Raw genomic sequence first — 71,940 nt, 5'->3', positions numbered from 1 at the left:
AAGCGAAGATTCAAGTGATGAAGAAGACATAGTCACCATCGCCCTCACAAATGAAGAACCATCACTACCTCCACCTCCAATGTGCCTCATGGCCAAAGGTAACTCTAAGGTATGTGAGAGTGAAGATGATAGTGATGATGAGCTTGACCCTAATGAGTTTGCTAACCTCATTAATGAGTATACATCCGTCATCAAGAGGGAAAAGGGCAAAGTCAAGATTCTTGAGAGCACTCGTGCAAAGTTAGAGCTTGCCCACTCCGATTTGCTTGGCAAGTACAATGACTTGCTCAAAAAGCACAATGAGTCACTTGTACTTGCTAAGCAAGTTGAAGAGAGCCACAAAAAGCTTAAACAAGAGCATAGGGAGTTGGCTCACAAGTATCAAGAACTTGAATTTGCCTATGAAGCAATTGACCCAAGTCTTGAGAACTTTGCTCATGAAACTATTGAGAAGGTCAATGCTTCTACTTCATGTGATGACCTACTCATTAATGCAAATGCTACTAATGCTTTGCCCGAGCTTGCACCTTCTAGGGAAAAGGAATTGATGGATCAAGTTGCAAGCCTCAAGAGTAGTGTGGAGAAGCTCTCAAGAGGAGAATACATCCACAAGAAAATTCTCTTCAACAATGCACGTGACTATGGCAAGAGAGGTCTTGGTTCATTTCCGGAGCCAAATCAAGGCACTACTCCTTCTCCGGAGATCAAGATAAGCTTCATCAAGGAAGTTGGTTCATATTGCCAACATTGCCAAGTCACCGGGCACCACACTAGGGAGTGCACCCTACCATCACGTCCTCTTCCCACTTTACCTAAGAATTACTCATCAATGTTTGAAAATAACCATTTTCTCTTGAGTAAAGTGAAGGGCAAGGTGAAGGCCAAATTCATTGGCAAACTCACTAAGGAGTCAAAGAAAAAGCTCCCCAAGCAACTTTGGGTCCCAAAAGCTCTTGTCACACATGTGCAAGGCCCAAAGCTTGTTTGGGTTCCTAAAACTCAAAAGTGAATTCTCATGTGTGTAGGTGAACTACAAAGCCGGTGGAAAACATTGGGTACTTGATAGCGGTTGCTCTCAACACATGACCGGCAATGATAGCATGTTCACCTCTCTTGAAGACCCCGGCGATCATGAACATGTCACTTATGGTGATAACTCAAGGGGAAAAGTTTTAGGTTTGGGTAGAATAGCAATTTCTAAAGATTTATCTATTTCTAATGTTTTGTTTGTAGAAGCACTTAGTTTTAATCTTATTTCAATTGCTCAATTGTGTGATCTTGGACTAACGTGTGCCTTTGACAAGAATGGTGTTGTAGTAACTCATGAAAAAGACAAGTCATTGGTATTCACGGGGTTTAGGCATGGCAACATTTACTTGGTGGATTTCTCTTCAAAGCAAACAAGTACCATGACATGCCTCTTCACCAAGTCTTCTCTTGGGTGGCTTTGGCATAGAAGAATTGCTCATATTGGCATGAGCAACCTCAAGAAAGCCCACAAGAGAGGGATGATCACCGGCTTGAAGGACGTCACCTTTGACAAGAACAAGCTATGTAAAGCATGTCAAGCCGGGAAGCAAGTTGCAACACATCATCCCATCAAGACGATGTTGTCTACCTCCAAGCCGCTCGAGCTACTACACATGGACCTCTTTGGTCCAACTACATACAAGAGCATTGGTGGTAACCTCTATTGCCTAGTAATTGTTGATGATTTTTCACGTTACACTTGGGTTATGTTTCTAGGCGATAAGGGTGAAACTCCGGAAATCTTCAAGACCTTTGCAAGAAGAGCTCAAAGGGAGTACAACTCCCCAATTGTGAAGATCCGGAGTGACAACGGCACCGAGTTCAAGAACATGAAAATTGAAGAATGGTGCGATGAAGAGGGCATCAAGCATGAGTTTTCCGCCACCTACACGCCTCAACAAAATGGAGTGGTGGAAAGAAAGAACAAGACTCTCATCACCCTAGCTAGAGCAATGTTGGATGATTATGGCACGTCCGAGAAGTTTTGGGCGGAAGCAATCAACACGGCGTGTCATGCATCCAACCGAGTATATCCTCACCGACTCCTCAAGAAAACTCCATATGAGCTCATCACCGGGAAGAAACCAAATATATCATACTTTCGAGTCTTTGGTTGCAAATGCTTCATCTATAAGAAGAAAAGGCTCGGTAAGTTTGAAAGTAGATGTGATGAAGGTTTCTTTCTTGGTTATGCATCAAACTCCAAAGCATATAGAGTATTCAATCAAACCTCCGGGTTAGTTGAAGAAACATGTGATGTGGAGTTTGATGAATCTAATGGCTCCCAAGAGGAGGTTGTTGGCTATGAAAATATAGGTGATGAGGAGATCGATGAAGCTTTGAAGAAGATGTCCATTGGGGATATCAAGCCGGAAGAGGTGCATGAAGACAATGATCAAGGGGGAGGACCTTCCTCATCTACACCAAGCACCTCCACGGCGCCCCAAGTGGATAAAGATCAAGAAAAAGATGATACACAACCTCAAGAAGAAGTGCCAACACCAACAACCCAAGTTCAAGAACAAGAAGAGCAAAGTGTTCCACCACAAGCACAAGTCACTCATGATCCACCCCAACAAGCATCAACGCAAGTACCGCTAGTGAAGCATGGTCGCATCTCCAAGGATCATCCAATTGGTCAAATCATTGGTAGTCCTTCCAAGGGAGTAAGAACTCGCTCTAAACATGCTTCATTTTGCGAACATCACTCGTTTGTTTCTTGTATTGAACCCACTAGCATAGAGGAAGCGCTTGAGGACTCGGATTGGGTGATGGCCATGCAAGATGAGTTGAACAACTTCACCCGCAATGAAGTTTGGGTCCTCGAAGCTCCTCCGAAAGACAAGAACATCATCGGCACCAAGTGGGTCTTTCGAAACAAGCAAGATGAACATGGGGTGGTGATACGCAACAAAGCAAGACTTGTGGCAAAAGGGTTCTCTCAAGTCGAAGGTTTGGATTTTGGTGAAACTTTTGCTCCGGTCGCAAGACTTGAAGCTATCCGTATCCTTCTTGCTTACTCTTCACATCATAACATTAAGTTGTATCAAATGGATGTGAAAAGTGCATTCTTAAATGGCGTTATTAACGAACTTGTTTATGTTGAGCAACCTCCCGGGTTTGAAGATCCGAGGAATCCTAACCATGTTTATAGGTTGCACAAAGCACTCTATGGGCTCAAACAAGCTCCAAGGGCTTGGTATGAGAGGCTTCGTGACTTCCTAATCATGCAAGGCTTCAAGATCGGGAGGGTGGACACCACGTTATTCACAAAAGACGTCAACGGGGATCTTTTCATTTGTCAAATTTATGTTGACGATATTATTTTTGGCTCAACTAATGATTTGCTAAGCCATGAGTTTGCTACCATGATGTCTAGGGAATTCGAGATGTCCATGATTGGCGAATTGACCTTCTTCCTTGGTTTTCAAGTCAAACAAATGAAGGAAGGGACATTCATCCATCAAGAAAAGTATACCAAAGATATCTTGAAGAAGTTCAAGATGGATGAGTGCAAGCCAATCAAGACACCCATGGCAACAAATGGGCATCTCGACTTGGATGTGGACGGTAAACCGATTGATCAATCCCTCTATCGTTCTTTGATAGGGTCTTTGCTTTACCTTACCGCATCTAGGCCCGATATAATGTTTAGTGTGTGCTTGTGTGCCCGCTTTCAAGCTAACCCAAAGGAGTCACACCTTTCGGCTGTGAATAGGATCCTTCGGTATCTCAAGCACACTCCTAGCATAGGCTTGTGGTACCCCAAAGGCGCTAGTTTAGATCTCTTGGGATACTCGGATTCGGATTTTGCCGGAAGCCGTGTGGATCGCAAGAGTACCTCCGGGGGTTGCCACTTGCTTGGGCGTTCTCTAGTTTCTTGGTCAAGTAAGAAGCAAAATTCCGTGGCTTTGTCCACCGCGGAAGCGGAATATATAGCGGCCGGTGCATGTTGTGCCCAAATCCTATATATGAAGCAAACCCTTTTGGACTTTGGTGTGAAACTAGATAGGATCCCACTCCTTTGTGACAATGAAAGTGCCGTAAAAATTGCCAAGAATCCAGTTCAACACTCTCGCACAAAGCACATTGATATTCGCCATCACTTCTTGCGTGATCACGAAGCCAAGGGGGACATTTCCCTTCAAGGTGTGAGATCCGAGGAGCAATTGGCGGATATATTCACAAAACCTTTAGATGAGAGTACCTTTGTTAGGCTAAGGAATGAGCTTAATGTGTTAGATGCGGCAAATGTCATGTAAGTTGCCATGTCATATAGAAAAATGCATACATATAGGACACTTGTCTAACCATGGTAAGATAGTGATGAGCAAGGGTTTAGCTAGAGGTGGTGGTCCACTTGTTTTCCTCTAGGCTTGTAGAAAGGCTCATCATGAAGAAGCTTCCCGTGGGTTCAAACTTGACAAGTAGATCTTAATTTCTTGTTATGCATTTCTTGTCATATAGATGTGCACTTCATGTTTACTATACTTTCGCATGTGGTTGTAGTTTGCATCATCATTGCATGCGTAAGGGTCACAAAGGAGATCACTTGATGAAAATGAGACTTGTTTTCATATACAAGATCTTAATTCATGAAAAGTGAAAAGAGCAAAGTGTTAGGTGCGTTATTGCCTAGTGAGCAATGTCATGATGAGTTTGAAGCTTTCTATCTTCAATATTCCTATGACATGGCTCATACATTTTATTTGGCGTTTTGTCTCTCTTGCGGCTTTTCCTTGTGTTTGAAAAGAAATTTATTTAAGCAAGTGTGCTATCCTATTTATTTTGAGGGGTAAAGTCGCCTATGCAAGTCCATTAACTTGAGTTTATTTGAATTTTATAAGTTTATTGGACTTAGCATAGAAGAGTGAGCTGAGTGTGGGGTTTTTGGCTTCACCGGTTAAACCGACGTTCAATGGAGCATCATCATCGGTTTAACCGGCGTTACTAAGTTTTGTCTCAGCTCAGTCAAGTTACAGGCGTTCAACCGGCGTATACAAAAGTCAGAGCATCGGATCAACCGGTGATAGTAAATGCAAATCAGACCTAGCAATCAACCGGTGTTTTGATCAATCAACCGACGAGTACACTTTTGGTATCATCGGTTCAACCGACGAGTTCATTTTTGACAGCATCGGTTCAACCGGCGTTCAAAAACAGATCTGGTAGAGCCTCGGGTGAACTACACCGACGCAATCAACCGGCGCTCATACCCTAGGCGTCGGATCGACCGGTGTAAAGGAAAATCGCGGGTCCCACCTGTCATATATGAGTCGTGCTCGAGCCGCCGCCTCTCTTTCCTCTGTTTCGCCCGCATCCATCTTCGAGCCGCCGCCGCCTTCCCTTCGCGCCGCCGCCGTCTCTCCACCGCCGCCGTGCGCCCGCGCTGCCACCACCGTTCCACCTTGCCGCCGCCGTGCGCCGTCACTCCTAGCCGCCGCCGCGCACCCTCGCACTCACCCAGCGCCGCCCGCGCGCACCTGCACAACCCGCGCCGCTGCTCGCCGCCACGGTCGCCAACCGCCGTGAACTCACGCCGCCACCACCACTTTCGCAGCCACGCCGCCGCTCCCACACACCTTGCCGCCCATGCAGCCGCACCTCCACGCCGCAGCCGCAGCCGATCTGCGCTCACCAGGTGCTCGACGATTTGCCTGGGCTGCTTCTTTCGCGCCGCGTTCGTGTTCCGCACACCGTCAGTCGAGATGGGTCGCGAGAAGAGGAAGGGTAAGGAAGTTGTGGTCGAGAAGCCCGCTCGCAAGCGGACTCGTGTAGAGAAGGAGGCCGAGAAGGCCGAGATGGTGGCCAAGGCCGCCGAGGAGCAGGCATCAGGCCGCGCTCGTCCGTTCCAGATCAGGGAGGACCCCAGAGGCAGAGGCAGAGGCAGGGGCATGGGTAGAGTCAGAGGTGCCAGGGCCACCAGAGCCGCGACAGCAGTAGCAGCAGAGTCAGATCAGTCAGATACAGCTGCAGATTCAGATACAGAGGCAGAGCAGTCCGAGCAGTCTCCGGGGCAGAGCACACAGGAGTCACCGACTCTACGACGGTCTGGCCGCACTCGGCAGACATCCCCAGCAGCAGAGGCTTCACCAGCGACCGAGCGTCGCACTGGACCGAGGACGCGAGGAGGTCACCAGCCACAGGAGCCTCGCAGGTCCACAGCTGCAGCAGCAGCAGCTCGTAGAGCCGAGGCCCTAGAGGCCGAGCGCGCAGTGTTCCGTATGGACACTGTTGTGCGTCTGGAGCCAGGTGTGCTGCTCCAGAACTTGACCCGAGCCAATGCGGCCAAGGTCAAGAGGCTCAGGTGGAGTGTTGACGAGGAGGTCTGGTTCCCGGTGACCCGAGATAGCAGAGTCGATAGGAGGTTCTGGACTTTGCTACAGGCCAGTTTCTACGAGACCTACCAGAGGCGGGGCCACCGGATCTTTCAGCACAGGGTTCTTGACTGGGTCTCACTGAGGCTAGCCGCAGGGGGAGCAGATGTGAGAGCACACTTTGCTCACTTCAGAGGTCTGCCTAGACTGCTAGAGATGGAGCAGAACCGTTATATCGAGGACTGGGTCAGAGTGTTCTACGCTACAGCTTGGATAGCCCCCGAGCGCAGAGCTGTACACTTCATGTTTGGAGGGCAGGACTTTGGTTTGTCGAGGGCGACCATTGCTGGTATTCTTGGAGTTGACCTGGTCGATGTCTCGCTGCACGAGAGGGTTTACGGGGACTCAGATCCGCCCCGCAGGGCGATGGTTGGCGGGATTGCTCCTTCTCACGAGGCGATCACTCAGTGCTTCCGCCAGCCGTTCCCAGCCTCTTACGCCAGAGTGCCGAGCTTGCTGACCCCAGAGGCTTACGCTGTTCACATGGCACTCCGGAGGACTCTGTTACCGAGGAGTGGCTACCCAGAGGGGTTTACGGGACTGTAGCAGCTCCTGCTTCTACACATCCTCACTCACGAGCCCTTTGACATAGTTGACTTTATTCTGGCTGAGATAGAGGATGTGATCACAGACGGGATGGGTGTGGTGCGACAGTTTCCCTATGCGCACTGGATCAGTTACATATGCTCTATGATAGTGCCAGCAGAGTCACCCATCAGTGCTCCTTACCGTCACGACGAGGCTCCCAGGTTCCCTGTCTACCGACCCACAGCTCCACAGGACAGGAGGAGGGGCAGACACGCAGATAGAGCAGCGATGGCTCGACTGTCACCGGAGGTTCAGGCACGAGTGGCAGAGGAGGATGAGGCACTCCTAGCAGCAGAGGCACAGCTTCCCGGGGGAGATGATGAGATTCACTGGTCTGAGCTTGAGTCAGACTCCTCCGACGACGTTGAGTACTTTCCTTCAGCTGCCCCAGCCAGTCACGATCACGAGGCAGGAGGTTCAGGACAGCCAGCACCTCCGACTTCAGCAGCTGCTACAGTCTCTGAGTCTCAGGTGACTCAGCCGTCCGAGCTCACTTCACTACTACAGCAGCTCGTGACCCAGCAGAGAGAGGACAGGCTTGCTCAGGAGGAGGCCAGGAGAGCCCATGAGGCCCAGATTGCTGCTATACAGAGAGAGGCCGCCCGAGAGCGGGCTGCGACCGAGGAGCGTTTTGTCGGCCTCATTGACAGAGTTTCACAGAGGACAGACGCTCAGTTCCAGCAGATGCAGCAGGGCATGATGGCGATGTTCGGGATGATCTCACAGCTTTACTCTCACACCGGACTCGCCCCGCAGCAGCCAGGACAGCCAGGCCTTCAGGGTGTTGGAGCACCTCAGCTTGCCGTTACACCAGCTCCAGCCCCTACTGCAGCTCCAGCTACCTCAGCGACACCGGAGACCACGTTCTCGATGTCCGCATTACTTGGGTCTGCTGGTCGTCCACTGTTCTCTCCACTGCCAGCGACCACACTCTTTCAGGACTCACCGTCAGCGGTTCAGTCGGTCGCCCTCCCTTCCTCACTTCAGGCAGCACCTTCAGGGGGAGGAGCAGTAGAGGAGTCCCTGCTTCCACAGTCGACGCAGCCGGCAGCTTCAGCAGTCACTTCTTCAGATATTGATACTTCTTCTGCTGACCCGGTTACGACTTCTACGGATCCTCTACCAGGCAGTGCCAGCACGAGAGCCTCCACGACAGTTACTCCCCCAGTGAGCTCAGACCCAGACCAGCAGCTTCCGTCTGTCACCGAGGGTGAGAGTTCTCCGTCCGACGACGACGACCCGGACCGCTTCGTCGCCGTACCACGACAGCACGACCCGTAGCTCGCCTTTTGGTGCTTTGATGCCAAAGGGGGAGAGGTGTTAGGGGGAGCACCAGAGTTAGGGGGAGGGTAGAGCTAGAGAGAGCTCGTAGTTATCAGGACTTTGATTCTTTGTATCACATTTGGTGTTAATTCATGGATATGTACATTTGTCGCTTGAGTTTGCCGTTCTTTGAGACATATCTATGGATTTCGTTTGAGCCGTTGAGCTCTTTGGTCCTGCTTTCGAGTTTGCTTGTGTTTATCCTGCTTTATCTTTCTCGCTCTCTCGTTATTTATGTTTGTGTTGTCATCAATCACCAAAAAGGGGGAGATTGTAAGCATCTAGGCCCTCAAGGTATGTTTCGGTGATTAATGACAACCATTATTGTGACTAATGAGTTTGTGCAGCTTAAAAGATCATTATCGCTCATTTGGTCATATGTCAAAAGAGGCCCCTCAATTTCGGTTATTCTAAAAGGCGATCTCGGTTTTTCAACTTATATATGTCAAGGCTAAGGATCTTTCTAGTCCTAAGTGTCACAAGGTTGAGAAGGACACTTAGGTTAGTATAGGTTTTATAGTTTTATAGTGATCGCACTATTAAGAGGGGTTAAGGCTAAGTAACTTGAGCATGGACATGATCATTTGAAAATGGATGCACACTATGGTCACTCAGGTTTCTAGAAGTTCAAATAAGTGGTTCTCAAACTATATCTCAAGAATATTTGGATTTCATTCAAGACTCAAATCAGAAAAGACAAAATCAGAAAAAGTCTATACACCGGTTTAACCGACGCTCTCAATTTTCTATACGTCGGTTAAACGAAGTCAGCAGAGTCTGGACAAATTCAATACACCGGTTAAACCGACGTGTTTGAATTTAACGTCGGTGCATTGGTCCAGAGTTGGTTTTTCCAGGGAAATTCAAGTTCTATTCACCGGATTAACCGACGCTGTTTGAATCAAGACGTCGGTGCAATTGACCAGTGAGATGGTTTTTCAGAGGAATTTAAAAGTTGTACTCACCGGTTAAACCGACGATAGGTTTGAGTTAACGTCGGTGCAGTTGTCCAGAGACTTGGTTTTTCAGTGGTTCAGTGGACAACTACACTCACCGGTTAAACCGATGCTACGTCGGTTAATCTGCCCCAGTTGTAACGGCTAGTTTTCAGAAGAGGCAGTTTGCATTCACCGGTTAAACCGACGATGACAATGGGGGGTACGTCGGATTAACCGGCGCTACGCAGTTTTCTGGCAGCTTTTCTCCAACGGCTCTATTTGTGTGAGCTGCCTATATATACCCCTCCAATGGGTCATTTCGCCCACTCTTGACACCAGGCAACATCCAAACACTCATACCATAGTCAAGAGCCACCTTGAGCTTCATCATTCACATACTTGTGCATTCAATCAATCAAGAAGCAAGATTAAGGACTTGAGTAGAGAGAAGCTAGTGTGCATCCGTTCTTGGTGATCGGTTCTTGCTCAAGTGAAGGCCTTAGCTTGTTACTCTTGGTGATTGGCATCACCTAGGCGATCTTGGTGATCGGGGTGTTTCTCGCGGAGCTTGCCAAGGATTGTGGGAGCCCGGAGAAGAAGATTGTACGTGGCTTGATCTCCACCACGCCGGGATGGTGAACGGAGACTCTTAGTGAGCGCCCTCGTCTCGGTGACTTGGGAGGTGACAAGACTCTTTGAGAGTGTCACAACGTGGATTAGGGGTGTGTGCCAACACATCGATACCACGGGAAAAAATCCGGTTGTCTCTTGTCCATTCCTTTTATTCAAGCATTTTCCTTCATGCAATTTACTCATGTGCTTGACTTAGAGATCATAACTTAGCTCTACCTTGCTACGCTTTACTTTGTTTTTATCTCTCTTAGCTTGTGTAGGTAGCTTAGTTATCCGGTTGGTGAATTGGTGCCCTACTAGCTTTGCATAGGTTAAGGTTGCCTTACTTTGTTTTAGAATTTGAAAAAGGCCCAATTCACCCCCCCTCTTGGTCCATCGATCCTTACACATCGGCTACTACATTGGCTTTACCTGGGTGATAATGAATTTCCAAATTATAATCTTTGACTAATTCTAGCCATCTTCTCTGCCTCAGGTTTAGGTCCGGTTGGGTGAAGATATACTTCAGACTTTTATGATCGGTAAAGATTTCGCACTTATTTCCAATCAAATAATGCCTCCAAATCTTAAGTGCGTGCACTACGGCTGCAAGTTCCAAGTCATGGGTCGGGTAGTTTTGCTCATGAGTCCTGAGCTGACGGGAAGCATATGCAACGACTTTCCCATCTTGCATCAGTACACAACCCAATCCTTGTCGGGACGCATCACAATAGATGACGAAATCCCGATGAATATCCGGCAGGGTTAGCACTGGGGCTGTCGTCAATCTTCGCTTCAACTCCTGGAAGCTCCTTTCGCACGACTCCGTCCAGGTGAACTTCTTTTCTTTCTTGAGCAGCTCTGTCATGGGCCGGGCTATTTTAGAAAACCCTTCAATGAATCTCCGATAATACCCAGCTAATCCAAGAAAACTCCTGATCTCACTCACATTGGTCGGCGGCTGCCAGTTGGATACTGCTTCGACCTTCTCGGGGTCTACTGCCACTCCTTCTGCGGTCAAAATATGACCAAGGAAGGCTACTTTCTCCAGCCAGAACTCGCACTTGCTGAATTTGGCGTATAACCTATGCATTCTCAGCTTCTCTAGAACTACCCTCAGGTGTTGCTCGTGCTCCTGAATACTCTTTGAGTAAATAAGTATGCCGTCAATGAAGACTACGACAAACTTATCTAGCTCGTCCATAAACACTTTGTTCATGAGGTTCATGAAATAGGCCGGTGCATTTGTCAGTCCGAAAGACATCACTGTGAACTCAAACTGTCCGTATCGGGTGACAAAGGCTGTCTTCGGGATGTCGCTTTCCCTAATCTTGAGCTGAAAATATCCGGACCTTAGGTCAATCTTGGAAAAGTACTTGGCTCCTTTTAATTGATCGAAAAGATCATCGATCCTGGGGAGGGGGTACTTATTCTTGATAGTGACTTCGTTTAGTGCCCGGTAATCTACACATAACCTCATGCTTCCGTCCTTCTTCTTGACGAATAGAACTGGGGCTCCCCAAGGTGACGAACTTGGCCTGATGAAGCCAATTCGTTGTAACTCCTCTAGTTGCTTCTTTAACTCCGCCAACTCGGTGGCTGCCATCCTATAAGGTCTCTTGGCTATAGGGGCAGTCCCAGGGACAAGGTCAATGACAAATTCTATGTCCCTATCTGGTGGCATACCGGGAAGTTCTTCGGGAAAGACATCGGGATATTCATTCACTACTGGGACTTCTTCCAAGGACTTGGCTTCCATGCTAAACACCATCGGGTTTGCTCCACTTTCCCGGGTATGACAGGTCACTCGGACTCCCTCTGAGTTTGTTAGATGTACTACCTTATCTGTACAACCTATGAGGCCATTGTGTTTGCTCAGCCAATCCATTCCAAGGATCACATATATCCCTTCTGACTTAAGTACTACTAGGTCTGCTAGAAACTCTACCCCATTTAAATTGATCCTTACCCGTAGACAACCCAGTTGACACCTGATGTCTCCTCCGGGCGTCCGGGTCATTAGGGGTGTTTTTAGTAGTACCGTAGGTATTTTATGTTTTTCCACAAAACTCGAGGATATGAATGAGTGTGATGCTCCAGAATCAAACAGTACTGTTGCAAGAGTTGAGCTGACTAGGTACTCACCGAGTACTACGCCCTGGGCTCCTTGAGCTTCATGTGCGTCAATGTGGTTGACACGGGCTCGTCCAAAAGACTGCTGGGATTGCCTCTGCTGGTTGTTGTTGTTGTTGCTGTTGCCACGGAGGGGCACTCGGTTGGCACCGGTCAGAACTGGCTTGGGTCCGTTCACTGTGTTGGAGAAAGCTGAAGTAGCTGGCTTGTTCTTGGCATAGGGGCAGTCGGCAATGAAGTGACCCGTCTCACGGCAGTTGAAGCAGGCCCTAACATTGTTGTTGTTGTTGGTGACCTGGCTCGCATTATTCTGTGAGGCCCTCATGGTGTTCTGGCTTCTGGGTTGTATGTTAGGGGCCCGTGGTCCTGTCACTTGAGACTGAGTTTTGTACTGCATTGGGGCTTGGGACCTTGGTGCGTTGTAGCTGAGACTTCTGGTCTTCTGAAAACGATCCTGCTGGCGAGACTTACTCTCCAGAAACTTGCGTTTGTTCTCTTTCCTTTCATCAATCTTAGCCTTCTCGGTGAGGATTGCCTTGTTCATCAAGGTGTTGAAATCAGGGTAGATCTGAGGGGTGAGCAGGGTCCTGAGTTCTGGGTTTAGTCCCTTCTTGAACATGTCCTGCTTCTTCTCGTCGTCGTTCACTTCATCTGGCGCATATCGAGACAGCTCCATAAACTGGTGAGTATATTCTTCCACCGACATACTCCCCTGCTGAAGTGCGCGGAACTCATCTGCCTTGCGCTTCATGGTGGCCGAGGGGATGTGATAACGGCGGAACTCCCTCACGAATTCATTCCAGGTGATGGTGGAGGCATCTCTGGCAGCAGCGCAGTAATTCTCCCACCAGGCTAAGGCAGTCCCGGTGAGTTGATGTGCAGCCAGAAGAACTTTATCTCGATCCTGGCACCCAAATGGCTCGAGCTTCCTCTGGATCACGCGGAGCCAGTCATCTGCATCCAAGGGGTTGCTGGATCCGGCAAAAGTGGGTGGCTTGGCCCTCAGAAAAGCTGTCAGCTTGTCATTAAAGGTTTGCTCTCGTGGCTGCCTGTTCACTAGAGCATTGGCCAGTGTCTCCAGTATGAGAGTCTGGTTATGGATTACTTGTGCCAGGTCCACGAAAGGTGGTGGTGGTGGTGGTGGCAGCTGTGCACCATGATTTTCTCCTCTGCCCTGACTCACTTCTTGTTCCTCCTGAGGATGGTTTTGCCCGTCAGGGTGTATTCCTGCATCAGCGGCTGCAGGGTCCCTGACTCGGGAGGCCCTTGTGATGCTCCGGGAAACCATCTGCAGAACGAGTGGATTGGGACTAAGATTAGGTGATGTTTAAGTTGGTTAAGTCGTATTTTTGAAAAGGCAGTATCTATTTACTGCCGGCAAGCACACAATCAACAAGCAATCATCACAAACAACAAGCACAAGCAGCTTTATTACAGCAAGGGTGGTACAGCAAGGGGCAAGGTCAAACGCGTACTACACGACCGGGTACACAACTACAAAAGAAAAGGGGCACTGATCTTCTTCGGACCACACGGCTTCATCCCTTGACGATCGCTAACACTTTAGGCTGACTCATCGGCTTGAGTGGGTTCCTCCCTCGGAAAGGTACCCACGACCTCCGGGGAAAAGAGTGGTCCCGGTTCGCCATCCTCTAGACCTCCGTTTTCCCGGGGTTGCGTTGCGGCTTCTCTTGCGGCGGCGGCCGTAGACCTTCCAGGATTCTCGGGTGGGGCTAGTGGGTTTCCAACGAGTGGTCCCCATCCTATGACGGGCGTTCCGAGCAGAACATGGTCTTCTCCTATTGCCGGGACTGGGGTTCCACTACTAGCCCATTCTTGCATACGCCGGTCTCGGGCTTGCCTGAGGCTCTCCTGAGCAACTGCTTCACTGCTGACCGCTGCTGCGGCTCTTGCCTCGGCTTGGACTGCTCGGATCTGCTGCAATCTTAGCGCGAGCTCTGCTTGCTCGGCTCGATGGGTCTGTTCCCTCAACAAGTTGGCTTGCTCGTCAAAGAGCTGATCCAAGGAGGCTAGGTAGGTAGCTACTTGGTACAGGAGGACTTCTTCATGGCGGCGCCGTTCCAGGCTTCTCATTCGAGCTTCCCAAACTGGTGTCCTGATGGCTGGTGGAAAGAACCTCATTGGTGTGGGGGTGAGGTGTCCTTCGAAAATCTGGCACAGATAACGAAGTGCTTTCCTGACGGCTAGGGGATAGGTGTCCTGGTGCCTAAACCCTGTAGCAGTCACTCGCCATGACAGGATGTCGGGGTAGCGGTCACTTCTGGCGACGACTAGGATCACCCTGCAGCGGAGAGTGCCATGATGCTCGTACTCTCTGCTGTAGTACCTTGGGCGTTCCGTGACGCCAAGGCTCTCCAGGGCGTTGATCAAGAGGCTGGGGAAGCCAGGTGCAGCTTGGCAGTCGCCCTGGGTCCATCCTTCCTCAGCCATCTGAAAACAAAGATATGGTGAAAAACTTGCACAATTATTTGGGGTACACAAAGGGGTAGATGATTTTTATTTATGGCGTCATGGGGGGTACAACTTCATGGGTACATGATTATTATTAGAGCAAAGGCTCTAGCTTGGAGACAACTCCTATCATGGAGACTCTTCCTCGATCCTAAGAGGGCGTTTCTTCAGTGGGAGATACTGATCCATCATGTCATCCTCGGTCTGAGTTCCTTTATCCCAGTGGGTCTCTTCAGGTTCTTCTTCTTCAGTTTGAGTTCCAACATCCCAATGAGTTTCCATGGGCTCTTCCTCTTCGGGTTCTTCTTCTGCGTCTTCTTCTATCCATCCGCTTATTCCCCAGCGAGCCTCGTACCTCCGCATACGAGCTTGGAGAGCGGCTAGCGAGTCCTCGGCGCGTGTGGCTCTTGCCCGATGTTCTTCCAGTTCTTCCTCTTTTTCATCCATTTGGACTTGGAGGGCGGCTAGGGAATACTCGGCATGGAAAGTCCTCGACCGTTGTTCCTCCATCTCCTGGGTTGCTTTTTCTGCTCTGTGGACCTGCTGTTTCAGTTGTGCTGCTTGCTCGCGATAGAGTTCATCCAGGCCGGTGAGATAGATGGATAGGTGAGAGATCGTGTCTTCCAGGTCTTCTTCTTCTCTTCCAAGTCCTCTCATCCTGGCAATCCATGTGCGTCCTCTTCCTTCGGTCGGCGGGAAAAATCCCATAGGAGTACGCTAGAGGTGATGCCTGTAGATCACACGCAGACGCCGCAGGGCTTTGCGGGCGGCTTTCCGATAGGTGTCCGGAAAACGAAAACCAGTGGTGGAGATGAACCAAGGGTCCACATCTGGGTAGCGGGTACTCCTTGCTATGAAGATCATCATGTCACACCGAAGAGTGCCCTTGGAGTCGTACTCCCGGTAAAGAAACTCTGGCGGATCCACAACTCCAATGCGTTCCAGGCTGAGTATCAACAACTTTGGAAGGCCGGGCTCTGCGAAACAGATTCCGCCGATCCATCCATTGTCAGCCATCTGGAACAGGGTAAGAACCAAAGGTAAGTGTTTGTGTGAGGAAAGGATTAAGGATAAGAAAGTCCTAAGGTGAAAGGTCCTGAAAACGGGTTTCGCTCCTAGGGTCATGTCCTACGGCCAACCTACGGCTCTGATACCACCTGAAGCGTCCCCTCATAAGAGAAGACTTAAATGTGATACAACGCACCAGTCCCAGGAGGCTGATGCCACATTTATTACATCAGATGGTTCATTACCGTACAACCCTACGCGGTAGTGAGCAGAGGAATGCCACTATCGCGAGGATTACAATCCACACACACGCGACGATATTAAAAACAAAGAGAAAATCATCAAGGTCTTGCGCCATGCGTAAACCCCGGCGGGTGACCCAAGTCCACAGGCAAGGCTGGGTGCAGGACGATAACCCTACTCGGCGTCGTCTGGCACAAAGTCTGGATCTTCTTCTGTAAAAAGGAAAATGGGGTGAGTACAAACGTACTCAGCAAGTCCAACCACACCCACGAAGGGGGTTATAACAGAATAATATGCATAGGTAAATCAAGGATAAGGTTACGGTTTAATTTGCAGAAAAACGACATTTTATGCAGGGGTTTTTTTTACGGAAAACCTTTTAGAAATCAGTTTTTGGCAGTAACACAGAGTTCAGGTTTTAAAACTACTACCGGACTCCCCGTCCGTCGTAGCACACGGCACAACTGCCGGACATAATTCCAAAACAACTCACACCAACCCATCCCAAAGAAACACTAGTTATGTGACCACACCGTAACTCGCCCAATACCGTGGGCACGGACTATTCGAATAGATTCTTAACTCTGCAGAGGTGTGCAACTTTACCCACAAGTAGGATACCACAACTCGAACACCGTCGTGTCGGTGTAGATCCCAACATAGCCATTACCCACCATAGCTAAGCCTGACTAGCCATCACGGGATGCACCAAGGGGTCATCGACCGTTCACTTAGGTATAACCGGGCATAAGTCACTCTGGGCTTATCCCTTTTCCTTAGTCACCCGTTGCTCTCAGCTCTCCTGATGGCTATCACACCAACTAGTGGGATTTATGCTACGCCGTTGCCCATTCAACGGTCGAGTGGTTTGCACGATAGTGGAGTTAGGTGAGATGACACACCAACTCGGTCCTTAGACGCGACAAGATGGATATCTCCCTTCTTTGCCCTGCCACACAGGCATAAGCACGCCAATCGGCAAATCACACAGAAATGCCGTCCATCTCGCCCATACTCATCTTTTGGAAATCCACATTTTATCCCTTCCCACATGCACACATTTTCTTTATAAAATAAATAGCATTATGAATAAAGTTCTAAGCATTCTAATATCGATTAACGTCCAAGCAAAATCAGACATTAATCTAGGTGGTCAAGGAATGGTCATCACAAATCAAGGGGTGGCTATCCAACCGTGTTTTCATGCAAGTAAAACATATGCAACTTTTTAAAACAGGCCATTGGGTTGCGTTTATAGAAAACTAGGACAGAAACATGCATCAAAGGATGGGATTGAACTTGCCGTCTTCGCAGCCTTCGGGGAAGTCCTGTCCTTCGGGCTCGGGGTCGCGGAACTGGTCTTCGTTCTCCTGCTCACAGTACGGCTCGTTGACGGGCTCTCCTTCGGTCACTCCGTGGTCTACAGCGCACACAAACAAGCACACAATCAAAATAAAGATTTGTCGTCGAGCTCGAAACGGGGACACATGGAATATAGGACATGAAGTGATATTTTTGGGTGTGCTTCTAATGGCATGGTCAAAACTACATTAAGAGAGACGTGGTAAAGTTTTGGGTAGATCCAAGGTCGTTAGGTGCATGAAATGATATGTTAAGGAGGTGTTTAAGGGCTAAACCGGGGTTCAAGAAGAGATGAAAATAGGATGAATGGATAGTATATGATTTTATAGGAATTTGGAACGAAGAATAAGATGAAACGGAGTTAAATTAATTGAGACATGGCTGTATAAAGTTTGGACGCTAATTAATTTCGAAAATTAACTTAACATAAAGGAGGAGTGCTTCTCGGCTTAATGCACCAGGGAAGCACGTGGCTTAAACTTGTTGTTGTTTTATTTTTCTTTGTTTTTCCTGGGCCAGGTGGTGTCCGCAAGGCCCATAGTGAGGGGCTGGACCCAAAAAAAACTCACGAGCCTTTATCTGCTCACGGGAAAGGAACAGGGTGTTGCCCCTTCTCTCTGCGTCGCCATGGCCGCAGGCTCGAGCTCTCTGAGCTTTTCCAGGACAGCGCTTCCGGCCACGATTCTCGAATCCAAGAGCATGGGAAGAGAGAGGAGGGGGAGGGGGTTCCACTTTGGTGGCTCCGGGCATGGGAGATAGAGGTTGGCTTCGGCGGCCGCGGCAGCCATAGCCGCGACAACTCGGAGCTCGTGGGGAGCTCGCTGGTGGCTGGCAGAAGAAGCGGTGCTGGTTGGGGAAGGTAGAGGAGGGTACGAGGATGCTCACCATCGAAGCAATCGAGCTGTGATGGCCTCGCGGAGGAGATCGACGAGAGTGCTCTGTTTTTGGGGGAGAAACAGAGGAGCGAGTGAATTGGAGCGGCGGCGGCGCTGGCTACTCCGGTGGCGGTGTTAGTGAGCTCGGGGAGGGTGGCACGGGGTGGTGAAGCGGCGTCGGGGTGCCTTTTATAGGCGAGCTAGGTCGGTTGAGGGGAGGGCGCGCCGGCGAGCGGCGACATGGGCGCTGTGCAGCACTGGCGGCGCGTCAACGGCGGGGCGCGCTTGCGTGCGGGCGACGAGGTGATGCGACGCCTCGGCGCAGGCGTCAACCGTCGCAGGCGGCGCTGTGCGGAGGTCGCCGGTGCTGTGGGCGTGTGGCTCGGTACGGCCGTGCGTGCAGACGGCCGGCGTCGCGGCTCGGTGCGCCGAGGCCGTGTGCGTGCGCGCGGGCACACTGGCAGGCCGGGGCGGGGCGCGTGTACGCGGGGAAGCGAGCGCGCGGGCTGCGGCGTGGCACGGCTGCGCAGCTGGCGTAGCGGCGTGCACGGCTCGGCGCGGCGCGGCGCGGCTAGCGTGTGCACGCACGCGTGCGCGGGGTGCGGCGCGTGCGCACGGGCGTGGGCAGTGGCGAGCTGCTGCTGCTGGTGTCGTGGTGTGCGCGCGAGCGTGGCGAGGAGCAGGGCCGGCGCTGGCAGGCGGCCGCGGCGTGGCGGCCGAGCTGGGCAGGGGTGGCGTGGCGTGCGGGGCAGCGGCCGGGAGCGGGGTCCAGGGGGCGTCCGGGCCGCGCTCGGGAAAGGAGGGAGGAAAGGAAGGAAGGAGAGGGAAATGGAGAGAGAGGAGGGGCGGGATTCGCGCCGACGCGATGTGACCCCGGCCGGCCACGCGCGACGGTCGCTCGAAAGCAGGCGGGATTCGCGGCGTGGTCTACGGCCGGTCGGCCACGCGCGCGTCGCGCGGAGAGGAGGATGGGACAACGGGTGTTCGGGAAGGAGAAATGATCTTGGGATTTGGGTTTAGGGTTTTAGAAGGATCTCGAGCTCAACGACGAAACACAACATTAGCGCATGATTTATTTTAGTCAATTTTCGGTATGTTACAGCCCACAACCCCGGGCACCTTCGATGCCGCCGCCGCGGACACGCCCGCCCCGACCGCACCTCGCCGCGCCGCCACCGACCGACCGCTCCTCGCCGCGCCGCCGCGGACCGGCCGCACCTCGCCGCGCTGCCGCCGACCGGCCGTGGACCCGCCGCGGTCCCACCTGCAGCAGAATGCGTCGTGGAGAGAGAGGGACGCATATTTGCGTCCCGTCTCGCGCGGTAGGCAAAATGCGTACCGTGTTTGGGTCTTCTGTTGGAGCATATTTTTGGTAGGCAAAATACTGTATGTGACCCATTTTGGGTTTGGGTGGCGCTTTGGCTACGCTGTTGGAGACAGCCGTGGCACGTACCGGGGCAACATCTTTGTACGGGCGCTTCCGAGCCGTTGGATCCGAGCCATGCAGACGGGCAGATCAGAGAGCGGACGACGGCGAAGTCTCTGGACTCTGGAGGTCCAGCCGGCTGCAGCCGCGGCTGGTGGCCTCATCATGCCGCTGCATGCAACTAGTGATAAGCATTTCTTTTCTTTGACAAAAAAAAACACAATGGCGATGCATGTCGATCGAGGTCTAATAAGATATTTGCTGCTAGTGAGTCGTGGCAGGCTTCCATTAGATGAGATCTACCAGCTCAGCTACTGATGCAGCGGCAATGGTGTGTCGTCGTCTGTGATTAGCTAGAGACGGGGAAGGAGCTCCGGTCTAGGATTCCATGAGCAAACATAATCCAACAATAAATAGTTGGTGGAGCCACCAGAGTTAGCAAATATCTAAGGTAGTATAAGTTACGAGCATGCATGCATAGGATTAGCTTTATAAACTGCAATCTTTAAAAAGATTCCGATTCGATGGCCTTGTCCCTAATGCAATGCAATGTCCGAATTCCCGGTAGCCTGCCTGCAGCACCGACAAGTACACCAGGCAGGGGCGCAGGGCAGATTCGGTAAGTAGGCAGTCCTACACGTACTATACGGTACTAGTGTTCCTTGAAACTTATTTGAGGTGAGGTGACGCTCAGCTCCATTGTGACCACACTTGGTGGGTGTGGGATGCCGGATGCCACACCACTTGGGGTCTGGCTGCCCTATTAGCTAGCCAGGAGGAAGCTAAGCGCATCAACCACGTTCTAGCTAGGATTATTAGGTAAAGCTCCAGCGAAAGCAAAAGATCGAGTCGCCCACCCAAAAGAATTGAAAAGCTCGGTCACTTTGGATTGCAAAGCGGATTAGGCAATGCCACCAGTGCATGCATGGAGAAGCTCGGAGCATGCTGCCACTTTGGATTCCAAGTAGTAAAACGTTGATCTCTGGACAGGACTGAATCACTGAAGTGTCAATTTCCTCGGTGGAATTCGTTGGTGTCACTGCTGAGCCTGAGAACGGAGTAGAGTATCTTCCGTTACGCTTTTGCGCAGCTGTGCGCTGGCACACGCGCTTTCAAATTTGCGCGCCGTCACTTCGTGTCCTGCATGCATGCATCGTCGTTAGAGACCGACAGTGACCTGTGTGATGGAGAGATATTTTAGGCGCTTTTGCGTGTGCCCGCAGCAGCAGGTTGGATGCTCTCGCGCGGCTTATTCCTCAGATTATGGACACGGAGATGCAGTTCAAAGATGCATCGGTCCAAAGCAAAGAGGAGGAGAAAGAAGCTAGCCTGACCATCGGTCCAAAGCAATACGTGTGGGAGAGCATAATCGCATCGCATCAGATGGCCGCCAGCTCAAGTAGTACGTATCGCTCATTAGTCATTAGATAGATGGGTCCAGGCCCATGATACCATAGCAGAATCGTGGGCCGCGGTGTTGCCTTTGTGTCGGGCTAAGGGCCCAAGCAAGAAGAGAAAAGCAACAAATCTGGCCCAGTTGATCCAAAACGAATGGTGCTTCCCACCCAGTCCTCCAAGGTTTAATCAATCAATCAATTTCATTTAGATTATCCCTCTTATCGCACCCGGAGTCCCGGCCCGGACCATCCATCCTTTATTCCTTTCCCGCCTATAGACACAGCTGTAGGTACGGGCCGCTTGCGGCACCGTAGCTGCATCACTGTCCGGAGGCAATGCATGTTCCTTCCTTCCTCCAAAGTCAGGAACCCGTGATGACGCATCATCGCAGCAGCTCCCAGCACCGAACGTTTCGACGGCTCGTGTTCGTCCTGGCTAATTCGTAATTTCATCGGCTGCTCAGTCGGTGGTCACTTTCCGGACACGCCAGGTATGCAAGCCCTCCTTTATTCCATGATTTATATACAAGAAAGCTTTTCGAGCCTAGGCAAAAGGTAGCAGTACTAGCTGCCTGAAACCCGGCCTGTCTGTGGGAGCTAGCTGGAGATAGTAGTACGTAGAAGATTGTTCCTGCTCTGAACAGCTTCATTCGATCTTTGTTAGTTGTACAGGCTTCTGAGTCCTCCTCAAGAGTCAAACACGTACGCCTCTTCACAAACAGAAAACATTCCATGAACTGCTATTTTCGAAGAAATAAAATAATAGAAGATATTATACTAAATATAAGGAAGAGAGAAATAATAATAAGACCAGTCTCAGTGGGAGTGCCACCCACACAGTTACCAAAACTGGAAACTTGAGAACTGTGTCAGTGGAATGTCATGTTGATGACACTCCTCTCACATTTCATGATACTCTTTTTTTTTCTCTCTCCTCATATTATTGGTACATGTTAGCAAATTTAATATCTATGACACTCCTATAACACTCCCACTGAAATTGGCCTGAAGGTTAAGCGCTGCAGCCTTTGGCGCAGCTGCTCCTTAGCTTATTACCCGGACGAGACACGGAGGCGGTCTGGCAGGCCGCAGCTGCACCGGTTAGCGACTGACCACGGTCGACAATTAAACTACTAACCGCCGAATAATCAAGAAGGGCCAAAGCAGGGGCCGTACCAATCACCACACGCCGGCCTCCGGCCTCGATCGCCTCCGTCCGCCGTCACATGGGCCACCACGGCTATCTTTCCGCTGGGCGCTTTGGCTCGTCGTCGCCGTCGCTTTTGCCTTTTGGTGGCACACGCGGTCGACAGTGCAAGCAGGATCGACGGCGTCTCATGTCATGTGATGCCCGGGACAAGGGACGACGAGTACGTACGCTTGCCGTGCAGGGCAGCGGTCGCCGGTCATGTGCCCGCACGTTGCCGCGGCCAGCTTTCCAAGCCACGGCCCTGGCCTTATCTGAAGGCCTAGCTAGCTAGTAGCATCATTGGCGAACACGTAGGTGTGTGACTTGCAGAATAATCTATGTATCATCAGCAGGGAGAAAAAAAAAGCTAAGCGGGCTGCAGAGTAAAGTAGCAAGTTCCCTGTTGTTTATAATCCACGTATACGCGGCATAAAAACATGAAGGCCGATCTATCGATCGCAGTTTCTGAGTATTTTAATGGTTTGAAGTTTGGACACCACCGACGCGTTAACGGTTGTGTGGCGCGTTAAGCGATGTAAACTCCCGGAATATACCTTAGCTTTATCCTTATTTATTTACTATACAAATCAGCTGTCATCCCCAGTACCCATGCATTAGTTATTTTAATGACCGCTAATATTCCTGCTTAAAATTTGTTGGCATGCAGCGCCACTGTCTCGCGGGCCTCTGTTCCTGCCGTGCCGGGTCAGACAGACAACCGTACATGGAGAATTCCAGCAATGGGTGCGTATATTTTACTAGCTGGTCATCACACGGCAGCATATATATGCACCGGCATGATCATGCCCTAAGCACTGGCGCCGGTCGAGCACAATTATGCGGCCACGTTCTAGTGCACAGTGTGTGAAACTGCCAAGGTCCGTCCCGGTGTGATGCACATCGATCTCCAGCTTGCACACTTCCAGCTTTCGCGCTGTCCCGATTCAGAAGATTAAACACCGATATATTCAGATATACTCCCTCCGTCCTAAAATACAAGTCATTTTAGGAATTCTAGGACAACTTAACAAAAAGGTAAAATGACCATGTCCGCCCCTATATATTATCCATATTTGGCATTAATTGATTCTTGTATGCGCATGCATTTTCTAAATAGAGTAGGATGACTTGTTTTTTGGGACAAATTTTGAATACTAGGATGATTTTTTTTTTGGGACGGAGGGAGTATATACTAACTTGCAAGGCAGCACTCGCAGTAATTAGCTAGCTTTTTTCGCCCATCATTACCAAAAAAAAAGAAAAAAAATAATTTACTCCCTTCAAGTATAGCCAAAATCTGAATAATCACGTAAACTATAACTTGATTTAATTTACCATCTAAACTATGCAATTTAGTCCATTTTATCCTATAATACAATTTGTCTTTTTTGTTTCTCCTTACACAAGTTGAATTTTAATTTCAAATTTTGCACAGTAGTAGTGGACATCACAATGCATATTAATAAAATTTATTATAATTTTTCATCATTATTTTTCATATAACTTTGAACTATAATGATTAATTTATTATTAAATATTCTAAGCTATCAAAATAATGATAAAAAATTATGATTTATTTCTCTAATATATATGTATTATGATGTGTACTATCATTCTATAAAAATTCAGCTTAAAGCTCCACATATGTATGAAGAAACGTAAAAGACAAATTGTATTAGGGGTAATTTGATTCAAAGGGCATAATTTGGGGGGTAAAATGAACTAAGCAATAGTTTAAGAAGTTATCCAAACTTTGGGTATAATTTAGGGAAGTAATTTAGACGTTTTCTTAAAAAAATAAGTTTGAGCAAGCTAAGCTAAGCTAGGTAGCTAGAGCGACGCCAGGCATTCTTGAGCGACACGGCGGCGATTAGCTAATCAGCCAGTTTTTATAATCCAATAATATAATCCACGCAAAGGAATCTTTATTTCTTGCTAAATTATTCGGCCATGTTACCCTTGATCGATGGAGTACGAGCGAGTACGACCTGATTATATAATCTTCCCTGCTCCTGCATGCCAGGCTCTCCACCATCCCCTGTTTCCATCTCGCACCAAGTTCTCACTCTCAACAAGCTCTCTCTCTTTCACGAGCAGCAGTCTCGAGATCCAGCAGGAGATCGGCCACCTCTGCAGTGAGGGTGCACGGCGGCTGCTGCTAGTGTCCGCGGCGTGATGGGCGACGACGGCACGACGAAGGCGGCGGCGGCGACGGGCCTGAAGCAGATCGCGCGGCTCCGGGAGCTGCTGCACAGGTGGCAGCAGGCCATGGCGCTGGGGGGCAGCAAGCCGCCGCGGGACGGGGAGGAGGGCCACGACGGCGGCGGGGCGCCGGACGATCAGGAGCTGGTGGCGTCGGCGATCCCGCCGTTCGTGCTGCAGCGGCTGCGGCGGACGGAGACGGTGGACTCGCTGCTGTCGGACGACGAGAGCTGCCACAGCCCGGAGCCGCCGCCGGACGTGCCCCGCGGGTACTGCCCCGTGTACGTGGGGCCCGAGCAGCGGCGGTTCGTGATCCCGACCGGCTACCTGGCGCACCCCGTGTTCCGGCTCCTGCTGGACAAGGCCGAGGAGGAGTTCGGGTTCCGGCACGAGGGCGCGCTCGCCATCCCCTGCGAGACCGAGGCTTTCAAGTACATCCTCCAGTGCGTCGAGCGCCACGACAATGGCCTCGCCGCCGACGCCCAAGGTACGAACCTCCTCGGTCGTGCACACGATGACCAGCTTATCTTGATCCCGCTAGCTACGGATTCATTTCTGATGCCTTTCGTTTGAATTATTATATTGTTGCAGTTGCAGAAGCGAACCACCCGGCCATGGCGCTGGAGCAAGAACCGGCGGCGATGCACCATGCTTAAATCCGTAGACTAGATGCATGCATGGTGTTTGCGTTGCAACGTGATGTACACTTTTGTATCTTTTTAAAGTTTTATTTTTTTGAAGCAAAAGGACTGGTATGTATGATGTCTAGTATCCTCGAGGCATTGTTTGTAGAGAGGTCAAGAATTGAAATTGATCTGTCATTCAGTCAGTAGTCTCTTGCTAGTCACGAAGTACCTCCTGGTTCTGACTTCTGAACTCGGTTAGTTTGCAATTAAAGGCGATCTGTCCGATTTATTTCTTGCTAATCACAAGCGATCAAGTGATGAGCTGGAACGTGACGAGATCTCTGCTGTTGCTAACAAAGGTTCTGCAATCCGTTTCCGATCGATCCCATTGTTGCGCATCGTCAGTCAGTCACACACACAGACACCACCGAGTCCGTGACTGATCCTGAAGATCCCGGAAACGCTAAACAATCGCGGATATCCCCTGCAAGCTGCAATTAGTTTAGCACTTCTATCCGGTTGCGTTCACTTTGATTATTGCTTCCCCAAATCAGCATCTTCCGAGGACTCGATCTCCTCCAGACCAGCTGCTGGCAACGAAATACTAGAACTTATCCCCCGGCCCAATCATCATCCATTCATCCCGTCCTCGATCCGAGCGTGTCGGAGGGTGGTGGCCGCCGGCCGCAGCGGCTGGCCGCGTCGAACGCTGGCGATTGACTCGCCGCCTCTACGCCATCCCGGGCCACCTTATCGACGGAGGCAGCCAAGCCGCCACGCTCGCTAGGTTGCCGTCCCCGTCCGCCGAAGCCTCAACCGACGAGGCTCGCAGCCAGAGTCGAACCGCGCGCCGTCCAAGTGCAACGAAACAACCGGCGCGGGCGTCCAGCCCGCAGGCTCGTTCGCGTGCCGGCGCCACCAGCCCAAACCGGTTGTTGCCTCTCGGACGCACGGCATCCTTGGTGGGCAAAAGGCAGGAGAGGGGACAGGGGAGCCACCGCCCGCGGACCGCGTCGCACCGCCCGGACCCCACTGCCTTTTTTCTTTGGTTGGGTGCTTGCGTCCATTTTCCTTTTTTGAAACACTTGCGTCCTTTTTTCCACCGAGGTACAAAATAGCGGGTTAAAGTATTTAGTGGTTTGCCTTCAAAATTAGCTAATAGCGGACTAAATGGAGCTAATGATGGCTAAATTGCATATGGAAGCAAATAGCGACATCCTCTTCGATCAGCTATAGCAATAGACACTCCCTCCGTTCCAAATTATAAGTCATTCTAAAAATTTTGGAGGGTGAAATTATCTCAAAGTTTGACCAAAATTATAGAGAGAAACATAAAGATTTATGACATCAAATAGATATACTATGAAAATATAGATAACAAAAAATCTAATGATACTTAATTGGTATCGTAAATGTTATTATCTTATTATATAAATTTGATCAAATTTGAAAAATTTTGACTCTCCAAGATTCTTGGAATGACTTATAATTTGGAACGGAGAGAGTAGATAGCGAAGGCTATATCCGACGAGAACATCTCTAATGTTATCAGTGGTTTAGATGTTACGGTATTAACAATTTTAATTACCGTGAACTCCATAATGGCGGTAACACTGCATACGTACTCTATAGTCTATATCCACCTCCCATGTTTTTCGCCTACGCCTGGCAACGCACGTCGCGCGCCTCAACCAGCAAATTCTGGGCGCGCTCCTCCTGATTTGGTGATTGGTTGGTATTGATTGATATATAATAATAGGCAACAAGGATAAAGCCCTTCTCCTCTCAGCTTGGCGCGTAATTTTTGACTGCCAGGATGCTGCACAAGCGGAATCTCGGGCTTGCCTAGAAGGCTTCAGGTTGGCTGCACAATGGGCCCTTGAACCGATCATTGTGGAGTCTGATTGCGTCAGAATAGTCCAAGCCATGCAAGCAAAGGATGATCGATCCTCCCTCAGTTTCACCCTGCTGGAAGCGGAGGATCATGCGCGGATGCTAAGGTTGGCGCATAGTCAAGGTGAATAGAGAGTGTAATTCAGCTGCAAACGAATTAGCCCAGTTAGCTAGAAGGAACATGCACTCTGCGGTGTGGTTAGACTTAGACCGTGCGCCTGCGTGCGTTGTTGGCATCATTTAGAACGATTGTACCCCTTCTAACTAGTTAATAAAGCTCTCGCCGCAAAAAAAAAAAAAAAACAAGGATAAAGCCCAATATGGGCTCAACCACATACGGTCTAATATGGGCTGATCCTCAATTTTATCCCGTGCAAACACCAGCAGGCAGGTTCGTCGTGGGCTCGTAGCCTGTGGGTGGTGGTGCGTAGCTAGCCTCTGTAAATTGGCCCAGCCGGTGTATTCGTGCTGGATTTTCCCTTGCCGATGGCATTAACAAAGAGGAGTTGCTTCAAGAATGGAGTTAAAAAATACAACTAGTGAATTACTACTCAATACTCTATCTTTCGCCAGCGCTATACATCGCCCGTGCTGCAAAATACCCATCTATCGCCTGAAAGAAATTAAATGGGCCGCAGGGATGATTTCAGCCCACAAAGCCTATTTGGCAGTCGAAGTAGCCTGCATTGATGGAATATGCTGCTGCCATGTGCCCATGTATACCATTCTGCATGTTGTGCAAGTTAGATGCTGGGCTGCCATATGCGGTGTCTACCGATCTTTCTATTTTTTTTAATTTTTTTAATCTATTTTTCTTTTTTCTTTTTTTTTCCGCGATGTAGATGCATTTTTCTATGTAAATAACTTATTCGCAATTACAAAACATTTGTTTATTTTGTGGATTAAATTATTCCGCAATGTTGATTTATTTGTTCGCGATATTCATATTTTATTATTTATCCATTTCTGAAATAAATTTTATTATTTTTATACAGTTAAATGTTCACGATGTATAATATATTGTTCATTATACATTATTATTTGTTCATCATGTTTAATTGTTTGTTCATAGAAAATAATAATTTGTTCGGGTTGTTATCCAGTAGCAAAAATTCATTATTAAGTATTGAAAAATTATTTTATCAAATATCATGAAAACATAGGCAAGTGTAGTCTTGTTTTGAAGACCTTGCCATAAGAAAATAATGGTGCAATTCAAATTTAATTTGGATACTCGGCTTAATATTTATAGGTTTTTTAGTTTCGAATTTGCATGCATGTGGGTGATGTCATCATCTCTGTACTCTTTTGCATGCATAGAATCTTTTCCCTTTAGATAGAAGCATTAATCACACGTTAGCAGGCCCAATACACAGCCCAAAAACTCTACACCCTACAGAAAAATTAAACCACACCTCTTCAGGTGATGGTTGGCGCACCCATTATAATCGCTCCCTCTATCTTTCCCAAAAAAAAAAGAACTCAATACTGTATCTGTCAAAAACCTCCAGCCAAGGCTGCCAAGCTTCATTCGCCCCCAAGTGTGGTTACTGGAATAATAAAAAACGCACTGTTCGTGTTATATGTACTCTACAAAGATACGCGCGCATGCATGGATAGATTCCTGATCGAGGGGGCCAACAAATTGAACATGCTTGCATCCTGACACCTTTTCTACGTCATATCCTAATACTCTAGCGTTCAGGAAAGGTGAAAAAAAAGAAATTAACAGTCCATTTATTACCAGCTCCCCCTGTCTTGCTCCATTTCAATGTTGTGGACCCGTAATGCCGAAACTACTGTGCGTTGGAGTTGGAACTTGGAAGGTTGTTTCCGGTTAGCGTCGTCGGTCGACATTGCCTCATGGCTCCAACAGTCGATGATCGAGCTTCATCTGAAACTAGTATGCGTACGTGGCCCTCTTGATGCATGAATGTGCCATGTACGCACCCCAGGTAGCTTCAGTTCAATGAAGTAGTATTGAAGTACGGAGCGAGTATGATTACAGCTTGTTTGAATGATGCACGTACGTACCCCTCGCGTCGCAGTACTGAAACATCTGAAGAGACAAACTAAGCATAGAGCTACCGGCCGGTACCCATGGGCCAAGGCCATGGAGCAGTAAAACACACTGGCTTCTGGTGGATGACTGTGGACTGTGGTGGTCACGATGTCGTGGGCAGTAGGCTCCTGAATCTGGCCGCCTGTTTGTTGCGTCACGGCGGCCACCTGCGCGTCCTCGTGGGCGATTCAATGCGCGCGGGGAGGGGTAGTTGCTGCGGGTGCAGAGTGAGTGACCCCACAGGCAAATCCGACAGCATCGTGTAGCTGCAGCCTGCAGGAACCCCGTACGCCGCCCGGGCCGGGACGCACGGCCTGCGCTCGGGCACGCGCCGTGCTTTTTCGTGCCGGTGCATGCATGTCTCGCGACGTTCGCCGTCGCCGATCAGTCGCCCGTGGATCCGCGCCTGCGGTGATCTGCCTGCCTGCCTCGACTGGCATGTCATCATCGGCGGCTGGACGGTAGTAGCTGTATTTATAGAGCGTCCAAGGAACCTGTTTTATATTTCTTTTTTCAGGGAAAAGAACGTGCTTATTGTTAGTGCTAACAGCGCCAGTTATAAAAACATCCGGCTCTGCTAGTATCGGATCTTAGAAAACAAACATACCCTTGCTTATTGACCGATTAGCTAGTCGTTGGTTCGCTAACACTGCGCAAGCTCCGATGATCCGGTTCTGCCCCGGCCCGACGGCACATGCACGCTGGTGCCGCGAAAGGCAGGCGCGACCTACCGGCCGGCCGGGGGGGGGGGGGGGGGGGGGGGGGGGGGACGCCGGCGTAAATCCGGTGGCGTAGGCGTCCCGACTGGGCCAGCCGCGCAGCGCAGCCAGTAGCAAAGGAGTACGCGGCCGGCGGCACCCGCGCGTGCTGTGCCGATCGACCCCTCACGAGGTGAGCGCGCGCGGCTGGGCGTGACGTGGGAAACGATCGGCCGTCGCGTGTGGGCTGAGGAGCGAGCGAGCGGGCTCGGAGTGCCGGCCGCGACGACCCGCGGCCTCGCCCTACTCGCGCCCGACGATGCGGCACGACGAGCGGAGGGAGGCCCGCCTGGGCTGTGGGCTGGAGGATGGCGCGGCGCGGACATGCATGGCGGCGTGGCGCCGCGCGCGCGGCCCGCTGCGGCGACGGTGCAGCCGCGAGCCAACGCCCGCGCGCAATCATCACGCGACGCACACGCGCTGCTACGCGGCGGGGGCGGAGCACTCATCAGCCCCCGGCCAAGCTGCCGGCCGCACGCGAACATGCGGCTGCGGTTCGCGCCGAATCGCCGATGCGTCCGCCGCGCCCAGATTCCCGTCGCCCTCGGTGCGCGTACGCACGTGCGCGCGCGGCCGTCTCCATCGGTGTCGTTAACTGCTGAGGACGATTGCTCACAGGCCTCTCGCTTTCCCGCTTTTCTCCCCCGGACGCTGCTGTGGTGAGAACACCCGGCCAGGTTGTGAGTTGTGACAGGCTCCGATCCGGTCGATGGAAATGGACAAATTTATTCGAGGAGGATCGTGCTCTCCGTCGTCGTTTTCTCCTGCGCTCTACTCTCACGTACGATAATCCTGTACCCAGGAAGTACTATACGTACAATCGCATACAACCAATTTATTCGAGAAATACCAAGATCAAGCCGATGATGCAGCACCCCACTCGTCTCTTTCTCTATCTCATCTCTCTCTCCAGCATTAACCCATCAGACCTTAGCTGCTGTTGCAGAGGGAGGCCAGCATATCCAGCGCAGTTGACCAACTACAGCGTCGCGATCGGAGCGATACGCGCGTATCATCAGGAAACCGACCCACCTACAGTTCTGTGTTAATAACGCTTCCACGCTTTAGTGTTGTTAGAGCAACTCCATTGGAGTGACTATATTTGAGTGACTAAAACTCATTTTAGTCACCCACTTTTCAAGTTTAGTCACCCAAAATATAGTCTCTACTCCAACAGCACCGACTAAATAGACTAAAAAATAGTAGGTTTTACTTTTGGTAGCCTAAGAGCATCTCCAGCCGGGCCCTTATATGGGCCTCTATCCCTTGTTTTAGTCTCCCAAGTGAAAAAAACAGCTCCAGCCGGGTCCCTAAACGGGCTACTATTTTGTGGAGGCCACCAAATTTTGGTCCAGGGCCCCTAGAATTGAAGGCCCTCTATTTTCACCCGACACGTGGGTCCCACATCTATTTTTTTTCCTCTTTCTCCTGCGACGCAGCGCCGCTTGCTCTCACTCGCCCGATCCGCCCCTCGCGCGCCGGCCGCGGCCGCCACCATCCAGCCTCGCCGTCGCCGGAGATCCTCGCCCGCCGCCGGTAGACTCCCCGCCATGACCGGATCCGCCCCTCTGGGGGACGGACGGCCGGCTTGGGGCACCGACGGCGACGGGCCGAGCCGGACCAAGCCGCCGCCGCGCCTGGACGGGGCGCCGCTGCCTCGCGGCATCTCCGGCGACGGGCGCCCTCCCCGGCCGGCCGCGTCCATCCGGTTCAACACGGAGCGCCGCCGGGCGCTGCCGCCGGGCAGGGTCCTGCAGGCCGGGGCGTCCAACCGGTTCGCCGCGTACGAGGCGGACTTCGGGTGGGGCCGGCCGGCGCGGGTGGAGCTCGCGTCGGTGTTCGTGAGGGAGTTAGTGGCGGTGGTCGGGGCGCCGGACGGCGCCGAGCAGAGGAGCTTTCGCCGCCACCAAGATCCATCAAGATCCGGCGTCCAACTTGAGGACATCAGGGAGGCCCCTCTCGGCAGCAACCTTCGCTGGCGGCGGCGGCGGCACCCGGATAAATCTTCATCCGAGACCATCGAGAAATTTCAGTATTTGAGATTCCGATTGGTTTCTACCTGCGCGTGTTCAGGATGGTTGAGAGGTCGGACCTGGTGGCTCTCGAGTTCCTCATGTCCAAGCAGCCGCGCGGCAGAGTCCGCGTCTCCGAAGGCAACGCCGTGGGAGCTCGCGCGCCAAACATCTTCAACGAGGTCGCCAAGTTCCAGAAAAGATTCGAGGAGATGAAGCACACATCCGCAACAAGAGAATCCCAGGTGACGTGATTCATCCTAGAATCTAGTTTCCCATCTCCTCTGGCGTCGAACTGGTCTGAAATCTGAATTCTGCACGGCGCAGGAGACAGAGACAATCAAGCAATCAAGGACTTCAGCCGTGCACACCATCAGATCCATGTCAAACTGGTGGTACTGGCGTCCATTCGGGTCATCGGCGCCAGCCACCATCATCCTCGCTTCACGCCTCCTACCGCCGCCGGCGGCAGCATCATCTTCTAAAGCAGCTGACCCCGTGGCGGACAGACTCCAAGAAGCTGTCGCCGCCCAGCGTAAAACGGAAGGCGCGGCGACCGCAGCCGCGGGGCACGCCCACCGCGACGACTACTGGACCCCGCAGCTGAACCTGCCATCGTCTGCCTCTCCACCGAGCATTCACCAGAGGGGAAGGGACGCTCCGCAAGGGCACAGCCGGCGCAGGCGCGACGCTGCCAAGCTCGCCTCCGCGGCGCGCGCGCAGAGGCAGGTCGGCAGGGAGCTCGAGCAGCTCGCCGCCGCAGGAGCTGGAGCAGCCGCGGAGGGCAGGGTGCGGGTGCGGCCGGCGCAGAGGGAGGGCGGCAGCGTAGCGCGAGCAGGGGAGGACGGGGGAGAGTTTACTTCTATCGCTGACAGCTGGTCCCACTAGGTAGATTGATTTAGGGGGCCAACATTTGATCGGGCTGATTGGAGTTCGGATAGAATTTCGAGCCTCTAAATTTTATGGGCCGATCCAAAAATGCAAAATAGAGGCCCAAATTTGGGCAGCCGGCTGGAGTTGCTCTAAGTAGAGGGTGACCAAATTGAGGGGGTGGAAGAAGAAATTTAGTCACTCCCTCATTTTAGTCATCCAAGTAGAGACCCTGCTAGAGATGAAAATTTGAGTAAAATGACTAAAATATGAATTTAGTCACCTAAATTGAAGCCCTGCTGGAGTTGTTCTTAATGGCAATAAACTAAAGCCGCCTCCAATAGTGCACACTAGCTATGAGCTTGTGTCCACTGTCCACCTCATACAAGAGAGATGTAGTCTCCATTGGTCTGTCCTATAGCACATTGTCGATCGCATACTCCTAGCTATTCGTCCTAGCTATCCTAGCAGATCACAGTCGTTTATGCATTGCGTGCAACATGTACAAGATGGTGATTTGTCAGTAAGTACAGGCATATATACATACCAATCCAAGTGCCTGCCAAAGTACGTACACTTATCGCGTGCATGACATCTCTGACGCTGTCAATGTGATCGATGAGCAGCCAAAACAAATGCAAGCACCTCCAAATGTTGTAATCTAGCTAGGATCTCCATTGGATTTATTTCGCTGCTGGCCCCAAACTACGACCGTGCATGCAGGCAGGATGATACCACCACCACCACAGACAGTGTAACGGACGGGTCGGTCAGGGAAATGGACGGGCGACCAACCTCGAGGCTTGCTAGCTGCACTGGACTCTGGAGTGGCCGGCCAGCTAACCTGATTGCGCCGGCCGGCCGGCCGGCCGGCGATACAGCGCTGCAGACTGAACGCCTGAGCGTACGCACGCACGCCGTAGAACCAGAACCCAACCGTACCGTCGGAACCACCACTGGGCCGGGGAGGGGGTCAATTGAAGCCGAACATTCCCAAGCCCCATGATCACTGTACTGGCAGCTAGCGCACGCAAGGACCATCTGTTTTGCTTGGCGTTCTGGTGAAGCTAATGAAAAGGGGCGTGCCGGCCGGCCATTGTGGTTAGGGCGGGATAGATCCTTCTAGCGGCCGCCCGGCTAACAGTACAGTGAGCTCGCGCTCGCTGTGCCATGCTTTAAGAGGCAGGCCCCAGGCCGGGGGGCCATGATTTGCAGGATCAGATGCATGGCTGCTAGCAGCTCATGCCAATGCATGCATTGAGCTTTCCATCTGTGCCCGAATGGAAATTAAACAAGTTAAAGTAGCACTAGTAGTATAGTACTCATAGGAGTTTATATTTCTTAATTGGGACTAGCACTCCTTTAAATTCCCAACGACAACACTATCAGTAACAGCAGAGGATTGGCCTACCGCCTACCATCTTTTTAATCCAACAGTGTGCAGGCCTTCTGTTTGTCCCCAGCCTTGCTTTCAGTGCTCAGAGTCCCACCGCAATCAATCATTATTTGCACGTACAAGCGTTTTACTGTCTAATCTTCTTGTGCCAGGGGTTGGGGTCGAAATGCTAAGTTCAGAGAAGAACGACGTAACGTCGCCAAAGAGGATCTCGTGTTTGCCTGTCGGGTTCAAGTTCTGTTCGGACGACGTGACCAAATAAAGAAGTTGGGAGTAGTGTAGTAGTGTTGATGAAAATCGTTATTAGATGATACATGCACAGAATGATTCTAATAATATCTCATCAATACATGCATTTGTGAAAATTGGTGATAGAGAAGCCTCGTTGCCAGGCCCCCGCGTCGTCCCCTCTGTTGGGGCGACTCGGGCGCTCCCCCCCCCTGCGTCACCCCCTCCCGGCTCCCCTCCTCCTCGAAGCCGCCGGAGCTGGGCTCCGGAAGTCTGGGCTGCTAGGATGGCGGCGGCGGGGCATCTTCCGGCCCGGGGCTCCTACAGCGTCTCGATGGCATCGGCTCGGGGACGGTGGTTTCGGCGTCCGGCGCCGGGCTTGGAGGCGGCGGTTCCGGCATCCAGTGGTCTAGATCCGGTGACCGCAGGACTGGATCTACGTGCTCGCGGCCTCCCTCGCTCCTTCATCCTTGTGCGCGGTCTCTGTGGGTCGGCGATGGTGGTAGCTGCGGGGCTGCGAGCGAGGGGCGGCCATGGGCTGCCGCGCAGCGGCTGAACGCGGGGGTGGCCGCGGGATGGAGCGCGGCGACGACGCGCGTGGCGGGGTGCTGCTTCGCGGCCACGGTCGCCGCAAGGACCGACAAGGAGGCGGTGGCCGTAGCGACTGCTGTCTTGTCCAGCGCGACAGCAAAGGAGGTGGAGGGCGCTTGGGGTCTCGCGGTGGCGACGGCCGGCCGCGGGCTGCAAGTGGTGAGCTGCGACGAGGCCCGGGGTGGCCGGGAGACAGCGTGGTGTTGCCGGCGGGAGGCGCTGCAGAGGTGTTGGCGTGGGCGTGGTGCCGTCCGGCAGTGGGCCTGTGCGGGAGCAGGGGCGTGGAGGAGGTCCTGCGGCCGAAGTCGTCCGGGGATGACGAAGCGAAGGTGGAGCTACGACGGCATGGTGCGTGTAGGCGCGGCGGCGGCGTCGCCCCGGAAGGGCTGCCGTGGATGTAGTGCCCTAATGTCGCGCCGTGCACATGCAGCATGGGGTTTGGATGCTTCGGGCGAAAGCCCTTGCCGGCGTTCTTGCCGGTGGGATGACGGCGGTGCCCCTGTACGTCGTTCTCCCTGTTGGGGGCGTCATTTTGGAGCTCTAACTCTGCCGCAAGGGGTTCTCTGGGTGAAAACCCTGTCCATATCCTGGACGAGCGACGGCGGCGCTTTCGGCGTCGTGCCCTCCTTGGAGGCGTCGTCTCTAGAGACCCAGCTCGGTTTGTGGCGTTGCCGGCCCATTGTCCATGGGGGCTTGAGCCGGGGTCGATATTTCCGCCGTGTGACAAGCTCGAAAGGTGTTGTCGAGCCCGCGCAACGGCAATCGTGGTCTTGGTGGTGGCCAGGGGTTGGCACGTGGTTGTTGGTTGGCTGTTTGCAGCGGACCACGACGGCTGGTGTTGCTTGGCGACTGTCAGTGCGGTGTGGGACTGCATCAGAAGACGGCGCTTGCAGCAACGGCATCGTGGGTCGACTTGGCTTGTAGCGGACTGCGGCGGGTTGCTCAGCTTGGCTGGGCCACTTGGTGCGGTACAACGTTGGAAGATGGCGCAAGCGACTTCTCTGGCTCGCTACTCTGGCGGTGGTCGCTAGCTGCGAGGGTGAAGCAACGAGGTGAAGTCGACCTGCGGCGTTGGCTTGGTTGTTACTAGAGATCTTAGGGAGCGGGGCATCTTTGCTCTCCATCTCGACGGCGACTTAAGAAACGGATCCGGAGTGTGGAGTACTGTGGCGAGCGTGGCAAGGCCCCCGCCTGCGAGTGGCTCGGATCTGGTGTTTTTCACCCCGTCGGGTGGAGTGTGTTGTTGCAGCGGCGATGGGTCCTGCATGGCGGTGGCCTTCTTGGTGTGGTGCTGTCTGCCTCCTTGGACTTCTACTGCAGCGTGGTCACGCTTGAGGTTTTCGACGACTACAAGAGTGTGGGTTGTGGGTGGGTGCTGTGGTAGTGCTTCAGTTTTGCTCCCGTCGTCGCGTGGAGTGGTCTTGTAGAGCAAAGCTTGAGTGGAGTTGTGTTGCCGTGTTGATGTCCCAATCCAACCGGTAGGTGCATCTTTTTTTTTATTGGTTCTGCCCAATCTGGGTGTTGTTCCTTCTTTTTAATATAATCGGCAGGTCTCCTACCTGGTTCGTTTCAGAAAATTGGTGATAGATGTTGTACTTACTCGATGACACACCTAAGAATACTTTTTGCTAATAATGAGATCAAGCTTTTATTAATCGATCCCATTCCTGCCTAGCCCTAAAGGTATAGGGATCATGAGTAATTCAGAACAAAAACTAACTAGCATTCTAATTAGGTTTAGAAAAAAATATGCATGGTCCAACGATTTTCAGGGGATGGACCAAAATGCTTTCCTTTACCTACCTATTGAAGTGGCCCTAGTTAGTACGTCCAAATGCATTTTTGAAATAAAGGTTAGTTGTCATCATCCAGTCAATCAAAGGGATTAAGCACGCATGATTAAGCATGCATACACACCATGCAAAAGGGGAGGGGAAAGATAGGATATATGACAGCGAGGACTACTTGAACTCGATCATCTAATCGCGCGCACCAAACTCCAATTTATACTAAACCCTCTGATTAGAATACCAAGATTTGGTGGTAATCAAGCTTATGTTGCTTTCAGCATGCACATGATGGCTGATTAATCATTGGATTTGATCAAATTGCGTTTTGGGGTTATGAGCGAGCTATGTCAGGTATTATTGGGACATACGGTGTGAACGGAGCAGTAGCTCGTTAGTTAGTGCCTTCAGTTGAGTTGATAGGACGGCCACCTGTAAAACTGGTTTCCACGAGTCAGGGTGGGGTCTTAATGCTCGGTGGAGTCTCTCCCTGTGGTTAATAAGCAAAAAAAAGAAAAAGAAAGATACAGCGGCATGCTATAGTATCCATATTAAACTGGTTTCCACGAGTCAGGGTGGGGTCTTAATGCTCGGTGGAGTCTCTCCCTGTGGTTAATAAGCAAAAAAAGAAAAAGAAAGATACAGCGGCATGCTATAGTATCCATATTATCTACAAATTAACTTTGTTCCTTCCAAAATTTTGGTCTTACATACCCTTGTCTCAATCTTCATTGTAATATTTTGGCCAGTAAACCAATTCCAGTTCCCTATTTGTCTGGTGTTTGAATTCCATTTTCACCCCATTATGTAGAGACTTTGAGATAACTTGATACTGCACTTTCGTCAGCATAAAATGCCCGTTCTAGCCTACTTGCATATGCTCCAGGTTACATTGTGAGAAAAAATTTGGTACTAGTTTTATATTTTTCTAAATTAAAATGAATTATTTTTGAATTTTTTTGTCTAAATTTGAATATATTTTTCATAAACTGCAAAAATAAAAAACATCTGAAACCATCCTAAAGTCCAAACTTGCCTGGTTTAGACAATTGGGATTTTTCTCTATTTTGTAAGATTATGTGACTCTACTATGGATGATGCTGGCTGTTAAAAAAAAGTTTATGTAAATATTCCGTCAATACGCATGGCCCAGGTGAAAGAATCTCAAAAGAACAATTCACAGGAAAGAAATGGGCATGGGCTTTATACATTGATCAAATGTACATGAATACATCCATTCCTAAAAGTGAATCTTATTCAACTCTGCTCAAAAGAAATAGCAGCAGCAGAAGATGAAGCATGCAAGCCGTTACATTAGAGAATTAATTAACTGCTCCGAGAGAGCATTATCTTGGGCGCACGGTAGTTACACGGCTAATCTCGAGATAATTACCACAAACACCCCAAGGTTAACTAATCTCCAAATGTCGTACTCCTCGCCCTCGCGACCTGGCGTATATTACAACTCTACCCCTAACCTTAATAATAAATAACCAGATTACCCAAATTACCCCCTGACTCCGGCGAGCTCGGCCTCGGCGCCGCGGCCGGCATTCCTGGGCACAGCCGCGAGCAGGCGGTCAGCACGCGTAGTACTCGACGAGCTCGTCGAGGGACTCCGGCTGCGGGTCGGCGTTCTCGAGCATCCAGAGGAGGTGCTCGAACAGCACGACCTCGCAGCCCACGACGGTCCCGCCGCCAGCTCCGACGCCGGCGCCGCCCGAGCGGTCGACGAGGTTCTGGAACAGGGGGTGCCCGACGAGGTCCGCGGCGATGAGGTAGCGGCGGCGCGACTTGCCGACGTACACCGGGTGGAGACCCGGGGGCACGCCGTCTGCGCAGTGGAACGAGGCCGACCCCCTGCCGCCGCCGCCGCCGATGGCGACAACGGACGAGGCCGCGACGCCCCGCCTCCACGAGTCCTCCAAGGCGAAGCCGACGGCGCCGGCGCCGTCGTGTGAGCGCGCCGAGCAACCCGACGGCGTGCGCGAGACCCGGCTCGAGGAGTGCCACCTCTTGATCATGCACTTGAGCTTGCTCAGCCCGCCCTTCGCCATTGCCGTCCCGATCAAGAAGCAGAGAGGGAGAAAGAGAGAGCAGAGGACGCTAGGCGGTAGGCAAGGTCGTCTGGTCGTGGCAAGGTGGAGGCCGGAGAGGTGGGTGCTTATATAGCGGGAGGGAGGGGGCCACGTGGCGGGCCGGGGGCATGGACGCAAGATTTTAAATAGCCGGCTATAGCTTCTGTTATAGACCGCTATAGTTTTTAGAAAGGGCGGCCGCTATGGCATTTAGCCCGCTAAAGCCGGCTATAGCCCGCTAAATTCCGGATATAGCCCGCTAAACGCCGTAATGGTAGCTTTGCCGCTAAACTTCTTACCCGGCGATTTAAAACCTTGATGGGACGCGGGGCCCGGTGTCGGAGAGGGGTAAAACCTGGCGAGTGGGCCTGGAAAGCAACCGTAGGGAGGCAAGTGGCCGATCTGTCTGTACGTGGTGAGTTGGATGGACGTACTACTATGAATTTCCCTTTCTCCCCGGTTGGCCGCTGGGCAGCTCAAAAGAGAGGGAAAGAAAGTGTCAACACTTCATTATGCTATAGTATGAATTTATTTGAGATTCACTGTGAAAATTATTTTTTGTTAGAGAAATTGGTGTTCTTGCCCCTACTTTGCAGTGCAATTGTAATTATACTTTTATTTTCCTTAACTTTGTGTTGTCGCCATTGCTATTCACAAATCAACGCGACTTTGCCCCTAGTCAACAGTCAAATCAGGGCAAAATCACGTTGAACAGGGGCAAAATCGCGTTAAGTATATTTCAAGAGTTTATTTGGCTTCATAGGTGTCGATACTCATCCAAAGTTGATTAAAATTTAAGACAATTCTAGAAAATGACTTATTTTAGGACAGAGTGAGTATTTACTCATAACAAATTTGTATGGCTTTCGTTCATTGGAATGCGGTCTTTGGCTTGGATGGATCCATTAATTTGTCAAAACGTAAGGAATAACTGTGTGAAAGAATATCTTGTTTGTATGGATGTGTACAACAGGCGGTCTACCTGTTAGAAGGTATTATTAACCGGTTTGCAAGACTAGTTTTGTTTTTCTGAACTAGCGTTAATGCACATGCTATTGTGTGTAACCCCAGTAAAACTATTTCAGGCATTGAATATTTCAATTTCCATCTTTAGTATGGAAATATATGATTGAGATTTCATAAATGAGTGAAGTTTGATGGGCTTAGATAGACTTTGTTTCTAGAGGTATTATACTTTTTTTTAACATTTGAGATGGTTTGTGTGAAAAAATAGTTAATTGCCTTCTAAATCAAGCGCGTGGACTATTGTCTTCCAAATTAATCATGTAATAATTATTATCTTCTAAATCATGTGCATGTTTAACCTAGTGCTAGCTGTTATATTTGTTCACAGATGGTTGCGATCAAAAGTATTCTGACACCTATATATAGGAAACCCTTTATGCCTTTATAGTTTATACTACTTTATAGAAAGATAGATTACATTTACATGTTAAATATGGAGACTTCCAACTCCATGTATGTAGATTTTTTTTTGAGGGAATCCATGTATGTAGATAGTATGACCTCTGACATCGTTTTTTATAAGATCTATTTACATTTCTATATTTGCTTTGGATTACAAATGTCCCGGCGCCATGGCAATCACCAATAATACAGGACTCAACAAGCCAGCAGGACACAATAATGCTCGATCAAGAATGTGTGATGCTTATCATCTTCCTGATTAAGACTGCTTAGTTTTTACCTCTCTGATCGAACATCATCATCTTGTTCTACATTTGCGCGAGCGCATTTTCGTACCAATATTCCCTTTGCTGATTCAGACATTCGTGGCACCTTTTGTTTCGTAGCAGCATCAGGCATTAGATTGCGTCTGCCTTTGCAACCCCCAGCTGGCCAAAACTTTGTAGCGGCTATACGTGTCAGGGTTCCAGCGGCCGTGTGTGCGCGACCATTCAGTTTGCAAATTGAGGTCGTTAGTTAGTTCTGAACCCCCAGATGGATTCTCCAATCTCTTTATTTTGGGCCAACCACCATTTGCGGCGTCAGAGAGAGCCAGAGCCAAATATCTTCGGCGTTTATATATAGTCCTTTTTTTTGCAAACTTCAATTAATTGTGCATGAATCTTTTCTCTGTACAGATTGTCTTTAATTTATAGCCCATACACTGAACCTAAACTTGTGTTTGGCTATATGCGGCTAAAAGTATGGCGTAAATTAAAAGTTCATTAGAGATTGGCCAATATACACTACTACAGAAAGGGTCTTCGATCTTCTATATTTATCCCGGTTGGTATTGGGCTCGGGACAAATATGGACATTAGTCCCGGTTTCAACGGTTAGGAGACAAAAATGCTCTTTAATCACTACTAGAAAACACGCCATGGGAACCGGTTGGAAACACCCTTCGGCACCGGTTTTCCAACCGGTTCCCCCAAACCGAGACCAATGGCGTCTCCCTAAGACCCCGGGTATTTAACCCGGTGCCTTAGGCTTCCATTGGCACCGGTTGGAAAGACCAACCGGTGCCAAAGCAGCTGCCACGCTGACGCAAGGTGGCAGCCCCTTTGGTACCGGTTGGTCTTTCCAACCGGTGCCAATGACCTTTTCCTTTTTTTTACTGTATTCCAGTTTTGTTTGTTTTATTTATTTCTATTTATTCTTTTATAATTACTAAACGCACTCGAGCTCTACAGTAGTATACGTTCATTGGTCGTACGTATGTGTTCATTTTCAAGGAATATCTGAAACAAACTAAAAGTGAAATGCGAGCATATAATTAAGCTAATTAGATGAACTAATATATTTACAAATATACAAACATCAAGACATCACGTTTAGAAATATTTACAAATGTACAAGTCATGTTTGTAGTCCAACTACTGGTCTCCTCAGGAGGTCGATGGAAGTCCTCTATGGATATGACCGTCGTGGTAGAACTCGCCTCTAGGATCCAAGATCTCGTTCAAAATGAATCCGGCGAGCTGCTCGCACACGGCGTTGATCCGATCAGTAGAGTAACATTCATCCCCCATTTGAGACATCTATCATTTAGGAAAAAAGGATTAACATCATGTGCGTTAGTACAATTATGAAAATATACTAGTGAACGGTTTGGACGTACTCTCGTGTCTTCATCAGTACCCTTCCCGCATGGAGTCATGATGTGCAAGTAGTCGCATACGTAGTACCCGCACCAATCAGTTCCTTGTTGTTGTCTCGCACACTTAGGGAGAAACAAATAAATTACTCAATTTAGAACAATTTGGGATTATATACTTAACTAGACAAATCTTTATGAATCAACATACCGGATAATCCATGTTAACGTTCAGTTCGACCCTCCATTGATCACGTCCTTTGTTATTTTTCACAAATTTTTTCCAAACCCTGCGCTCAAAGTTAAGTTTGATATTCAGGAATTGTTATTAACAGAAAAAGGATTTGATTGTGCAACTGAATTTACCTGTTCAAGGGGTCTAGGATATGTTGGATTGCGGACTTTGGATTTCTCATTGAGTCAAAGACTATAAGATTGCCGGTCTTTACAAAAAGTATGAGTAAAATCCAATGATAACTACAGATATAGATAGGATATACACATACATGCATTAGATGACTTAGTATTTATTTAGTAATATAACAGAGGATTGAGTCGACCAAGGCTTACCCAAAGTTGTATGGTATGAATATATAGGATTTGTAATTTTGCCTAGTCAACGAATCGTACATGTTTTGGCACGTTTCCTTGTAATTTTCATTGAGCACTTTCTGGTTGACTAGCAAAGGAGACATGAAGCCGATCTGATGGTGCCATCCATGTTTTCGGCTTCTTTGGGTCTTCTGTCTAAATGATACAATAGAAATTTTATAATGCACATATATAATTACGTTCTTGTTAACAAAAAGTATTAATGTAGAGGTAAGTGATACTTACAAAACCCAAATGGTGATGATAGAGGCGTCGAGGGCTTGCCGATGGTAAATGTGATATAAATTTTTGAAGTACACCCAGAAGACGTCCTCCCCGCAGAAGAAATCATGGTCACGATACTTGACTCCAACATTTTCCCATCGTCATTCGACATTCGCAGGTACCATCTATGCAAATTGAACATCTGCGTGCCTAAACTTTTCTCCTCTTCCTCAGTGACAAAAGGTTTTCCATGCTGGAATGGAGTAAGAACGGGAGCGACAGGGATTTCCGCCTCCACTTGCCCCGTTGCCTCCTCTAGCGTTAATCCAGTTTGAGAAAGAAATATCGCGGCTTGTAGGTCCACCTGGAGTTGTACGTCCGTCGGGTGTAGGAGAGGTAACCCTGGCACCCGGAGGGGCTCGAGTTCTTTTTGTTGTGTGCCAAGCTGAGGAATGGTCTTGTCACATTTTTTCTTCAGATTTCTCACCTTGTGTGCCTTTGTCAGAGTACGATCATAGTCCGAGGGTAAGCTTTTCGGTTTTGGTGGGTTGTCTATGTTTACGAGAAGCTTTTTCTCTAGTTCTAGAGGTACCTTTTCGCTCGGCGGGGGGACTTTAGGCTTCAATTGTTCTTTTATATATCGAGCAGTCTCCTCTTCCAACTCCTCAGCAGTTTTGTCGTAGGTTAATTTTCTTTCAACCATTTTCTACTTCTTCTTTGATGGTCCAGCCGCTGGGAGGGATGCTGTCTTTTTCTTTCCTTTTTCTGGTGCAGGAGGAGTTGGAGTACTCATTGCCCTTTGCGCCGGCGGAGACGGTGGTGAAGGAGGTGGTTGTGGGGACGGCGGTAAGGGAGGCCGCAGAGACGGGTGATCTGTCTGCACGGGAGCCGTTGTGCTTGCAGTAAGTTTGATGTCGGCCTTGCGCCATAGAATGACCCCGTGCAGTGCATCTCCCAATGTCTTCTCTCCATCCCCTCCTCTTCTCTCCATCCCCTCCAATGAAGTCGAGCTCAAGATCCTCATTGTTTCCAACTATCTGCTCGACTGTGACGGAGGTGTAGCCAGGGGGTATCGGCCTTCCATGAATTGTAGTAGAAGGATTCAGGGGCAGGGCTGACCCGTATGCGACATGAATGGATATATTTCTTGCTCGCACATGAAGCTCGCACGGTATCGGCATAGTGACATCGTCCACTGGATACCTCTGGTCATCTACCGCCGTTGGCTCAATCTTGAGTTGTTGTTCCGATTGTACGTCGGGCGCCGCCGTGGATGCACAGCTGCTGCGTTGCTAAGAGGCCGGGCTTATCACAACATCCGGGTGCGACCCAGCAGTGGCCCTTTGGCTCAGAGCTAGATGCACTGCCTCACTGACCCTGGCGTCCGTCTGAGATTCCAAGGACGCATACTTCCGGTTCATCTCTTCTTGTATGGCACGAAATTTCTCTTCCTGTTCGGCTTTGCTCTTTCGGTGAGTCTTGTAAGAGGAATCTCCAGCCGAAACAACTTTCCATGGGACCACGCCGATGCCGCGGGCTCGTCCAGGGTGTTCTGGATTCTTTAATGCCCTTGTCAGCTCATCATTCTCCCTTTGAGGTTGGAATGTTCCTTGTTGGGTCTCATCTATTGCAGCGACTAGATCGCGGGACACTTCTTGCATATGCTCGGGCACGACCAAACTTCCATCCAACTGGTTTAGTGTCACGCCATTAGCAAATAACCACCACTTGGATCTATCCGGCCAATCCCAAGTCGTCGGCCTAATGCCTCTATCCATAAAGTCCTGCTCCATCTTCTGCCTTTTTTTAACTGACTTCTTGTACCCGGCAGCCCCAAGGTGGTGGCTGTACTTCTTATTTGCTGCATTCACCTTGGCCTGTTCAGATTTTTCTTGGGCTTCCTCTGATAGTTTGTATTGTTTGAACTCCTCCCAGTATGGTTTAACCTGAGGAAGATCGTCCCAGTTTGGCTCCTTATCCTTCTTGATGTAATTGATGTACAACTTCTTCTTGAAAGTTGCAAAGGCAAGGGCCATCTTTTTCAAGGCACATTTCTTCACATGTTCTTGGTCAACTCCTTCAGGAAGAGTGAACATATCCTTGAGTTCTGCCCATAGCATTTTCTTCTGATGTGCAGGCACGGCGTGTTGCTGTTCTTCGGGTTTGCTCGTTTTCCATAGTCTTATGGTGATCAGAATTCTTGCCCGAACAATAACCCCACATTGGTTGATAAATTTTGTGCTAGCAGCCTCTGGAGCACTTGGACAGCCCTCTGCATCCACTTCTGTGACGACCTGTCTTCCCTCCATTTTCTTGGTTGGCCGGCGTCTCCCTTTTGATTGGCTCAACGAAGTCGATGTGGAGGTCGACTAAATTACAGAAAAGATATGTTAATCGCAAAACTAATCTACCGAAGTCACCATGCATATAGTTTTAAGATTCGTACTGGAACATGGTGCTGTTGATTGGGCGGCAGCGCAAAGTTATCATCTTCTTCATCGGCATCTCCAGACATATTCAGGAACTAATCAGCTGTCCGAGCATCTTCTTCAGCGATTGGCTGGGTGGTGTTGGCCCTCGTATCTTCGTTTATTGCGTCCAACATGTATTGCTTGGCGACCTCGTCATCACCGAAGGGGTCCATCCTTAACTAAAACCGTAAAAATGTGTTAGAGTATGTGTCCAACCTTAAATGAAGTAGGAGAATTCAATTCTTTGAACAAATATGCGTGTTTGAGAGACAGAGTGTGTGTGTGTATGTTAGAGGGACAGAGAAAGAGAGAGAGAGAGAGAGAGTTAGTGAGTATGTGTGTGAGTCAGTGTGTGTGTGGGTGTGTGTGTCTGTGTGTTTGTGTGTTAGTGGGATAGAGAAAGAGAGAGAGAGAGTTTGTGTGCGGAAGCTGGCTCCTGGTACTCCTCCAACTTCTCAACGACTACTCACGATCGCAACGCCAAAACAAGATCCAGCACATACACAGACATGCAAACAAAGTCAAAAGCTAAGAAACAGTACAACAATACATAAAACAACAAAAAAAATCTGAGCTAGAACTATTCTATGTGTTACAACGATCGCGGGGACAAAAAGAAAACCTAAAACGGAGCTAGAACGCGAAATCTAGGGCTAAAACAAGGTCCAGGGGCTAAACTGCGAGAAAACTAAGGTTCCAGGGGCTTCTGCGCAAAAACTAGGGACTAAAACATAATTAAGGATTAGATCTAGGGTCTAACGTGCAAAAAGACAGGGGCTGGACGGCGGGTTCGAAAACTGGAAAGCTCAGGGGCCTAAACACTAAAAATAGGGCTGATCTGGAATTACTTTTGAACTGGCGTGGACTGCGGGTTAATTCCTGAAAAGTCCAGGGGCTCTTTAGCAAAACAGCTAGGCCGAAGGGGTATCTTCTAATCTGGGTCGCTTATGCTGGATCGGACGGACAGGTGAGGTTGGGCGCGCGAGCGGCGGCGGAAGGTCGCCGGTGACGCGTTCCCGCGGCGGGGACTCGCCGGAGTAGGCCGAACTCGGCCGTCCGGGGCTTGATTCAACTTGGGCTTGGGTCAGGAAGCTTCAGCGTGGCATGGGTAAACCACCAAGGGCCTTGGTTCGGGGATAGGGTGAGTGGAGCGGGGTGCGCAGCGCCGGGGGCGGCTCTGTGGCGGCGAGGCTCGCCGGAGTCGCACGCTGGTGCGATTCCGTGCGCAGCTCTGGGCGCAAACGGTGCAGGAAGCATGTGCGCTACAGGGCGAACCTAGATGAAGCCTACACATGGGTCTACGGCGTAGCAGCGACCTCCGCCACGGCGGAGCGGCGCTGCGCGCGGCGGCGGCACGCCGGTGTGGGTGTTCCGGCCCCTGGGGCTTGCTACCGGCTACGGAAGCTAGCCTAACAGGAAGAGGAGAGGGAGGCGAGGCTCACCGAGGGCTCAACACGAAAGGTGGCGCGGTGCAGAGGGGTCGACGGCGAGCTCGAACGAAGGCGGCGGATCGGAGCTCGTGGCGCGGTCGCAGGCATGCAGCTCTGGTCGTCCTGGTCCCGCGGGTCTACGTGCGAGCGTGCTGTGAAGCCAGAGAGGGGGTCAGGCGGGCCGGAGATGCGCTGGCGGCGAGGAATTGCGGCGGCGGACAGGGTTTACCTGAATCGGACTCCGGTGGAAATTCCGGCGATGCAGGCCCGAAACTGGAGAGTGGCCGGCTTGGGAAACTCCCTGGGGTCAAGGCGGAACTGATGCGGTGGTTGGCAGGGGCTGGAAGGCCGTGGGGTGGCCGGCCTGCACTTACGGCGAGGAGGGGCGGTAGTGGTCCAAGGGACGGCGGCGGCGAGGCGGCGTCGACACGGCGAGGGGGCGGCGGCGGCCGAAGGGGCGGCGGCGTCGAGGCGGGCGGCGCCGAGGAGGCGCGCAGGGGTGGCCGACGTCGAGGAGGCGCGCATAGGAGGCGCCAAGGGGAATGGCGGCTGTCCAAGGGACGGCGGCGTCGACACGGCGAGGGGGCGGCGACGTCGAGGCGGCCGGCGTCGAGGAGGCGCGCAGGGGTGGCCGGCGTCGAGGACGCGTGCAGAGGAGGCGCCAAGGGGAATGGCGGCGGCGCACCGGGGTTCGGCGTCGAGGGGTCGTCGAGGAAGCCGGAGAGGTGAAGGCGAGGCGGCGGAGGACGATCGGCGCGGTGCGTGGAAGGAAGAAGTGAGGAAGAAGAGAAGAAAACATAGCACGACCTTATATACACCAAAGGCCTTAAGCACCGGTTTGTAACCCACCCGGTGCCTTAGGTAACCCAAAGGCACCGTGTGATAATTCCACCCGGTACCTTAGGGCTACAACGGGCGGGAGTTGAAAAGTGCCTAAGGCACCGGTTAGTAACCAAAAACCGGTGCCTAAGGCTGCTGAAATATTTGTACTTTAAAGCTTTTGCCGCCAAACCTACCGAAAGCACCGTGTAACGCAGTGGTAACGCTAAGTTTTCTAATCGCAGAGGCCCGGGTTCGAATTTGGTACCGGTTGAAACCTTCAACCGGTGCCAATAGGTTATTTACAAAATCGATTAATTGAACAGTAAATCTTAATAAGTCAAATAATTGCATAATAAATCATTTAAATGCACAATAATTTTAATTACTACATAATAAATCATTTAGGTGCATAACTAATTATTTTAATTGCATAATAAATCAAATAATTGCATAATAAATCATTTAAATGCTCAGTAATTTTAATTACCAAATAATAAATCATTTGGGTGCAAAACTAATTATTTTAATTGCATAATAAATCATAATAAATCAAATAATTGCATAATAAATCAATTACATGCACAATAATTTTAATTACTACATAATAAATCATTTAGGTGCATAACTAATTATTTTAATTGCATAATAAATAAAATAATTGCATAATAAATCATTTAAATGCACAATAATTCTAATTACTACATGATAAATCATATAGATGCATAACTAATCATTTTAATTGCATAATAAATCAAATAATTGAATTAATAAATCATTTAATTGCCCAATAAATAAATTCATTACATAAGAAATCTGATAATATTCACAGAAAATATTACAAAACATAATCATTCAACTAAGGGAATATTAACGATGGTTCGCTTTACAATCGTCCCTTCATTTTGATCATGACGTGCGTACGGAGCCTCCTCTTCGGCTAAAAGAATACTTGTGTCAACCTCCACTGCGAACGGAGTCATATCTTTAACCTTATTGTATTCTTCTTCATCTGTGACATCGTCGACTCCCACAATTTTCCTTTTTCCTGCCAGAAGAATATGGCGCTTTGGCTCATCTCCGGCACCTACAAAACTTGATTTATTTCTGGACTTGTCCTTTCTCGGTTTGCTAGACATGTCCTGCACATAGAAAACTTGAGTGACATCTTTAGCTAGGACGAATGGTTCGTCTCGATAGCCAAGCTCTTTGAGGTCTACCATTGTCATTCCGTACTTGTCGATATCGACACCTTTTCCTGTGATTTTAACCCATTGACAACGAAATAGAGGTATCTTCAACGGCCCATAGTCGAGTTCCGAGATCTCTTCAATGTAACCAAAATATGAGTTCGTTTGGCCACTAGAGTCGGTGGCATCTATACGGACACCACTATTTTGATTGGTGCTCTTGTTATCTTGGGCTCTTGTATAAAATGTGTAACCATTAATTTCATATCCTTGGTACATCAGGATTGAATTTGCCGGACCCCTGGCCAGCCAAGCTAGCTACTCATGAATTTGATCGTTGGCCATGACTTCCTTCTGCAACCAGGTGGCGAATGTATCGTTATAATGTTCTGTAATCCATGTCTCAGACTTCAAAGGGTATATGCTTCGCACAATTTGTATGTGCTCTTCTATGTATGGAGCCACCAAGGCTGATTGTTGCAGAACTGTGAGATGTGCTTTGCTCAACGTGGCATGATCTGTGGCATTTACTGATTTTCTTCCAAGTGTGCCCTTTCCAATCAGCCGCCCCTCATGACGTGATACTGGAATCCCAATTGGGCAGAGTTCTTCCACATAGTCAACACAAAACTCAATGACCTCCTCTGTGACGTAACCCTTCGCAATGCTTCCTTCTGGACGAGCTCGATTATGAACGTATTTCTTTAGGACTGTAAAGTATCGTTCAAAAGGGAACATATTATGAAGGAAAACAGGACCGAGAATACCAATCTCTTTGACCAGGTGAACTATAAGATGCATCATAATATTGAAGAATGATGGAGGAAATATCATTTCAAGACTGACTAAATTTTGGACAACATCCTCTTGTAGCATGCTTAAACTCGATGGATCGATTGCCTTCTGAGAAATTATGTTTAAAAAGGCACATAGCTTTATAATTGTTGCTCGAACATTAGCTAGTAGAATACCTCTAAGTGCAACTGGAATCAATTGCGTCATCAACACGTGACAGTCATGGGACTTTACGTGTGCGAATTTCTTCTCTTTCAAGTTCAGTAGCCTCTTTATATTCGAAGAGTAGCCTAATGGGACCTTGATACTGTTCAAACAGTCGAACATACTTTGCTTCTCTTTCTTACTAAGAGTGTAGCAAGCAGGACCTAGATAATGACGTCCTTTATCCTTTTTTTTCTGGATGTAGGGCGGCCCGTTGTTTCATACGTCGAAGATCTTGCCGCACTTCCAATGTATCCTTTGGCTTACCGTAGACACCAAGGAAGCCTAGAAGGTTCACACAAAGATTTTTTTGTTAGGTGCATCACATCAATTGCGTGGCGGACGTCTAAGACTTCCCAATAAGGTAACTCCCAAAAAATACTCTTCTTCTTCCACATAGGTGCACATCCGTCATCACTATGCACTGATCTGCTGCTGGGTCCTTTTCCAAATACTACTTTTATATCTTTGACCATTTCAAACACCATTTTCCCACAACGGTGCCTAGGCTTGGTACGATGATCTGCCTTTCCATCGTAGTGAGCATGCCTCCTCCTTAATGGGTGCTTGATCGGAAGAAATCGACGATGACCCATATACACGATCTTCCTATAGTGCTTGAGGTACATGCTGTCGGTTTCTTCTAAACAATGGGTGCATACCCTATAACCCTTATTGGATTGTCCGGAGAGGTTACTTAGTGCTGGCCAATCGTTGGTGGTTACGAAAAGCAATGCACGAAGGTTAAAATGATCCTCTGTGTGCGCATCCCACATACGAACACCCTCCTCTTTCCACAACAATAGAAGATCCTCAATCAATGGTTTCAGATACACATCTATATCGTTACCGGGTTGCTTCGGGCCGGGGATAAGCACCGGCATCATAATGAATTTTTGCTTCATACACAACTAGGGAGGAAGGTTGTATATACAGAGTGTCACAGGCCAGTTACTATGGCCACTGCTCTGCTCATCGAAAGGATTCATGCCATCCGTACTTAAGCCAAACCTTATATTCCTCGCATCATTTGCAAATATTGGGAATGTTCTGTCCACTTTTCTCCACTGTGACCCATCAGCGGGGTGTCTCAACATATTGTCTTGCTTACGTTCTTCTTTGTGCCATCGCATCAATTTCGCATTCGTTTTGTTCATGAACAAACGTTTCAGACGTGGTATTTGAGGGAAATACCACATCACCTTGGCAGGCACCCTCTTCTTGACATGCATCCCCTCAACATCACCTGGATCATCTCGAGGGATCTTATACCGGCATGCATTGCATACAGGGCATGAATCCAAATTTTCATACTCACCTCGATATAGGATGCAGTCATTAGGACAAGCATGTATCTTCTGTTCCTCTAATCCTAAAGGACAAACAATTTTTTTTTGCCTCGTATGTTGTCGCCGGCAAGGTGTTACCCTCAGGGAGTAAGTTTTTTATAAGTTTCAGCAACTCCTCGAATTCCTTGTCAGACAAACCATTTGATGCCTTCCATTGCAACAATTCCAATGTCGTACCCAACTTCTTTTGGTCTTGTTTGCAATCAGGGTACAACAATGTTCTGTAGTCCTCCAACATACGCTTCAGATCTCTTGATTCATTTTCTGTTTCACAACCTTCCTCAGTTTCGCGCAGCATCTGACCAAGATCATCTTCTACAACATTTCCTTCAGTATCTTCTTCAGGCTCACCCATTGCAGTGTCATTGAAAAAGGCATTATAATTGGCTGCAAAGTCAGAAATCCTGTCCTCTTCTTCTACATTATTATCCAGCATAATTCCTCTTTCGACATGCTTGGTCCAAATATAGTAGGTCAGCATGAAACCACTATTGAACAAGTGACTGTGGATGGTTCTTGATGATGAGTAATCCTTCTCATTCTTACAGAATTTGCATGGACAACGAACGAAACCGCCATACTTGTATTTCTTGGCCGCTTCTATGAATTCATGCACGCCATCAATGAACTCCTTTGAACGCCGGTCGGCCATGTACATCCATTGCCGACTCATCTGGGTCCACAATACATTTATATACATCATTGTAGTGTACAAATAGTTCATTCATACTACCAATTTATAACTAATATTGAATAGACTATTAACAAAACTAAACTACAAAATTATAACGATGCATATGGCCTTCTGACTGCATGACCGTGTAAAAACTTTGTTTTCTATATGGAACTTTATAATTTTGTACAAGAAACGACGCATGTGGCCTTCTGGCCTAGCTGAGCTGCGGGTCTCGAATTGGCGCAGCATGCATCTCGAATGTGGAATCTTGTAAAGTTTTGGAATTTTGAAGGGAACTAAATAAAGCACCCTTGCATATGTAATTGATAATATTTCCATACAAAATTTGAATTCAAATATATAATTGATAATGCATATAACTATAATAAATAGATACTATTCACTTATCAAATAAATTGATAAAACATATAAATACAATAATTTGATAGTATTCACATATCAAATAAATTGATAACGCATATAACTACAATAAAATGCTACAACTAAAAATAATTATCACATGTATAAACTAAATTAAGTGATAACTGCTTCTAAAAACCAATTGCTAAGTTATGGAGAAAAATAACTAACCTTTTTTGAAAAAAACAAAAATTCGCCTCCCCTCCCCTCACTCAGCTGCCATGAACAGTGAGTTCATGGCAGCTTGGAGGGGGGAGGGGTTGGGGTATTTATAGGCGTGGCTCAAAGGCACCGGTTGGTGCTCAACAACCGGTGCCAAACAATAGGCATAGGCACCGGTTGAAGTTACCAACCGATGCTTTTGTTGTGGGCACGTGGCGGCACTGGGTCATGGCAAAATCCGGTGCCATTGTCCGCCCTTTAGGCACCGGTTGGTGCCACCAACCGGTACCTATTCCTCCTTGTTCTTTTGGTACCGGTTGGTGGCACTAACCGGTGCCTATACTGGGGTTTTGGTACCGGGTAATGCTTTAACCCGGTACCAAACCCCATACCTTTGATCGCCGCTGCCCAAAGGTACCAGCTGCTTTTGCAACCGGTACTGATCATCAGTACCGGTTGTAAAAGCAGCTGGTACCTTTGCCCAGGACCTTTGGTGTGTTTTCTAGTAGTGAATCCCAGTTAGAGCCTCCAACTGGGACTAAAGGTCCATTTTTTGTACCGGTTGGTGTTACAATTCGGGACTAAAGAACCAAATATTTTAGTCCTGGATGGAGGCTCCCAACCAGGACTAAAAGGGATGCCACATGTTATTTTAAAATAAAAGCAGCACATGTAGTGTCATATGTGTTGTGTAGGTGGGGTGGTAAGGAAGCTATGCGCGAGGCAAGAGGGTACGGGTTCGAGTACTGCTAGGTGCGGTTTAATTTTTTGCTCCCTTTAGTCCCAGGTGTGGGAACCCAGATTAGATCTAGGTCTTTTGGTCCCGGATTAATTTTTTTTTTATGTTGCACAGCCCTTTAGTCCGCATAGCCATTTAGTCCCAGGTGTGGGAACCCAGACTAGATCTAGGTCTTTTGGTCCCGGATTAAATCTTTTTTATGTTGCACAGCCCTTAAGTCCCGGGTGTGGGAACCCGGACTAGATCAGGATCTTTGGTCCCAGACTCGTAGTTCCGGTTCCAAAACCGGGACTCAAGGGGGTTGGAACCAGGATAAAAGGCCGAATTTGTACTAGTGATATGTGATTATGTCCATTACCAATGGAAATTAAACATTGTTTTTAATGAAATTAGAATGATATTGTGTCCATTTGCATGACTTATAGAATAGTTCTGATGGTGGAAAATATATGGCTATTTGTGGTGAAAGATTCTTTAACAAATAAGAATGAGATGGTGCTTATTTCATGCATAAAAAAGAAGATCTTTTTAACAAAACAAAACGGCTGAGCCCAAAACCCAAAATAGAGAGAAGCTATTCTCGCAAAATAAGCTCTATATATAGTGTGTGCTACACCACAGTGGTATTAGTGTAGAATGCATTGAGGACTCACTTGCATCCCTAGGCCTCTTAGAGTACATTAACTTATATGTTGTGAAAAGTTGATAAGTGACATCATGACAAAAAAACAAAATAATAGGTAATTATTGTTTGTTAAAGTAATGCTACAGAGTCCAATCACAGGAATGACCAAAAACTAAGCAACAGCAACAGGAGCTGCACTATTTGCCTCTAATGTAAATTTATGTTTCCTTCATCAGACTAGGTGATTTGACAAAGGCATCTAGCTAGGGGGTCCTTTGTTTTAGATTCTTCAACTCCCAACCTCCAATGATATTGTTTTTAACGGACATAACATTTGCTATATATCTAAACAATAGTACCCTAGTGTTGGAAGAGAGTAGTTGAAGAAGAGTGTCCTCGTCAAATCAAAATTATGTAGCCCTTTGTCACGTAGTAGGATATTTGATTCTCTACAAAACAACAGGCATGAACGTGGCAATCATAGGAGGATACCTTCGATCACCTTGATTTTTTAAGTTACACTTCCTATGTCATTGACTTCATGTAGTTTTCTTTTAAAAAAATCACTAGGGAATTTTGAAAATTGTTTGAGATAAGAAGAAATAAACCTATAGGTTCATAATATCCCCATTTGAAAAATATTATGTTTATGATAAGCTAATTAGTTAAAAGGGAGGAGTATGTTAAAAGATTGTGCCCCTATAAAACATAAAAAACTACATAAAGTTTCTTGAATTTGATGTATTTTGTGAGTAAAAGAAGAACCTAACTAAGCGACATTTTATGAAAGAACACAAGGGGCAAGCCTGTACTGATTATAATATACTAAAATAAAAAGATTATTCTCTTAAGAAGGGCAAAGAAAGAAAAAAAAAACAGACTACTAAATAGAGTCTAGCTAATTAACTAGTAATGTCTGGAAACTAGCTCTTCTTTTCTTTGCTCCATGCATAAGCATGTAAAACTAAAGCACGAACTTGTTCTTCACAGCATCCAGAGAGTTGGGGTAATCTGCTCAAACCTATGGTTGATGATCTCATTTTTTATACTAGTATATTATATTTTCTGAATAATCCTCGACACATTTTTTGTAATATCTAATATGAAAATTAAAATCATAGAGTAATGATGATAACTTCAGATCGAGAAAAACACTCTATTGGGGAATTAGGATGTGGCACCCTGAGGAAACCGATGCCCAAGCAAATGCAGGACATGGGAATAGTTTGATCGATAAGTATAAAATGGTTCGTCGCGACTTAGATTAATTAGAAGGCAGCAATGCAGCGCGCGGCATACTGCTGAAGGAAACGACAAGGACATGCTTTCATGTCGTTAGTGCTTTAGATTTCTACTTCTAAGCATGGAGCAGTTATTGTTGTCTAATCACAGCTGTGTGGAAAAGTATAGACAGAAAAGCATCAGCCATGCAAAAAGGTTACAATTTTTAATGCTTAGAGAAAGTTTAAGTGGCTAGCAGAGACAGCGCCAACTACAGTTTGCATATCTTTCTCCGCATAAACATATAAAATTGGAGCTCTAGAAACTACAAAATGATTAACCCCCCCTATAATGATTACTTCGGTTTTTCCTATGGTTTTTGAAAGTAGTATTCGCTTCCTAATATATTTCGTTAACTTACTACAAAATCGTAGGTAATGATTTAATTTGTGGAGTACTATGTTGTTGGTAATTTACCGAAACCGATGGGAATGCAAACATATTAATAGGTAGTAAGATGTTAGGCACTTGTAAAAATAACTTTTGGGAATGATGAAAATTCTTTTAGTGATCGACTTGACACTAGAAGTGTGCTTTGGTTATTTTACTCGCCTAGTCTTTTTTCCCTTATTGTTTGTTCATCAGAACTAAGAGTTGGGAAGGAATTCAAGAGGCAGCAATTAGTAATAAGGGTTCGCTCAGACAGCATTATATTGGTCATAGGGAAGGGTAGATGGCACATGTCGGCCATGGCGATGGGGATGAAAGGGCTCATCAGCGAAGGGGGAGCGAGAGCTGAAGGGAGAATCGAGAAAGCTCCTACGCCTTGCAAGCAGGGGCGTAACCTGAGAAGCAATGTGGTCACTAGTCCGCTTCAATCTGCAACTATAGGAGTATGTTCTTTTAATTTCTTTCCTGTCTACTACATTCGTACTATGCATTGAAGGTAGCTAAGGCATGCAAGAATTGAAAGAGAGAGGCCAGCAGGCCAAACAAGAGTTTAACCGCCGGGAATTCCGGGTAATAAGGAGTAACCACATCGCCGGCCGGTGGGTACGTACGGTACTCATTTTTTTATTTGAAAGATTACCATTCTCGTTATATACAGCTAGCAGGCGCCAGCCGCATGTTAGTTGCATCTACCCGGCGTATGGCAGAGTACTCTTCTCGGAATCTTGGTGCAGAGGACGTTCGTGTCGGTATCTCCCCGAAATCAACGGCCAAACGTCAGGGTGTCGGATCGGACCTGCCTGCTGCTTGCTGCATGCACGCATGGCGCCGCCGCCACCGGTGACCGGGCTCGTGCACGGCGGATCTCGACGCCGCACCACCAGCGCGCTCCATACCCCAGCCGCAGCGCGATCCACGGCGGACGCTGCGCGATCAATCCCATTAATAAGTGGCCGCGCGCGGCGGCTGGGCGGGCCGGCCGGCCGGCGCCTTCAATTCACGCCCGGCCGCCGTACGCCCGCACAGCCGCCTGCCTGAGCCGCCGCGGCATCCACATCCCTTCTCATTTAATGCCTCGCCGGGCTTTCCGGTGGTGGCTGGTTGGAGCGTGCAACTTGCTCGTCCGGCGGCCGGCCGGCAAGATGGACGTGCGTGCGTGCGAGCGCGACGCCGCCCTGGCGTGCCATGCGCTCCAAGGTGTGCTACCGACTGCTATGATCCGTGACCAGACTACGTCGCGACGGTGCATAATCACGTACGCCTATGTTGGACTACTACGAGGCTGAGCCAATAACGTAATCTTCCGTGTTGCCTCGGGAGCTTTTGGGGTTAATTAAGTGGTCCGTGCATTTACGCCAAGAGCATGCATCGTACTGCCGGATGCGCAACCGTTGTTAAATTTGCGTACGATCCAAGTACTACTCAGGATCAAATTGTTAGTATTACGTACCAAAGGAAGCTCGGCAGCCTTTTTCCCCGTGCACCTGTGCTCGCCAAATTTGTGTTACTCCAAAGAACTCAAAGTTTACTAGGGGGTCGTTTGGTGCAGCTCCATGCAACGGCGGAGCCGGAGCCGGAGCAGGTGAGCTACTTTTCTTTGGCTCCTCCGGAGCTGTCTGAGCACCCAGCAAAAGAGCTCCGACTTCCCAGCGCACCACTCAAGAAGTGTTTCACGAGTGGGAGCGTTTGGTCAGCCCCGGCCCTTGGGGGGGGGGGGGGGGGGGGGGGGGGGGGGGGGAGGGCCGGCCGTCCCGGGCCCCCCAATTTGTTTGCCGTAGCATTAGACAGCAGTATAAATGATGATGCACATACTGATTATGTCTTATAATCTTATATACATATAGAATATTTATCGATATTATTACTACTATTGAAGGGGGCTCAATGTTTTACTTTCGTCCCGGGCCCCTAATTCCTCAGGGCCGGCCCTGCGTTTCGTGCGGCTCCAGCACCGACGGAGCCGCTGAGGAAGCCGCACAAAACGGACCTACGAGCTCTAGGTATGGCAGCCTAGCTCCTAGCTGACCTGCCCTTTACAAACTGATCGACAGGAAAAAATAAACTAAAATGTGACCTCTACATTATGTTCGTTCATTCACGCAGGCATTTTGGCCATCAATACCGGTGAACTTGGTGAAGGCGGTGAACGTTGATGCCTTCGTTATTCATGGTCAGTGTTTCGTCAGACTCAGACCAGCAGTATCCCGCCAATATATTCTGCGGCCGCCGCACAGGCCGTTTCGTCCAGCCAGCCACCGATCTGGCTCGCCACCTCTACGCCTCGTAGGCCGTAGGGGCCGGGTGGCCGCCGCTCGATGCAGATGCAGGCATGCAAGGACGGATCGGAGCGCACACGCACGCGCGCCGGCCACTGCAGCACGTGCAGATGAGAACAAGGGCCGCTCGGGCGGCGGGATCGCCGTTTGCTCGGAGGAGCAGATCGCAGAGCGCGGCGACCGGCCGGCGGCCGGCGCGGCGCGGCGGACACATGGGCACGCGAATGCAATTAGCAGCGGTCAGAGAGAGCATCAGCACGTACTCATCTCAGAGACTCAGACTAATTGATCAATTCGAGAGAGCTAGCGGCCGATCTCGATAAGGCCGGGCCGGGAGGATTTTGGTTCACGCACGCTCTGGTGGCGGTGGTGGTTTTTATATATACGATGGATATATATAATATATATGGTATATATATAATATATATACTATATATATACAAGTATGACAGAGTCGGATACGGCAGGCATGTGGATGTGCATGCATGCATGCTGCGTGCGTGGCTCGCAGGCCCAGCTGTGTTGCAACACCTGTCCCTCGCATGCAAGACGTTGCCAGAAATTTAAATGTGATCGGGCTGAACGTTCTTAGTTTCCAGAGATTACAGGTCAATGACACCCTTGTGACGTGGCTAAGTTGGTGTATTATTAATTGTTTCAGGAAATTTAGGCAGATCCCTAGCAGCTAGTGTGCCAATAACTGGCGTGCACGTGCTGCAGTGCAGCGGTGTATCGACAGACGGCAGGGTACGTTGGGGGCTTGGGGCATGTGGGGGTGGTACACTGGCTTACCCTGCCTGGTTGCATGCGGCAGTGGTGGTGCCGTGGTGGTGGTGACTGAAATCAAGTGAGGAATCTCGTGGAGGAAGCAGTACTGCACTGCGACGAAGTTCCAGACGGAAGACACATATGTGTGGTCTGTGGAACGACATACAGATAATCAATGTACTTAACACATAATATGTACAATGCGTTGTCTTTTACAACTAACTCTACCATTTCTTAGTTTATTCATATAAAAGATATTATGAGTTTCATGAAAGACAGACAAATAGAATAATGGTGGAGTAGTTTCATAGTTCTAAATTTAGGTCATGAGGCAATTATTTCGTGAAACAATAATCTCACGTCGCTCCTACGATGATGATTCCACCCGTGCAACGCTGGTCTGGCAGATCCGGTTAGCTCCAGTGCAGGTCATAGATATTGAGGTTCCTGGCGTGCTATCAGATTGATCCTGCGACTTACAAGATAGATAAACTGATGATCAAAGAACCGATCGGTCAAAAGGCTCCAGTGCAGGTCATAGATATTGAGGTTCCTGGCGTGCTATCAGATTGATCCTGAGACTTACAAGATAGATAAACTGATGATCAAAGAACCGATCGGTCAAAAGGCCGATAGCGATATCAGCTGATGACGATAGAATTTTAATTTTTAAACAAACAGCTATATTTCTGATGTAGATTCTTACAGATAAATAACAATACGAACCAATCGGCCGATACTGATAAAGAATATTATACCTAGGCTTGTAAGCATATATCGGCTAAGAATCCGATGTAAAGATAACTTATTGGCTAGTTTCGGCCTAAAGCCATCGCCTAGTAGTCTAATGGGGGTGGAGCGATTACTGAACATATATCTTATCACAAAAAAACCACCAAGGCGATAACAATTAATCTACCATCACCACCAATCGGATCGGACATAACCGAGACAACATTAGCAGTAGGGCGATAAATTCAGGCTACAAGTTGATGAATCGAGCTGCGACACGATATAAATGCAGTAAAGAGCTTAAATAAGGCCAAGACAAAAAACTATCAGCTAATGAGAACTAATCCGATACTTTAGTAATGAAATCAATCTTTCGTTAATAGCAATTAAATAGATATAAGCCGATAGAGCTAAACAAGACCAAGATAACTATGCTTCTATCAGATCTAGCAAGAGGATAAACGATGGAAGGCTACAGATATGACAGGAATCGATAACTGGTAGGCAAATATATCAACCGAACCGGAGCAGTCCAAGGGATCGAAGCAATGTAGCCTTAAATGACATCAATATAGCTGATACAATTGCCAAGGCCGGCAGAACTTGGGGCTTACCCCTTCGCCAAAGATTGAAGCAACTCAGCCCCATTTCAGGTGCAAAGTTCCGTCGGTGATAAAAACCTCGAAAAAGAGGGTTTCGATACGCAGAATGACCCCAGGTGTACATATTTATATCCATGAGTGGATACTAGTCCTTATTGGATACGACAAAAACTTTCCTAAAGATAAAAGAAAGAAAAAAACAACCGACTTTGCCATACTGTGGTCTTTACGATTCCTTCTCTAACTCGGTCTCTTTTGGATAAACTTCCATTGGCTGATTGATTTCTTTCCTTGACACTAAGAATCTTACCAAATTTTGGTGTCAACACTTTCCTTATGAAAAATCCAATGTTGTAGTGCATGTCCTATAGGTACAACACTACTTAGAAAAGGCTGATTACAACCCAGTCATAAGACATGTTAGTACCAATTTTGCAACCGGCACTAAGCAACCGAGACTAAAAGTTATGATTAATCGGTACTTGTTGCATGCTTTGGTACGCGATCGATCGACGTGTAGGATTCAAACTCCTCTTACCTCGCACATATTGGGCTTATCATCTCACCTACACATCATATCACATTGGAAGAGACATGTTTTATTTTGAAATTACCCGTAAGGACTCTTTAGTACCAGATGGTAACAGTACCGGCCGCTAGTAAAATCTATATTTACACAAGTACTTGGTGGTGTTACCACTTGGTAATATCTCCCGAGCCTTCCACCCATCACAAAATACCGGATTGATGAGTTGGACCTAGTACTAACGGATTCAGCTCAATCCGCTATTTTTTAAGTAGATCAAAGACCGGTTCTCTGCTAAGGAGTATAGTGTACTGTTGGCATTGTTGTACCCACCGTCCTTGAAAATTGTGACGAGTCAAACCCGCCGATCCATCGGTAACATACGTTCCGGGTGACCAAAATGTAACCATGGTAACGCAGCAGCCACACACATAGAGTGCGAAAGTATAAGCAAATTAAGCAACAGGTCTACATGCATGCATGTACACACGGACGCAGACGAGACGACAGCGCTTCTTCTGTAGCTATACGGAGCCGAGAACGTGGATCTGATTGAACGTATCAGGCGGCATGTATAACAGTGGCCTACGCGTACCTAGGCGGTTATCCATCAGTACTAGGTCAACTGTTGAACGAACGTGCACACGGAGGGGGCGTACGTATGTGCGCGCGCGCATTCTTTTGCATCTTAATCATAATGCCGCCGATCATATAATCCAAGCAAACGGCGCGGCTGCAACTACCAATCATTTAAAACGTTGCACACTACCGCAAAAAACGTTTATAGGGCGGGTAGAATGGCATTTTCAGAGACGGGCGTGCGACCCGTCCCTGTCTGCCGCAGCTAGAAATCAAGCTTTACAGAGGCGGATACAGGGCCTGCCCCTGAAAATCAATTTCCAGGGGCGGGCCATGGCACCACCCGCCCCTGGAAACCTATTTTCAGGGGCGGCCCACCTCGTGAGCCACCCCTGCAAATGATTTTTTCAGAGGCATTGTTATTGTTGATACATCTGGGAATGAGAAGTGTGTATTCCCGTGTATGTAGCTGCTATTGTAAAATGAAAACGAAGCATATTTCTAATTGTTTACTCCGGACGTCTCAAAAAAGCACCTTACCACAATTTTGCATCATCTAACAGTATCACGCATCAGTGGCTCACTATTGTACTATACAATTGACATCAATTAGTTAGTACTCCGTATAAACTAAAAAGACTTGACCAGAACATAAAAAGCAGACGTAGTATTATGTAACTCAAAAGTACAGAAAATTGATATCATACAATGAATTCCGTGCCAAATTGATATCTTCACAGGCATTGACATAAAATCATTTGACACGTCTACAAAGAAATAAAATCACAAACATTTATTTTGCCTAAGATATTTTGCATTTCATATGACCTTGAGTTTGAAGTACAGAAACAACACAGATAGTGACAAAAAGGTGCTCATGGCAGTCATGAAACCGTGAGACACACCCAGCCCAATCATCTTAACATCACAACTGAGTTGTTGCTTGGGCATATATGTGTCTCACGGTTCGATGGCAACCATAACAAGTTCAACTATATGACATAAACTCAAGGTCAACATATGTTACCTAGCGTGAAAACTGGGTACAAATTGATTTCTTCACAGGCATTGACATAAAATCATTTGACATGTCTACAAATAACTAAAATCACAGGCATTTATCACTAATTTATATCTATGTTTGTTTCAAAAACATGTCTAATGAGCTAATATCACTATTATTCTAAAACTGAGTACAAATAAATAACTATAAGAATTATTTCTAAAAATTCTAGGATCAACATATATAGAAATTATTTCATACACTAATAAATAACCACAGAAATTATTTCTAGAAATTCTAAGATATATATATCAACATATATAGAAATTATTTCTAAGACAAATAAATAACTCTAGGAATTATTTCTAAGACAAACAAATAACTCTAGGAATTATTTCTAAGACAAACAAATAACTCTAGGAATTATTTCTAAGACAAATAAATAACTCTAGGAATTATTTCTTAAAATTCTAGGATACATTTATAAACATATATATATAGAAATTATTTCTTAGAGTAATAAATAACTATATAAATACATTAGCTAACATATATATATATATAGAAATTATTTATAAGACTACTAAATAATACATTAGCTAAAATGTAAAAAACAAACCTAGGCGGCGGCGCGGGCTTGTTGGCATTTCTTAGCGTCATCACTAGGAGTGGTTAGTTCCTAGCAACGGCGCCTCGAAAATGCCGTGTGGTATGTCTTAACATTTACAGAAGGATCCGCAAGCGCACGGATATACCGTTGTAGCATTTTACCCGAAAGTATTGAGGGTATCGTTATTTATATTTTCCCAAGGGATGGCTAGGTTGTGTAAAGTGTATTTACTTAGTTACATAACCATGACACGTATGAGAAAGATGAAGACCACTGACTATACAGGGGTAAGTGATATATGATAAAGATAATCAGGGGTAATGTGACACACACAGAACAGCCAACTCTCATGAATAAAGAAATAACAAGCAATCCTAAGGTTAGTGGGAGCATAGGCAAAGATTCATGTTATACTAATCATGTTAGTGGATAGGTTACGTTAGCTGTGTTGCTTAGAGCTGCAGGTGCCGGGAAATTAGGGACATCGGGGAGAATGACCCGCACTAGAGAACATCCAGTCCCGTTTCATCTTTGCATGAACTCCTACACCGTACCCGAACGTCGGGAGTACGCTAACCGAGAAGCAGCTTCTCGGCGGACCGACGGGGCTGTCATCACCTGCAGTCTACCCCAGTCACACCGTGGAGCACCGTCATATTCAAAGGATCCCGCATACCCGGGCACCATGCCCGCATATGAGGTCACTACCCTAGCACCCCCAGGTCCCCCACCCTTCGGATGGACAGGTAAGATGCTAAGGCAAGCCCGAAAGCACAACGAACCGATATCCTTACCCAGATCATCTGGTCTAAGCATTCAACTAATATAACTTGATAAAGCATTGATCAAGGCTAAGCAAGCTATGAACATAGCAAGATAACCAAGAACAAACTCTGAATGATTAATATAAAGAAAGTCGGAATACAAAGCCATACCAGAGGCCGAGGATTACTCGCGGACCCCAGGACGACTGGATTCGCTAAGGAGATGAAGTACTAGCCTAGCTCCACTACCCTAAGGAGTACAAGTCACAAGAGAGTGTAGAGAGAGAGAGAGAGGCTTCCAAGTGGTGTGTGTGAGAGAGTGGTGGGAGGCCCCTTTTATAGCTAGAGAGGCCGGTTCCCACCATCTCTATACATGGAAACATGCCTAACCGACCTCAGGAGGATAAGATCAAGCTTCCTGCCAAAACTCAGCCTGTTTGGCTGCCAAGTGGGGTCGGCCGACCCCCCCTTGGCGGCACTGGCCACCGACCTTTGCTGGTTCTCTGCTCTGTGGGTCCTGATGTCAGATGGTCGGTGCCGGGGTTTGGTTGGTCGGTTTGCTCTAGTTTGTGGGCCTCCTTTGCTCATGTTACGCAGGATACGATCGTCTGTGTCTTCTGTCTGCGTATTCATCGTGTTTTCATCTTATTCCTGACTTGTGCTCCTGAAATCATAAATTCTTGAAAACAACTATGGAGCTAGGTTAGTGATACAAATATGCGAGTAAGAGGTATAGTTTTTCTTCTTTATTGAGTATAGTTGACGGTCATATTTCGCACTTAACGATCGTCAACAACACCCCCAAGCTAGCCTTTTGCTCGTCCCTGAGCAAAACAAGACGCTCGTTGTTGATCAGGAGTTGCTACAATGTTGAATTTCCAACTCATACTTAGGCACAACCAAATGCTTCTTACCTTGATTTTGAATAAGTTGGCCTTTTGTTCTTACCTCTTACCTTATTCTTGTGGTGCTTATAGCTTTACCTCATCTTTGGCGGTTGAGAGTTAGAATGGTATCATAGAGTGCTCATATTTTTTTCTCTTTTAGCTTAACCGTCAATCCAGAGGCTTTGTAAAGTTTTTCAAAAGAAATTTATAAAGTTCCTCGGATGATCTCTCGGATCGCTCAATGTGTATAATTCCTCACCAAGGCTTTGCACTGTGCCTTTCTTCCTCAACCTATCTCTAATGGCTATTTTTGTGGAGCTGTAGGTATGGAGGATTTGAAGGCATACCTGCTTCTCATATTTTGCTAAGTCAAAGACCGGATCCAAAGGAGAAACAAGTCATAAATCTTGATCAAGATGTGCAAGTATGTGGATATTTTTGGTGGATGGTGTATGAACTCCTTTGTATGCACCATCTCTCTCTTTTTCTTTCTTTTTGGATAAGGGGCTATCTTTTCTTCTTTTTTTTGACATGCCTAAGCATGTGGCATACCTTCTTTGGGTATGCATCTTTTATTCTCTTTTTTTTGACATGCCAAAGCATGTGGCATACCTTTGGGTATGCATCTTTTTATTTTTCTTTTTGCATAGCCCCATATCTTTGGCATATTTTTGAGAGAGAGTAGTGTCATACATGAACATGGAGTTTTATTTTGTGGATGGATGAAATTTTTTTGCTTTCTTCTAGTGTAGAAGCATAGCATATGGTGGAAATGTGTACGTGATCTTGATCATGGGAGTATGAAATGAATTTCACTAAGGGTCACAACAATTTGACAAAACTCAATGAGATAGCAAGCTGCATATGTGGAAGGTTTTGCAATGAAATCAACATATGGCTTTGGATAGGAATTTCATATCATCGAGGAACTTTATTATATTTTTGTGTTTTCAAAAATTAAATACTCCGGATGTCAAGTATCACTTAGGAGAAGATCATAGCAACTCTATTTAACCATATCATAGCTCACAACAACTTAGATTTGGATCATGCTTTCTGCTACCCACAAGTTTCAAATTTAAGGTATGAGCATTTTAAGCCACCAAACCCAAAACTAGATAGAGCATAAAGTTGTAACTAAGCATATGAAGAAAATTAACAGAGCAACTATTCATCATCTCAACAAGGAAAACTTACACCATGCTTACTACACATATTAAAATATTTTTGATATTTTCTAAGTTTTGCAAATTTTTATTTGTTTTTAGTTATGCAAATTTTTTATGGATTTTTTGATTTTGCAAATTTTCATGGGTTTCATGCAAGGTTATGAAAGCAGTAAATAGAAATGATACAAGTTACCTCTCGTGGGGGTCCTCCCCCAAGCTGCTTCAGGCTTACTACGGCTAATCGGGGTTGAAACCCGTCCAGCGGCAGTACGCCCTCCACTCCTCCTGTCGCTGCAACTACAACTGCTCCATGTCGTGGAGTCTCTCGCCGGTGTGACGCTGCCATGCTTGAGTGTTGTCGATGTGTTGGTTCAGCGTCTCTTGTATGTTGTCGCCCTGCACCCGCAGCTCACCTAGCTGCTGGGTGATGGCACCAAAACCTCGGGACGAAGACATCCGTCTGATGAGGTTCGGGGCTCCACTGGAGCTGGAACTAGTGGACCGGCGGCTTGGTGCCTGCCGTGTCCACTCCTCAGTGCTGGCACTGTGCCATGACGAACCACCAGCCTCACGGTGATGTGAGTGATGTGGCTGCTGAGGCAGTGGTGTCGGCTCTGCCTCCCTTCTGGTCCTGCTTCTTGTCATCCTGCCAGGCAAACCAGAAGATCTGTGCCTACGACCCCCTTCTCGTGGAACGAGAGGGATGGTTAGCGAATGGCAATTATACAAATGGAACTCTGCATTGGGCAGCGGAATCTCATTCGTATAGCCCATGTAAAAGAAAATCAAAGAGTCATTTGGGCCTTTCTTAAGTGTGTGACCTTGGATCAAATAGTCCTCATCGATATACGCATGGTCGCCCTCAATGAAAGGAATAGAATTCCCCTCTAAGGCACCGATACTTGTAGCGATGCGGGTAATAAAAGAAGTGCACTCAATAGGACCCGTTATCTTGAAATTCATAAGCCATTGCTTAACCAAAGCTTGCGCGGGGGAGATTTTGTTCTTGTTGACCATGGCATATAAAATGAGCAACTCATCGTTGCGCACGGGTCAGACATCATCTCTCGGAAAGAGAGTGATGGTCAACCACTTGTGCATCAACTGAAGAGTTGGATTATGAATATCGCTGCACCGAGGTGCAAACTTGCCATGGACAACTTGATCCGAAATCCGGCCCCAAAACTCATGACGATTAAAACCTCGGCAAGCCTGGTCCAAAGAAATAGGTCAACGTTTGTTGAAATTGAGGTGGCCGGCAAAAGTTTTCCAAGAAAGCAAATATTCTTTCCCGACAAGCCAAAAATAAACCCTGTTTTCCACCTCCCGAAGAGTGCAAAGAAATTGGATGGTGAGGAGTCGAGAGCGATACTCCTCAACGGGAACGAAGTTATCCCATCCAAATTCATGCCAAATATTAGAGAAGTCTTAATACATACCTGTTTTGATGATGAGGTCTGGATCGAAGGCTCGGGTGTGGACGAAGCTTCTGTTCTTGAGGATGGTGTAGCCTTGTCGTTCACGATCATCCCGCAAGTCGAGGTATGGTTCATCTTCTGCATCAATCTCTATGACTCCGGCTTGCGGTTCGGCTTGCATCTCTTCGTGTTGTTGTTCTTCTTCTTCATAGTCCATCGTGCTTGGTGTAGGCGTAGGTTTGAGTGTGTACGAGCTCGAGCCACCCCGAGAACGGGATGAACTTCCACCCGTCATCTTCTTGAATGCACCGGAAACCTTCCGCCCTAAGCCTTTCATGATGGAACAAACACAAGTGCAACTCGAAACGGGTTATGTTAGTTAAACCGAATTGAATGATCTTACCCGTGAGTTGCTCCTTCTTTATTGCAGCAAAGAAATGAGAGAGAGAGGTCTCTTGAATTCAAATCTTGAGCAAAAATCCAATGAAAACCCGAGAGCAAAGTTTGAGAGAGTTTGAGACAGAGTGAGTGAATGAGAGTTGAGTGAGAGAGCTCAACACCCACCCCTCGGACTCTATTTAAAGGGAGAATGACTGGGCACAATGGCTAGGAGTTGCACACAACGTTCACTAGCCGTTGGAAAAAGTTGGCAGAGAGCCGTTGCCAGGTGGGGTCGGCCGACCCTAGGTTTCGGCCGGCCCCCCTGTGGGCCTACTGGCAGACAGCCAGGGCCTAGGGGCTCTCTAGCTAATGGCCATATGTTTTGAAAACTTTGATGCCCGGCCAAACTTTGCTTCGAAAGATACTTAAATTCATTTTTCAAAGGATTTTCATGCTCAGAAATATTTTTGGATTTTTGTAAAAGAAATAAAAAGTGCTAGAAATGTTTCTAGCATGCATGGGTGTTTTAGAAAATTCAAACATGTAGTGGGAAAAATAAAAAAAATCAAGAAAAGAAAAATGATGGAGGGTGATTATGAGATACGTACCGATTTACCTTCGGCAAGGGCTCGCCGTTTAGAGTCTGACGAGCGGGACCTTTCTCCTGCTGTGATTACCACTGCTCTGCTCGTCCTGGAGAATTGGACGAGGACGAGCTTGCGACCTTACGCCACACCTTCTTTGATCGTCTTCTTCTGGATCGTGTGGTCGTAGGATCTTGATTGGGAATGGTCACTTTGGTCTCTTTTTGTGTTCGCGGCCCAGATGTGATATCGATCATTGAGCATTGTTCCTTCTTGAGCCGAAACGGGAATTTTTCTTCTTTCCCATTGATGTTGAAGCGGATTTCTCCGGCTCCTACATCGATGTGTGCTCCGACAGTGCTTAGGAATGGCCGCCCAAGGATGAGCGATGTCTCTTTTGCTATTTCCATGTCAAGCACTACGAAGTCAACTGGGATGAAGTAGTCTCGAACTCTGACTGGAACGTCTTGAGCGATCCCCTCTGGATAGCGAACTGAAGAGTCTGCTAGCTGGAGGTGCATCGGTGTAGGCGTCAGATGCGTGAAGTTGAGTCTGTCGAAGATGACCTTGGGCATTACGCTGACGCTAGCCCCAAGGTCACACAAGGCATTGCCGAAGTGTTGAGTGCCAATCGAACAATTAATCGTTGGGCATCCCGGGTCTTCTTTCTTTTTCAGAGGTTGGTTGAGTATAGCAGCGCTACATTCTTCTGTGAGCTTCACAACCTCCATTGTGGGTAGCGGTCGCTTGTCGTTGATGATGTCCTTGATGTAGCGAGCATAGGTTGGTACATGCATCACGTCCAGCAATGGGACGTTGACATGTATCTTCTGGATCATCTCAACAAAGCGAGCGAACTGCTCGTCCACAGTGATCTTTTGTTTCCGGGAGGCAAATGGGAGGAAGCTTGTGTCAAAAGTCTTATGTGGATTCTCTTCTTTAGGTTCTTCTAGGTCATCTTGTTCTGTAGCTTCCTCCTCTGCTTGTGGTCTTACTGCTTTTTCTCTGCATGGTTAGGCTGCGGTGGATCACGAGTGGACTTACCACCCCTCGTGGTCACCGCATTTATCTTTTCTGAAAATGGGACAGCAGCAGCTATATGCACAAGTTGACTTTCTATCTTTTTGTTGAAACTTAATTGATTTTTATGAGCAGAAGAAAGAGTTTCAACTTTTGCATGAATACTTTCCAAAATTTTATCGTTGGCAGCAAACTTTCTATTTAGAGACTCATTTATTTTAGCTTGGCCAAAGACTAAGTCTCTCAAGGAGGGTTGATTTGAATTAAAATTCGAATTGAAATTTGAGTTATAGTTGTTACCTCCTCCTTGGAATGGTGGGTGTGATTGACCCCACCCCGGGCCTCCTTGTGGACGGAACCCGGTGTTGTTGTTGATGTACGCTGCATCTTCACGGGTCTCGGGGCAGTCATTCCCCGAATGTCCACCATCACCACAAACTTCGCACGCTGAGTATGAGTTCATAGCTTGGGCGTAGTTTTCTTTGTGTTTCTTGAATTCTACCCTTTCGTGCAGATGTTTGAGTAGGAGGTCTAGTTTGGCGGCGAGCATGTCCGTCTCCTTGACGGTATGCATTCCGCCCTTGGTTCTGAGCTGGGAACGTTCCTCATTCCAGCCCTGGTTGGAGACCATCTTTTCAATTAAGGCCGTAGCCTTGCCAATCGTGAGATCAAGATAGGCTCCTCCAGCAGCAGCATCAAGATGGGCTCTGGATGTAGTCGTTAGCCCATTGTAGAAGCTTTGTAGCACGAGCCACTCGTCCATCCCATGATGAGGACAGGCGAGTATGTACTCTTGCAGCCTTTTCCAAGCTTCTGGGATGGATTCCATTCCTGTCTGCTGGAAACTTGAAATTCTTCCACGTAGGGCATTGGTTTTGCCCAACGGGAAGAACTTAGCGAGGAACGTCGTGGAACATTTGTCCCACGTGCTGACGGCTTCCTTGTTCTGATAAAACCACTGTTTCGCCTTCCCCAGGAGGCAGAAAGGAAACAGGCGGAGCCTGATAGCATCAGCCATAACGCCCCGTATGGTTACGATCTTGCAAAGCTCCAGAAAGTTCCGGAGATGAGCGTTGGCGTCCTATTCGGCTTGCCACAGAATGGGCAAGCCTGCACCATGTTTATGAGGCTGGACTTAGCTCAAAGTTCACGTCCCCAACATCAACGTTGGGTCCAGTTGCCACATTGGCAGCTGAGGGGACGGAGAAGTCGTGGAGAGTCTTCTCAGCCATGAGTTCAGTTGATGGTGCTTGGGAAGCTGGTTCACTTGTCGACTGCGAGATCGGAGGAGGAACGACGTGAGGTCGGACCCTTCTCATGAGCTTCTCGGGATTTTCAATGAAATTTGTCGGCAAGGAGAAACCAAACATACACTACCCTGTTTTCATCCAATCAGGAGAAAACAAAAAGATAAACGCATTGGCCTGTATAAGCAGTAGCTACCTCTTACTTATATTGCCATGTTTATGTACTTTAGTAAATATACTTTACACCTAGTGCCATCCCCGGCAACGGCGCCAGAAATGCTTGTTGGCATTTCTTAGCGTCATCTCTAGGAGTGGTTAGTTTCTAGCAACGGCGCCTCGAAAATGCCGTGTGGTATGTCTTAACGTTTCCAAAAGGATCCGCAAGCGCACGGATATACCGTTGTAGCATTTTACCCGGAAGTATTTAGGGTATTGTTATTTATATTTTCCCAAGGGATGGCTAAGTTGTGTAAAGTGACTATACAGGGGTAAGTGATATATGATAAAGATAATCAAGGGTAATGTGACACACACACAGAACAACCAACTCTCATGAATAAAGAAATAACAAGCAATCCTAAGGTTAGTGGGAGCATAGGCAAAGATTCCAGTTATACTAATCATGTTAGTGGATAAGTTACGTTAGCTGCGTTGCTTAGAGCTTTAGGTGCCGGGAAATTAGGGACATCGGGGAGAATGACCCGCACTGGAGAACATCCAGTCCCGTTTCATCTTTGCATGAACTCCTACACCGTACCCGAACGTCGGGAGTACACTAACCGAGAAGCAGCTTCCCGGCGAACCGACAGGGCTGTCACCACCTGCGGTCTACCCCAGTCACACCGTGGAGTACTGTCATATCCGAAGGATCCCGCATACCCGGGCACCATGCCCGCATATGAGGTCGCTACCCTAGCACCCCCGGGTCCCCCACCCTTCGGATGGACAGGTAAGATGCTAAGGCAAGCCCGAAAGCACAACAAACCGATATCCTTACCCAGATTATCTGGTCTAAGCATGCAATTAATATAACTTGATAAAACATTGATCAAGGCTAAGCAAGCTACGAACATAGCAAGATAACCAAGAACGAACTCTGAATGATTAATATAAAGAAAGTCGTAGTACAAAGCCATACCAGAGGCCGAGGATTGCTCGCCGACCACGAGGACGACTGGATCCGCTAAGGAGATGAAGTACTAGCCTAGCTCCACTACCCTAAGGAGTACAGGTCACAAGAGAGTGTAGAGAGAGAGAGGTTTCCAAGTGGTGTGTGAGAGAGAGTGGTGGGAGGCCCCTTTTATAGCTAGAGAGGTCGGTTCCCGCCATCTCTATACATGGAAACATACCTAACCGACCTCAGGAGGATAAGATCAAGCTTCCCGCCAAAACTCAGCCTGTTTGGCTGCCAAGTGGGGTCGGCCGACCCCCCCTTGGCGGCACTGGCCACCGACCTTTGCTGGTTCTCTGCTCTGTGGGTCCTGATGTCAGATGGTCGATGCCAGAGTTTGGTTGGTCGGTTTGCTCTGGTTTGTGGGCCTCCTTTGCTCATGTTACGCAAGATACGATCGTCTGTGTCTTCTGTCTGCGTATTCATCGTGTTTTTGTCTTATTCCGGACTTGTGCTCTTGAAATCATAAATTCTTGAAAACAACTGTGGAGCTAGGTTAGTGATACAAATATGCGAGTAAGAGGTATAATTTGCCTTCTTTATTGAGTATAGTTGATGGTCATATTTCGCACTTAACGACCGTCAACAGGGTTCGGCAGAGCGGCTCGGCGGCGGAGAGGTCGGCGCTACGGGGGGCTCGGCGGCGAGGGCTCCGCGGAGGAGGATGGCGCGGCTCGGCGGCGGACGAGGACGGCGCGGCGGGGGGATCGTTGGCGCAGGCTCGGTGCAGGAGGACGGCTCGGCTCAACGGCGGAGAGGACGGCGCGGCTCGACGGCGGAGGAGGGCTCGGCGGCGGAGAGGACAGCGCAAAGCGGTGGCGGCGGGGTTGCGGGAGAGGGCGGCAGCGTGGCGGACCGGACAGGGCGGCGATAGTGGTGTAGATCCGGCACGCGGAGAGCTCGAGGACGCGGCGGATGGGGGAGGGCGCGCGGAGAGCTCGAGGACACAGCGGCGGCGCGTGGAGGAGGAGGACGGCGGTGGCGTGAGCTCGGGTCCAAATTTTGGCAGCCTGGCAGCATTCGTTTGCTCCGTCCGCGAAAGTGGCTAAGTCCTGGGACGCCACTGTATTATATAGGGTTTCGATTTCCAGGGGCGGGTGACGCCACCACCCGCCCCTGAAAATGCTCTGTAGGGGCGGGTGACGCCACCACCCGCCCCTAGAAATCGATTTTCAGGGGCGGGTGGTGGCGTTACCCGCCCCTACAGAGCATTTCCAGGGGCGGGTGGTGGCGTCACCCGCCCCTAAAAATCTTTTTCAATTTTCTCTAAAAATAGTTTTATGTCCAAATCAGTAG

The 71,940-nt window shown here is 48.5% G+C and overlaps 2 protein-coding genes and 1 non-coding gene across 3 annotated transcripts; 2 read left to right on the top strand and 1 right to left on the bottom strand.

Annotated features, from left to right (window-relative positions):
- The first annotated feature begins 23,960 nt into the window (after positions 1-23,960).
- LOC120658859 lies at positions 23,961-25,004 on the top strand. The gene is made up of 2 exons (XM_039937005.1): positions 23,961-24,662; positions 24,767-25,004. The coding sequence occupies exons 1-2, from the start codon at positions 24,149-24,151 to the stop codon at positions 24,829-24,831; spliced, it is 579 nt and encodes a 192-aa protein (XP_039792939.1). The 5' UTR covers positions 23,961-24,148; the 3' UTR covers positions 24,832-25,004.
- Positions 25,005-37,580: 12,576 nt separating this feature from the next.
- LOC120660754 (auxin-responsive protein SAUR76-like) lies at positions 37,581-38,531 on the bottom strand. The gene has a single exon (XM_039939385.1). The coding sequence runs from the start codon at positions 38,453-38,455 to the stop codon at positions 37,979-37,981; it is 477 nt and encodes a 158-aa protein (XP_039795319.1). The 5' UTR covers positions 38,456-38,531; the 3' UTR covers positions 37,581-37,978.
- A 30,456-nt stretch (positions 38,532-68,987) lies between these two features.
- LOC120663100 lies at positions 68,988-69,094 on the top strand. Its single transcript, XR_005670324.1, has one exon. It is a non-coding gene; the product is annotated as a small nucleolar RNA R71 (small nucleolar RNA).
- Positions 69,095-71,940: the final 2,846 nt, after the last annotated feature.

Source organism: Panicum virgatum, chromosome 2N (assembly GCF_016808335.1).
Source record: "Panicum virgatum strain AP13 chromosome 2N, P.virgatum_v5, whole genome shotgun sequence".
NCBI classification, from domain to species: Eukaryota; Viridiplantae; Streptophyta; class Magnoliopsida; order Poales; family Poaceae; genus Panicum; species Panicum virgatum.
This window is presented reverse-complemented; position numbering and strand designations above follow the sequence as displayed.

Excerpts from the sequence above, each read along its gene's own strand:
- LOC120658859 (XM_039937005.1), top strand. The coding sequence starts at position 24,149 with ATGGGCGACGACGGCACGACGAAGGCGGCGGCGGCGACGGGCCTGAAG. Across the intron at positions 24,663-24,766 it reads CCTCGCCGCCGACGCCCAAG|TTGCAGAAGCGAACCACCCG; the intron begins GTACGAACCTCC and ends ATATTGTTGCAG.
- LOC120660754 (XM_039939385.1), bottom strand. The coding sequence starts at position 38,455 with ATGGCGAAGGGCGGGCTGAGCAAGCTCAAGTGCATGATCAAGAGGTGG.